Source organism: Molothrus aeneus, chromosome 5, assembly GCF_037042795.1.
Source record: "Molothrus aeneus isolate 106 chromosome 5, BPBGC_Maene_1.0, whole genome shotgun sequence".
Lineage (NCBI taxonomy): Eukaryota > Metazoa > Chordata > Aves > Passeriformes > Icteridae > Molothrus > Molothrus aeneus.
This window is the reverse complement of record NC_089650.1, coordinates 36,795,908-36,857,079: the sequence shown is the minus strand read 5'-3', so window position 1 is coordinate 36,857,079 and position 61,172 is coordinate 36,795,908. Positions and strand designations below refer to the sequence as shown.

At 40.7% G+C, this 61,172-nt stretch overlaps 1 protein-coding gene across 3 annotated transcripts; it reads left to right on the top strand.

Annotated features, from left to right (window-relative positions):
- Window positions 1-13,738: 13,738 nt before the first annotated feature.
- On the top strand, window positions 13,739-43,815 carry TBC1D30 (TBC1 domain family member 30). 3 transcript variants are annotated; one of them, XM_066550145.1, is made up of 13 exons: window positions 13,739-13,935; window positions 19,522-19,583; window positions 19,979-20,044; window positions 23,060-23,185; window positions 24,078-24,263; window positions 27,598-27,766; window positions 29,156-29,324; window positions 32,130-32,235; window positions 37,419-37,531; window positions 37,706-37,842; window positions 39,421-39,627; window positions 39,837-39,893; window positions 41,200-43,815. In XM_066550145.1, exons 1-13 carry the CDS (start codon window positions 13,776-13,778, stop codon window positions 41,979-41,981), a joined length of 2,340 nt encoding a protein of 779 aa, XP_066406242.1. In that variant the 5' UTR covers window positions 13,739-13,775; the 3' UTR covers window positions 41,982-43,815. The 3 variants fall into 3 exon arrangements, with proteins under 3 accessions (XP_066406242.1, XP_066406241.1, XP_066406243.1); XM_066550144.1 differs by having other exon boundaries at window positions 13,740-13,935; window positions 37,703-37,842; XM_066550146.1 differs by lacking the exon at window positions 39,837-39,893 and having other exon boundaries at window positions 13,743-13,935; window positions 37,703-37,842.
- The last annotated feature ends 17,357 nt before the right edge of the window (window positions 43,816-61,172 follow it).

Here is a 61,172-nt window from a genome sequence, read left to right as displayed (position 1 = left end):
ACTAAAATGCTTTGTTCAGATGCCTTTTTCATTTCATATTATGTAACGAGCTATTTTTAAATAAGATGATAAGATGTTTAATCCTAAAAAGAGTAAAAATCATGCTTTTAGCATTTGGAAATCTATTTTTGTCAAAGATGACATTTTGCTGTCAAGGACTTTGCTTTCCACAAACTGGTATTTTATGTGAGACCTTTCCATTAAAGTGGTTTCAACCAACTATATTACAGAGATCCTTCTGGGAACATTCTGCAGCTCACTCCCTAGCTGCTCAGCACTGGGATTGCCAGGCTGCTTAGGGAGCTGAGGAGCCCACATGCATTCCTAAGCCATATGTTTTCCTTCTGAGTCTGTAGGGGAACATTATATGAATCTTTACTTTTATGTGTCATGTACTTTCCTAACTGCTTTGTCCCTAACTCTCGCCACTGAAGTGTCTTATGTCTACTAAAAGGACCTCCCAGCTTCCTCATAACAAATACCATCTCATAATTGGCTAAAATTTGAGCAATTCTTGAAATTGGCTTTTGTCATGGGCTTCTTCAGCTATATTCTTCAGGATTTAACTAAGCAAACTGTCTTGTTGGCTGCTTTGACTAGTGTCAGGAGACTGAGGTAAGACTGCCTTTGTTGAAAGCCCTGGGAGTCTGTTTCAAGTGACTCTGGGCTGTGCTCAGTATCAGCACAGGGGATAAGACTTCACCTGACTGGCACTTTTTTCCTTTAAGTGTCATTCTAGTGCTACTGTTATTAGGGAATTGGCTGCATTCAGAGCTGGGGTCTCTGCTGCTGGCAAATTCCTGGGGACAGTGTGGAGCCTGCTGACTAGATCATTATGTCCTTGAGGAAGGTGCTGCCTTCTGGCTCACTGCTGCCAGTCATTTTCCAGTTCAGTGCGCTGCTGTGTCTGGAGGGGTGAGATTTTCCTTAGAAAGGAAGGTGCCAGGGGTTCAGGGCTAGGTGGAAGCTGAGCAAAATGAGCAGCTGACCTCAGGGCACTTGTCTCGAAGAAGAGAGGGCCTTCAGTTGCCTGTTCACTTCTGCCTGTTGAGCATCAAACTTGGCCCCAGATGTGCTTCACACAGAAGCAGGTGGCTGCTCTGAGACATACCCTTCAGCCACAGCAGTGTGGTGAGAGCTGGGAGACCCTGCTCAACCAGCTGTGCTCTCCCACTTCTGTACAAGCTGTGGGTGCTGTGAGATGAATAGCCATGCTCCTGCAGCCTTCCATCCCACCCCACTTTGAGTGCTTGCCCTCAAAGGTGGGGAGGTGGCAGACATCTGGGGTGAAGGTGTAGTGGGGCTAAAGTGGCCTGTCTGAGGTGTGTTGTGTAGGTGTGTCCTGTAGTTGGCCTCAGCCTCTAAAATGAAAGGTGCACCTTGCAATGACCACCTGAGATGGTGAGAGAATCAGCCACTGATTATTTAACTACAAATAGTTCTCTTTCTTTCCTCCCTCCCTTTCTCCCTTCCTCCCTAATAAATAGTTCAGCAGTATTTTTTTTAATGATGTAGAAACTTGATGGGATAGTAACAGCTGGATGTGGTTACAACATAGAAAAAATATTTTGCAGAATAAATATTTCATTGTTTATCATGGAACTGAACAGTAAATTCAGTAAATCATTCTGTAAGCTATAATCTGGCTGCTTAATCTAGGCCCAGTTCACAACAGAAAATGCATATTATTTGGTATAGGGATGTACAGATCACTGTCCTGCAGCATTTGGTGTAGGATGTTGTTACTGTCCTTTGTCAGTGTCCTAGCAGCTGTGACAGCAATGAAACTGGTTGAGTTAGTGCTACACCAGAGGTTGTGTTTATTTTGGGAATGCATACAACTTGGAGGCTGGCTGCTTAGCTGCTTCTCCATATTTTTCTGTATAAGAGTAATCCTGTTGCTGTTGCAAAGTCACAGCTAACCTCACAGGATTAGCTTTGTAATGCATGTAGAATTTTGACTCCACTGAATTTCACTTTGCATAACAGCTGTGCCACGAGAAGTTGATGTATTAGAGAGTGCTTGTTATATAAAATACTTCCTGAGTATTAGAAATAGGGATTAATGCAACAGATTATTGTGTGTGGAGCTTTTTGGATTGCTTATCGAGCAATACTTGTAGTATTTCTATACTAATTTGCCTGGAAAAAGTGGTTCTCAAACCAGTGATCTCTTATTTCTCTGGTACTGCAGTGACTTTGGGAGGTGGGATTTGATTAGCTCAAATTGAGGAGGCATGCTGGAGGACGGATGCTGCTGTTTGGAGACAACGATCTCAGAACAGCCTGTTCTCTGTCTACAGTCCCAGTCCCTGTCAGTCAGTCATGGCAGTAGAAATAACTGGCAGCCACTGCTCTTCCCTCTGCTTATTTGCAGCTATTCAGATGGATACCTGATCAATGGTAAAGTTTTGTTAGTCCAATAGTTCCCTGAAAAACTGGAAAAGCTTTTATTCAGTCACCCAGGGATTATTGTGGTCAAATGAGATGAAGTGCCAATTTCCACACAGTTTCAGGAGCAGTGTGAAACAACTCATCCTGCTGCAGCCCAGAAGCTGCATGTCTGCCCTGGGGCAGGGCAAGTGTTGGCCATGGGGGCAGGAGTGGGGTGCAGGGCCCAGCTGAGCAAAGGGCTCAGATCTGTGTGCTAAAGTGTTTGTGTGCTTTGTGTGATGCACCTTATCAGCATCCAGGCTATAACCTAGCAGTTCTTTGCACTAACTGGCAATTTGCAAGGAAGCTGTTCCACAACCCATGGTGTGAGAAATGCACCTGGGTACATTCATATTTCACAAATCTTTACAGTTCTGAACTGATGGTAGATCTGCTCTGATACCTGCAGGTAATGAGCCACAGCATCTGTGGCAAATGTTGGCCAATCAAGATGTAAGGGTTTGTGTGTATAAGCTCACAGCAGGGGTGGCTGTGTGAGCTGCATAACTGCAGTATCATATCACTTCAGCCTTTAATCTTTTTCTGACAAGCTTTTGGATGTGGAAGGAACCTGAGAGAAAAAGTTCTCTTAGATTGTATGCATAGTCTTTCACACTTGTCTAGCTGAGCACTGCTTTCTTTTATTCTGCTGGGGGTTACAGTTCTGTAAAAGAAACCATTCTGTTCTTTTTCCTACTGAAATGCTCTTTTCTAAAAAAAAAAAAAAAAAACCACCAAAAAACCAACCCCAAACATTGTGAACTTATAGGAGGGTTAATGGGGCTTCAGTGAAAACATCCAACAGGATCTATGGCCTTTAAGTAACACAGATGCATTTTATCTCCAAGTGCAACACGCTAAACATTCTTTGGTCGCATTAGCCTTTGAAGAAAAGATTTCCTGGATACTGAAGATCAAATGGAGGATAACAGCTGCTTGGGATAATTAGTGCTAGGAATAGACTGATTTATGGAGAATCAGGCAGTGCCAGCAGCTATGTTTCTGCAGCTTTAAGATAGCTTGGTGTTTAAAAACAAGATGATAGAAAAGTGGGCTATGGCACTTAGCCTGTTTGGATCAATAGTCCTGCTTATAATTCTGCACTGGAGCAGCTCTGAAGGAAGAGTTAAATGTGAATCTCAGATTTTTAAAATGTTTTTCTCCTTGAAGCTGTTAATAACCTGAATCTGATTTACTGAGCAGTAAATGAGTGCTCCTCACATAGCCTTGAAATTTGCCAGAGAAATCAAATCTATGTTCCATCTCCACATTAGATCATCTTACAAGCCTATAATTTATCTTTTTCTTAGTAAAATTTGGAACCTTCTTGCTATGTTTTGTCGGCAGTGAAACAGCTTTTAAATTTAGTTTCCTATAAATTATTGGTAACTTCCTAAAATCACAGAACCTGGTTCTGATCAACATGTTTTCTTTGCCATCCATACAATACATATGGCCAAATACAGACCATGAGCCGTTTTTGGTTCTTGGGCTGGATTAGGCATCATTAATAACTAACATTTTATTTTTGTGTATGTGTGTTTGCGTGGTTTTTGTTGTTTGTTTGGGTTTTGGGGTTTTTCCCCAACATGTTATTGTTAATTTCTAGTCTTATCCAATGCTCATGGCAGAAATAGCTATTGGACCTTAGATCCTGAAGAAAAAATAATTATTTGGTGAAACTAAAGAAAGTCAGAGTGGGGAAGTAATCAATGTACAGATATTTTTTTAAATGTATATTAATCTGAAAAGCTAAATATTACTGATATTTATAGTATTATCTAGAGAAGTCTAGAAGTCAGGTGCCTATTGAGCTGGACAAACTAGATATCACTGGACAGATAGATGGTATGAGACTCTTTGAAAAACAAACTTAATGAGACAAGACTACTTGAAGGTTGGCAGAAAAAGCACATGTTTAAAGAAATGATTTGAGTTGTCCTGAGCTATGCAGTAGTAAGTAGATAGTCAGAGCTTTGCTGTTAGCCAAAAACTCGTGCTTGTGTGGTGGTGAACATGCTCAAAATCAATTTTAATGGCTCTAGGCTTCAGTACTAAATGAGCCTTTGATTAATCCTAAACACATCCAATTCAATAAACTTGCCCTGTAAGAGTAAGTTATGAACTGAAGTTTTGTCATTTAGCTATTGAGTCTAAAATCTTTGAGTAGTAATATTGTTGGAACTATTTTCTCCTCTTCATCTCACAAACTTCATTAAAGAAACTCTGTGTCAAACTTGCTTAACTGGCTTATGTGTATTTTTTTTTTTGAAAGTGGAGGTGGTGGTTTAAGGTTCCTTTGCTTTGCTAGCTGCTTTGTTTCCAGCACTTGGAGAGTATGCTCTGTGAAGCTACAGCCCACTTGGGAGATGAAGAGAATTGGGTTTGCAATACCCTCATGTACATGCAAAACTTGGGGTTGCAATAGCTTTGTGTACATGCAAAACTTTCTTTATGGAACTAGTGGCGTCTACAAATGGGAACCACTGCATACATGATCAAAAAACTGGAGTGGTGGTGCAGGCCATGCTATTGACTGATCAAGGTTTGTGGTTCCAAGAGCTCTATGGTGCTTTTATGAGTTTCCCCAGTAGTCAGCACCATTCCCCTCTCCAACTGCAGAAAGGGTCACGTTCCTGTTCCTATGGGGGCCATGTGTACTGGGAGAGGATCCATGCTGGAAGCTGGACTCTTACCCTTGGGCAGTGCAGGACAGCCTGGCTCTTTGCTACATGACTCATTAAAACCTTCCATGGGCTGAACCTAGTGTTTGCTGCATGTCCTTAGCATTACTGCAAATAACTATGAGTTAATGTATAAAAGGTATAAAATTTTATGTATAAATGTGGTCCATTTCTGTAATAATTCCTGGCCCAAAGGAAAGAGATTTCACCATTAATATTTTTTTTAACTTTGGCAATTAATTTTTAATCTACAATCTTTCCAAGTGTTCTATTTGTGGATAAATCTTGTCATGGGGATATAGGATCATTTTGCTTTTTTCATTATGTTGGCCAGATAAAAATCCTGCTGTTTCTGGAATAGCAGTTCAGATCAATGAGGCTGGTGATTCACACTATAAAATCCAATTTGTATGCTAGGTGTTAAGCAAATAATCAGATTCTATTAAAGGAAGAGAAGTTCCATTTTAGATCTGGGACCTGCTATGACCTCCATTTTTCTGCAATATTATCTTAAGCATAACTACAAATCATATCTGTCAGAATTCTTTTTTTCATGTATTGCATTAGTTTTTCTGCTGAGTTGATGACTTGTTTTTTTAAATTACCATGTAGCATTTAAGCAGGATTCTGGAGTGTGAGTACTGGCCAACATATGCATTTACTTCATATTGTTTAGCAAGGTTAGGAAACATTTCTTAACTTTTAAAGTCATACTTTTCAGAAGTATTTTTTTATTACGTAGGCCTGTTCAACAATTTTACTTCTTAATATATGCCTTACCAAAATGATGTTTTGAATTTCTTTTGTAGATTCAAATAATTTCTCTGACAAACAGAAGGTCATTTGCTTTCTGAAACCTCACTTCCATTCATTACTTCATATTTAATTAAAAGGTGTTCTCTCTATATTTTATCAACCATGTCAGCATTGCTATGACTTTTATTCCAGTTGTTAACTCTAGAATTTATGCTGCTGGTTACTGCAGCAGTTAAAATGTATTGTTACTTTAACAGTGCTTGCATGACACATCTTTTAGCTTGCTCACAAGATGCAACTATCTACTATAGCTTTACTGCTATAGTTGGCACTTGAAGGCAATAAGCAAAATAAATTGATTTCCCCCTTCCTTTTATTTTCTTCATCACTGTTCCTCAAGTGGCAATTATTTGTGCATTTGAACCAAATTTAAAAAATATATTAAGAAACCTAGATGCTGTTGTTGACTTACAGACACACAACCAATTTTACAACATGGAGACATCAATCCAATTAGCTATCATTTTTCTCTGATTAAGAGCTTGTTAGAAGCATGTGGAACATAGCATTTGGAAACTTCTGCAAGCTCCTTTTTTGTTGGGTGTACTTTCCTCCTTTTGGAAGACAAAATATATATGAACAAAGAATTAAACATAAAGTGGACTTCAGCATTGGATTAATCACCTGTTTCAGTGTTTGTACATATGTTTTCATGAATGCTAGTGTGTGTGCTTTCCTCATGGTCATTGTAGATCTAGTCTGTCTTCCTCTTGTTGCTTTCATATCCAAAACTCTTCATAACCTCTCTTTTTTCTCTGTCCCATCCTTATAATTTCTTACTTAGTATACAAGCTTGGCTCTTGCCTCCTACCTCCATCCCACATGTGTCTTAAAACAAGTACATTTTCAATTTCCCCTCATGATGACATTTTCTTATAGATGTTTCACCATATTGAACATGTTGATTAAAACCTGATCTCTTAGCACTCTCATTGACCTTATGCATTCATGGTGTGTCCCTTGGAGCTCATGTCTGCCATGAAGGTCATAGAAACAATAGCAGCTCATATGTTAAGAATATTGTGGACTAGGCTTTTCAATCTCACCTGGTTGTTGACCTGTACTTCTCTGCTGTACTTCTCTGTCTGCTAATGTGTTTGCTAATGTGTTTTCTCTTCTTCTTTTTTTCTTTTTTTTCTTTTTTTTAAGCAGGCAGTCTGAGGTTTCATTGTACTTGTGCAGTACCTGTAGCAACAGTGCTGGAGCCCAGAATTGGGATTTGGATTTACAGGCACTGCAGTGAATACAAATAACTTCAATAGTATATCAGGCATACTCAGTTGTGTAAGTTTTTTGTTCACTATTATTGGCATAATAAGGTAAACAACTGCTGTCTTGTGATCAAGCAAAATTAGTCTAAGCCCCTTTTTGTTTCCCACGTAGATAGTTCTGAGTTAAATCTGTGCCTTGTTCTTTCAGTGTAGCTGTTGAACCATATGTTAAAAGTTTCCACATCACATCCGTTTTGTAATGTCAGTAAGGTTTTAGGGTTTTTTTCTGAAATATTTGAGGTGCCTGTGATCTGTGCTGCATTATGTTTAAAAAATATGAGTCAGTTTCTACTTTTTTGGAATTCTTTCAATTCTCTCCTTTTAAGCTCTGGGAACAGTCCATTCCCAGTGAATGGGAATGGGCCTGGAGTGAAATAAGCCACCTTTTGTACCCAGCCCATTGGCGTTAGTTGCTGTCACTTGTGTGCTCAGCGTTGCTGAATTATCAGCAAATTTAAATTCTTCTATTCTCAAAACTAGTTTGACCTAGGAACTCCAGGTACTACAGAATACAAGCTTATTAATGGTGTGGTAGTGAGAGATGGTGACATAGGAGAGTTAATAATTTGTGAAGTAAAGCATTTGAATATTAATATATTCAGTGTTAGCTTGATGTGATTATGTTGTAGACAGGTTTAAGAAAATCTTCCGGCTTATTGCTTAGGGGTTTTTTGAAGAACTCAGGGAAAACAGGAGCTTTTTGCTCTACTGGATCAAGTACAGATCTGGGAGATGGGTTTATGCAGTTCTGCCATTGCTGCCTGTAGCTCTGGCACTGTACAGATGTTAAGTCTTTCTGCATGTCCCTCATTCATTTGCACGGTTATGTATCTACAAATGGAAAGAGGTTATGAGTAGGTTCAGAGGGATCACAGGCACATCTGTATGTCTGTTTTAGCAACCTGCAATGCTTTTGAAGGCTTTCATATACTCACCTACACGATCCAATTGCATAAGCATCTTGTGCTACTCTATGAACAACCAAGGGATAGAGGGACTGCAGTCAGCCTTACCTGCACTGATTCACTGCCTTGGAATGTGGTGCCTCCCTAGATGGGAAACTGATCATTGCAGCTCCATACCATTGTGCTGTAGACTGCTTTCACAATTGATTTGCAGATGTATTATATTTTCAAGTGCTTTCACTAATGCTGGAGAACTGTGGCATACTTTTCAGGGTGTATCTGCCAGAAATTTCATGAAGCAATATGACTGTGAACGTTATTCAACTTGAAAGTACACTTACTAGATGCAACTGTCCATCATTCCCAAAGAATAAATTATAACCTACACTTGTGTGCTAGCTCTATTGAGGGGACCTTCTTGTCTGCTCTCATCAATCCTGTCCTAGTGCATGCAAGTGTGTAGTACAGGAGGGAAGAGTGGATAATGTGTATGGGAAGAAAAGGGAGAATTAGGTAAAAAATCCCCAAATCCCACAACTAAAGACCCTAACAAAGAATCTTGAGTCTGAAGTTCTGAATCCTGATTGTGATGGCTGAAGGATCATGTAGTGTATATGCAGTTGTGAGCGTCTTACATGAGTTACAGACTTGTAGATTAATTTCCTGTTGAAAGATATATACCCTACTAAGCAGTACTATTTAAATGATTGTCTCTAGATTAGTCCTCAATAGATATGGCTAAACAACATGCAAGTAATATTCTCTTTCAGATATCCTACCTATAAACAAGAGAATTTCCTAGCTCCTCTGTCATAAGCTCACCAAGAACAAGTGTGCTGTTTTAGGGCTTCCTTAAAAAGAAGGCTGTATTAAAGCGTAATTACCATGCTCTCAGTTTTGGAAGGGGAAATAAGTAATAAGGTTAGGTGCCTGAAGTTTAAAGGAAGAGGAAACATTTGACTAGCTGCATGCTTCCTTAGACTGAATCATATAAATTTTGTTCTCTGTTCCTGGAAATCATAGATGTTATTTCCTGTCCATTGTGTAGTTTGTATTTTTGCTGAATACCTTTGTAGACAAGGATTGGCTCCGCAGCTTTTGTCTGTGATGTTTAATATAGGACACAGCGAGGTCTTGACCTCTTTTGTGATATTTGTGTACAAAGTCATACAGATGATGACTAATGCAATGAAAAGCTGTAAAATATTACAGCTGTATTGATGAGACGTAGTGTGTGAACACACTGCACCATTTTCCTGAGCCATTTTTCCTGCTTTCAACAAGTGTGTAGAATTAACCTTCTCTAGGCACAAATACAGTAGAAAAAATTAGTTTTTGTATTTTTTCTGGAACCGTCCTTTGTGCATTAAAGACACCCCTGGATTACTTGTCTGGCAACAGAAACCAGCTTGATGGCAGAACTGAATCTGTTAGTCCACAATCATGTTTCTCCTTCTGCATGACACAAATCTCTGCCTAGGCAGGTGCTCCTGCAGCAGTGATGCAAACAGATACACAAAACAGTGCCACAGGCTCTGTGCTTGGTGTTCCACAGGGTAGTTGCAGGGAGCTGGAGGATCCCAGCACACACTCCCTGCACTCTGAGGTAGCACATCTGTACCAGGGGCTGTGGGCAGAGCAGTATGGGCCCTGCAGGAGAGGATGCTCCCCTTGCAGGCTCAGGTGGGAGGAGTGCTGGGCTGTGCCACCTCACAGGCTTCTGTGTTCAAGGGAACTTGTGTTCATGCTGTAGCATTGCTGTAGCACCTGTGGCCCTATGGTGTCAAGGACCCAACAAGCCAGAGACCTCTTTTCAAGCTGTCAGAGGTGGCTCCATCTTGTGTGTTGGAGGAATGTGAAACTCCAGGTGGGTTGTGCTTGTTTTTAGGCTTTTAGGATCAAGCAGAAGGAAGCAGGGCTGTTTTTTCAGAGGGGATGTTTAATAATAGAACATGCATAGAACTGGGTAGGATAGGAATTTTGTGCCCCAGTGGTGGAGATGGTTTAATGGGCTAAATGTATTTAAAATAGTTTTGCCTTCTGGGAGAATCTCAGACTGGCTTACCTTTTCTTGTCTCTAATGTGGACATATTTCATTCCATTTGTTTTCTCTTGTATACTGTCATTTGAAAGTGAAATATTTTTTTCTTTTGAACCTCATGGTGAACTACAATACATGTCAAGACATATGTTGGTTTATTTGCTAGCTTCTGTCGAGCTATTTGAAACCCTGTGGTACTAGAGTTACATTTTCTGGATACATTTTTTGGGTTCTTTAAAGTCGTATATTGAGCTCTGGGACTTAGCAGACAGCGACCCTATGATTTGATCAATATAATAGGTTTTCCCTTGTGGTTGCAATACATTTTTCCCCCTCATCCTATTGATATATATTTCTTTCTGCTATTTGCTGTATCATCAGCTGCTGTAGTGCTGCTGTTTAAGTGTAATTTCCAAAATCCTCTTGGACGAATCATATTACAGTATTATCATATAATATATTTATTTTTTCATGGATACATGTAATTTTAAGTATTTTTGCTGACATTGGTGTTGAGAATTGTGGCAAATAAGCTTTCTTCCCAGACTTTGACTATTTTACTGGGATGTTGTGATGCAAATCAGAATTAAGAGAGGTCTCTACAATTTTCTGTGAAATAAAGGGGAGGATGTGGAGTTCATGAAATGAACAGTGACCCAGCTGAAGATGAAATACAGTGACCCAGCTGAAGATATCTTACCATTTTAGTCTTTTAATTACATTCAGTCTTCTTAGCACACATCAGAAGAGAAGTGGGGAATTGTGCCCTCTAGTAATCCTGGGCTTGGGCAGTTAAAGCTCCATGCAAACAAATAGATTCTTTAAAAGTAGATTGCTTTGTGGCCCCATTTCTGCTGGCTGTCCTTCTGTTCCTGTCACTGCCCCATCTGTTTGTACTCATTGTCACTTTCTGGCAGCCTGTGTTTTACCTCATTGTCCCAGTGCAGACACAAGTGGGCTAAAGAATGGAGAGGTTTAAGGTAAATGGAGTTGGTCAAAACCTGGCATTGACCTCTGGACTGACCACCCTTTGATTGCAACAAAGGAACAAGAATTCACATAGTAGTCTTAATTCTGGCCTTAAAATGGCATGTGTGGCAGATGGTGATAAGATTGTAAAGAGGTACCAAATGAGGAGGTAAGGTTTTTCAGTAAGTGACTCTTTTGTGTCAGAGGGAATACAGGAACTACAGAGGGAGGAAAAAAAGCAAAGTCTCAGGTTAATTATTACAAAATACTGGAGATGAAATATCTTGCCTAGCCAAACGTTTTTGATTTTTTTCCCTCAAAATCCTTTCTGAATGTCATCTGTCTTGTCAGGAAATGCAGATGAGGGCTTATGGACATGACCAGACTTCCATGCACTGGTGGATCAAACTAGATTCATGATGGTTGGCATGTCCTGCCACAGGCAGATTAGAGGCTTTGCCTGATCGGTGATTAAAACCCAGTGCCATCCACTTTTCTAGAGGCTAGGTTCTAGCCCTGAAGATGTGTATATGTATGCTTAATGGGAGGCTTATCCCCCTGCATCTAAAATCCATTTGTACTAATGATCCAGTGAGTCATCAAACCTATTAGTATGGCTTGGCTTCTTCATTTTGTCTCCTGAAGTTCGATTTTTGCACTTTTTCCTTCAGAATAACATTGTATTAATTGGCTGGCGTGCGGGAAAGCTCCTTAATGGTGTGCTTGGAAGTATCTCTGTGCCCAGTCACAGTATGATTGTCCTGATTGTTTCCAGTTTTCTTGTAGAGACAAGATGACAAGTAGGAGAAATAGCAATGATGGGAATACTGAATTCTCATTTTGAGAGCTGGTTATCTTCATCAGCTAAACATTGATATCTTTCTTAGACCTGATTTCTAATTGTTTAAAAATTGGAGGTGACACAGTTTAGTGTGATGACTGATTCTCACTGTCTGGTTAATGAGTGGTTTCTGAAATTTTGGTTATGGCTTCCAAGACTGGGCAACAGCTTGTGGTGTTGGATTAGTTAGTCCTGAAATGATCCAAGAACGATGTCGTGCTATTTGCAAAAGGTGCTCAAGCAAGAGGAGAATAATATTACAGAGATAATATGGCTATTTCTGTATTTAAATGTTGCTGTTATAGTCCCATTGGTACAATCTGTACACCTAGGGAGACTAATTGATTTCAAATTTGATGCTTTAACCACTAAATCATCATCTCCAGCTGGCACTGAAATAAAGTGATTTGCATCATCTGCATCAGCAGGGAAGTGTCACCTTTGTTAAAAAAAGAACCACCGACACACAGACTTAATTATCTATTCAGAGTGCAAGCTAACAGCTCAAATGTAGTGACTTTTCTCCAAAACCCAAGCAGATATTTAAAGAGGCATGATCAAAATCACACTTCTCTGAAAGCTTAACAGTGACTTCTAAAAATAGTTATAACTGATTTTAAAAAGAGACTTGATTCTGTATTTTATATTGTGTGTCTTTTATATAATTAGCTTTACTGCTTATCCGTTGCCAGTTTTCTCTCTTCATAATGTGACTGAGGAACACAACATTTTAATAAAGGAGAAAAATGTTTCAAAGCTACAGTTGTTGGCAGGTAGACTGAGACTTTTGATAGTTTGGCCTTTGAGCCTAACTAATGTAGTGTGATAAATCTGCTCTCCTTCCACAAAAATGATGAGTGGTTTAGGTTATAAAAACTACCATTATTTCAAATGCTTTTCCTTCTTGTCAATCAAACCACTAGTTTGAGAATCTCTGAAACCCTTTTAAGATGCTCTTAGGCCAAATTGCATTGGAAAATGCATCTAATAAAGTGCTTTCGAACAGCTTCTTTTAACTACTTAGTGCCTGGCATGTTACTTGTAAGTGCAGTTGCAATGTAGATTCATGGAAAAGGCTGTTATTTTAGCTGAGGATTGTTGTGGTTTGTGCAGAGGGTGTTCAGGGTCTCTTTGCTGGTGAGTGAAAAACTGAAACTGTGCAGCATGCTTGCTTGTGCTGCTGCTGGGGCTGTCACTGTGCAGGACCCCAGCCTGCCCTGGCACTGACATGCTGTTAAACTCTTTGCTCTCCCCCTGCTTCGTGGTCTGATAGTGCTGGTCAGACTCCTTCCCAGGACAGCTTTTTGAAAAAGGCAGCAGGATTATCTATATATGTGCAGCTGTAGGCCCGAGTACCAGGTGAGAAGACCCTTTGGCGGATATTTAGCTCGTTTCATTCTCGGCAGAAATGTCAGTATTGCCCCCTGTTAACAGGCGTCAAGTGCGCCGTGTCCGCATTGCCCGGGGCTTATGCAGCTGTCCCGAAGCCCTTTGGCACAGCTGAGCCCCACCACTGCCCCGGGGGCTCCCTTTATTTCTAACCGGAGTTGCTGCTCCCCTCGCCCGCTGCATTCCAGGTGGTGCTGGAGGAGGAGGAGGAGGAGAGGCTGCTGGTTTATTCAGGCAGTGATGCTAGGGTTGTGGGCGGGAACAGCTTTCTTTTTTTTTTTTTTTTTTTTTTCCCTTTCCCCTTTTTGTCTTTCTCCTCTCCTTGTCCTCCCTCTTCTCTCCGGCACTGGCACTTGGCTGTCTGCAGTGCGGGTCCCCGCACGCCATGCCCCCCAGCCCGCCGCCCTAGGGCTTGCCCCGGGCAGCATGCGGCAGGACCGGCTCACGGGCTCGCTGCGGCGCGGGGGGCGATGCCTGAAGCGGCAGAGCTCGGGCGGCGGCGTGGGCACCATCCTCAGCAATGTGCTCAAGAAGCGCAGCTGCATTTCCCGGACCGCGCCGCGCCTGCTGTGCACCTTGGAGCCAGGTACCCGCTCCGGCCGGCCGAGGCTGCCGATGCCGCCCCGTAAGCGGCTTAGCGGGGCGGGGGGAGCTGCCGGGGCCTCGGGGTCGGCTCGGAGAGGAGGAGGCGGCCGGCGGGCGATGAGGGCCGCGGGTAGGCGCGGGGGGCAGCGCCCGGGGGCGGCCCCGGCCCGCGGCAGATGCGCCTCTCCGGCCGCCGCTGCGGCAGCCCCGGCGGGGCCCGGCCGGCGCGGGGCGCCGCGGTCGCGGCCTGGGGCCGGCGGCGAGTCCGGAGCGCGGGGCTCCCGCCCGGGCTGCGCCGGCCTGGGGCTCGGAGCGGGGCCTGCGAGGTGGCCCCGGGCTGGGGAGCGGCCGAGGCACCGCGGCGGCTGCGAGGCGGCCCCGGCGGGGAGCGGGGCCGGGCCCCGGCGGGAGGCCGGGCTCGGCGGGGCCCTGCGGGGAGGCAGCGCGCTGCCCCTGGCCCGGGGGACTGCTCCTGCTCGTGTCCCGGCCGGCCCGCGATCCCGGCTACGCTCTCCCGATCTCCTGGTCCTTTCCTTACTCCTCCCGCCCGGCGTCGCCGCCTCGCAGCGCTTTTGTGTCGTCTGTCCCCAGTGCCTTTCTCCCTCCTTCTCCTCTCCCCCGGGCTCGGCGACTCAGCTTTGTGCGTCCCTCCCCGAAGTCTCCTCGCAGCCTCCCCAGACCTTTCCTGATAAACCTGCTACCTCTTGACCTGCCGGAGACCCCTCCTCCCGCCCAGCCTTTGTCTGCGGTAGGGTGTTGTCTAAATTTGCAACCATGCCTATACCAAGGGGAAGGCATCAGCTCTGCAGCTATGTTTTCTAGCCTGCTTCAGTCTCAAAATCTTTTAAGAACTGGATGGTCAGCAAACGACGTGTGTTTACTCCAGGGAGGGGGGCTCTCAACAGAAGCACAGATGGGTGATCATAAGTGAGTGCTAGATTCTAGTTGCCTGCCATCAAAATTTTGGATTTTTTTAAAAAATGAAATATCAAGAAATTTAAATTCAATTTACCGTGTTAGAACTGTCACTTGTAGCTAAAACGTTGTGGATCTGTTGCCTAATTTTAGGCATTTAAAAAGCGTGCAAGCCAGAGATCCACTGAAACATAGAGCACTACATGGAAATAAAGATCAGTTTCCCTTTGTACTAGCTGTGTGTGCATCAAGCACACAATGCTCACTGCCTCTGTGTTTGAGATGGGTTTCAGAAGCTGTTATTAATAAGGTCTCAGATACATTTTGGTAGATTTATGGGATTGCTGTTTTCAAGGAGATTTCCTGAATTGTAATTCTCAAAGACCCCTGCTCCAACAGTAGCCTGCTATTATCCCAGGTAATGACGTTATCTGGATAATGACATTCATGTATTTACACTCACACAAAGACCAGGGGATGTGATTGGGTGTAACTATGAATGCCACAGTCCTAAAAATCCCCCTGGTTTGGGGTTTCCATATTGTTCACATGTAGATAAAGACAATGACACTGTTCAGGATATATATTTTCATAGAGTGGTAGAGATGGGACAGCTAATGAACCCTTTAAAAATAAGCTGGATGAAATATTCTTCAGATTTACTTAATGTCTTTGTTAGCTGTCTGTATTGTGAAGTTTTTCTAGACTGGAGGTTTTAGATGTGCTTTGATACATCTCAGTGAGCTCTGACTCCTGGTGGAAGTGGTTTCATTCAATGTTACTCAGAATGTTACTTTTGGAGATAAATTGAAAGGCTAAGAATCTTCCTGAAACAGCAAGCAGCATAAGGTGATAGTTTACGTTGACACTTCTCTTTCCTTGAGCATGGGCACCTGCTGCACACAAATCTGCTTTAGGCCTTTTTCCTTGTTTATTTTTGATAAAATATTTATTTGCATTCTGTGGGAGAGGTTTCAACAGCTGTGAAGTACAGCTGAGAACCTATAGTGCTACTTTGCAAGTTTAAAGCTACACCTGTATAGCTCACTAACATGCATCAAAACACATCATCTTCCTAACTTTCTTCTGGTTTGATATTTCTGAAAAAAATCCCAGATTTTTCCCTATTCTTTTGTTTAATGTTGCTGGGGGTGCACTGGGAATTTGATTTTGTCACCCAGGTACTTGGCTGCCGTTATTTTTCTCTTCTCTTGTGTCTCTTTGTGTGGTTCTGTGCTACATTTTGGTTATGCCGAGGAAGACTGCTAGGGTTTGGGAATCCTAGGGATATAATCTTCCCTCTTACAGCCTTTTCTTGTCAGGAGTTATTGTGTATTTTACACAGGAAAGGACTGTGGTTGGGGGGGGGGGAGGGTCCTCATTTTAAATTCTTTTATTTTTTATATAACTTTTCTCCAGTGGTTTCTGGTGACAGGCTTGGAAGGGCATTGAGCAGAGCTTATTTTGGCATTCCCCTACCTTTCAGAAATTTGTTGTCAAGCATGTACCTTTGTGTGTCCTTGTATTCATGGAGCTAATAATTCCAGAGTGTTCCCAGCATATTCCTGCTCTTATGAGTTTATATGCTTCTCAGGCATGAAGAATAAGTTGAAAGTGTATGAACTGGAGGTGATATTTAGTATGTCAAATGACACTATAGCCTGGCTGATTTGATGTGAAAGGACTGAGTTGTACTGACAACACTTAAAGTAAAATATACTGCCCTATGAGTGGTGCATCTAGGCCAGGCTGTCCCTGCTGAGGAGCTGGGAAGAAAAGTTCTCTTAAGGCCTGAAGGGGTATTTTTTTTGCAAAAAGCATGTGTTTTTGTAAGGGAGAGGAATGTGACCCAGAGATGGAGGATTGTTAGAAATGGGAAAATCCAGTGAAAATAGGTGCAGACATGCAGTAGTGTTCTATGGGTATGGGGTACTGAGGGGGAAGAAACTATTGGGGAATCTAAGTTAGTTTATGGAGAGGAGACAACTGAATAAAAAAGGGGATTGATGGAGAAAGGAAGGATTAGGAAACCAAGAGAAGCTGAGTTAGGGATAGGCATTTTCCTTGAAGCTCTGAAGCTCAGGGACAAATTCCTTGAGCAGAATGCAGAAGGTACCATGTAGCAAGATGATTCTTGTGCCAGAAGTAAGTAACGGGCAAAGAGATGCTGCTCCCATTTTGCTGGTTACCTTCTTTGCTCTCTCTGTATGGTTGCAGCTTTTTTTTTACATGCTTACTTGCTGTATTTTTTATTAAGCAATGTTGTAATTTTTTGATTTTAGGAAATATAAATTCTTGAAAATGGATGGGAATGAGGAACAATTTGTATATGCTCTGGGGTTCATTCCCCATGGTTCTTCCCCTCCACTCCCCTAAAACTGTCACATAATTTGATTTGGAAAGTACTTCTAATGGAGAACAAATAAAGGGACACAGATTCTGTAGCTTTTACAAGAGGTTGTCATGCATGGCCTGACCAAGCAGTTCCTCACCATGCTGAAGAGAGTGTGTTGCATAGTCTGGTGTTACCATGTGATGTAATTCTCATTTACAGTAATATTCACACCTGTCTTAATTGTTTGCTGTGATTTAATTAACTTTAGTAGATGGATGATCTCGTTTCAGTCTCATTTAATCAAGGGTCTCATTTGAAGGGTCTCATTTCAGTCTCAGGAGGGATATGTACTTTGACTGTAGTGTGAGCTCCCTGGTCATGATACTCATGTAACTATAGATAGATTTTTCCTTGCTCTGAGCTTTTATCTTGCTGTACTTGATCTTTTGAAGACCTGGAAGTATCTGCTTGTGTCTTTCTTAGTAAGATTCTAAAACAGACAGAAAAGTTGTTACTGGGATCTTTTAAGTCTTAGAAAACTGTGAGTAATTACTATTTGGCTGCTGGGTTGAAATGAATATATGGTTATTTTGGAAGGCTATTGGTTCTTTGCGGCAAGGTAGTGTTAGATAATGTGTCAGCATCTGTTACTTTAACAAAAGGAGTTCTCAGTCATGATGTATTTTTGTATGTATTAGGGTTTTACATTACTTACTTTTTTTTGCCTGAGAATGAAGTTCACATTTTCCAATTTCAGCAAACGTGATACAATTTAATCTTAGGTTGCTGCCATTGTTACATTGCTTTGAATTATTATGAAAAAATTTATCTATTAGGAGCCCCTGCCGAGTGCCATTGCGCCATGGGAAGGAATACTAATAAACAGTTACTTCCAGGAATAGCTATTAATCCTTCCATGTTTTTTTAAGACATATCTATTATGGTTAGAAGTCTTTATTTTTCTAGGTCTGACAAGCATGTCTTTTAGATCTGAAGCAGGGAAACAAGGGCACTAATCCCCAGGTCACAGTGATGCAATTCTAAAATGCTAAAATTTTAAACAGTGCTGGAGTTTGTGTCATTTTTTTCTTTGTTTCTATTCACTCAACCCCAACAAAGAAAAAAAAAGCCATGGAGAAAAAGGCTTTGTCTTTAAGAATATAATTATCAGGTAGTAAGGCTTTAAAATTACTTACCACTTCAGTATGCAAATGCTCAAAGGCATTTTACATTCCATAAATAGCAAATGCCACTACAGTTGGGTTTTCTGTCACACTTGTAGGTTTAGACCTCCAAAGAACTGGGTATTACTGGTGAGTTGCTTAGCATGGATATTAAATACTTAAAACCTTGCAGGATTATAATCAGTTTGGGTTTTCTGTGTGTATGTATATATATGTGTGTATGTATATATATATATATATATTTCTATGTTAAAACTGTTTGGCTTCATATTCTGGAAAGATAAGAAGCTATGCATAACATAATTGTAAATATGGAACAATAGCATTGTGTTAAATTGTGGAAGGAAAATAAAAGAGGGCTTCATCCTTCATGCCAGCCAGTGGGAGGGAGGGGATGTGATCTGATGCTGTGTTCAGCACCTGAGTTCTGGACAGCGGCATTTGAAGGATCAAGGAATTGCACATTCAAACTGTGGGATGGAAAGCAAATTAAACATTTTATTGTTGATCATGTTGATCATACTCCAGTGCCATGTTGGGATCCACTTGAGATTCTGGTATTTTATGTAATATTGTATGAACAATTACTAGGCCTTCTTCATAACAAGTAAAATAGTTTGCTCATATGGCCAAAATAAAATCTAAGCTTAAATAACAGTACTAACCAAATGTGTGTTATGGTCTGAGGAATTTGAAAAAAAAAATATTCTTAACAGTAAAATAATTTTCACACACCAAACTTATGAATTAGTTTTGATTGACTTAATGTCAAGAAGCTGGCATAGATGAAAAGAAACTGTCTGTGCATCTGTATTTTTCTGTGGATGTATATAACAGTTTGCAGTGTACTAGTATAGTGTGTAGACCAGTGAACTATATGAATATTAGTGAAATGAGTTGTGCCAGACTACATCATTAAAGAGAACATTACTGCATTTTAAAAACATTTTGTCTGTGTACTTCTTAACATGTTCCTGGAATCCACTGTGAAGATAAAATTTGCCAAAACAGGTTGAAATGTAGTTATTAAAATAGGAAGATAAAATTTTGTGTTCTTGTTTCAACTGTGGGATTTTTGTGTTTGGGGCTTTTTGGCTTCTTTTTGTCTTCTGAGCTAAATGAAATAATGAGCTTTTTTTTTTTTTCTTTCTAGGGGTTGATACAAAATTAAAATTCACTCTTGAGCCATCTTTAGGTCAAAATGGTTTTCAGCAGGTAATTTGATTTATTTTTTTTCTTGAGTTTGTGAAGGAGTGGGTTCTCTGCAATCAAGGTGCTTGCGCTAGTTCAAAGTGCATTTGTCATCATAATATCAGCATATTATTTGCAATTGCATCAAGAGCTGTTTCATTCATATTCAGAAAATGGAATAGGCTTTCATTGTTTGCTCAGATATTTCCTAAATCCTTGTGTCCTAGAATATTATACTTTAGTCAAATCGTCAAGTAATTAATCTGTATCTTCCCTGTGAGTGGATTAAGCAGTTAAACTCTGACATGTGTGCAGTAAAATGAAATGAATGTGCATGTCTGCAAGGTAGCAAATGTTACTATGCTGTAGCGTTAAACTAATGATGGATATTTTACATTTTGGGATGCTTTTTCTTTTAGTGGCATGATGCCCTCAAAGCAGTGGCCAGACTGCCCACAGGCATCCCAAAGGAATGGAGGAGAAAGGTAGGTAGACCTCCATGCCTTGTGGGCCATATTGCCTGTAGGTTTCTCAGGGGAGGTGAATTACATCAATGTTATCTGTTAGTGGGTTTTGTAACGAATATTTGGACCTTTTAAGTTGTACTGGGGATTTTTCCTTGTTTTCATTATTCAGTGACAGCCTCACAGGGCAGATGGAAAGGCTGAGGAGACAGGTAAATATGATGTTTTCAACAGTTGGGTTCTTTCTGCTTGAGGCTTAGGTAACTTATTCTGGTGCAGATGTTATTGCCTCATACTGTCAGTCTCAAGAAATTGCACTGGTGAAATTGCCCCCACAGCTGAAGAAAACTGAAAGGAGAACATATCTGCAGTGTAGGATGTTACACTTACGAAGGTGAAGTTGATAGATGGTTAATGCTGACAAGAATGCTCATAGAAACAGTTGTTGGGGAAAAGACAGATTACCAAAATTAGGGAAGTTCAAAGTCAGGAGTGATGTAGAATGGCAGAGTGCAGCATTAATGGGAAATTGCACTGAGTGTTGTAGAAAAGGGTCCATTGGGATTTTGCCACACTTATTTTATTGCATTCTTCAACATTTGAAGTCCCCTAGTATAAAAAGGGGCATGTCTATTAATTTTTTCTTAAAAACTGAGTCACTCAATCTCAGCTTTAAAACCACAGTTTTAATAAAAATAATATTTTTAAAGATTTATAAAATAGGTAGTTCCATGTGTAATATATAATAGTTATAATGTAGAAATTATAAATTATAATTGTGTAATTATAATGATTAAATATAATTTTATATATTATATGAATTATAAATTATATAAAAATAATATAGTTCCACATATTTCTGATGTATCAGCTTAATTTCTTTTTCCTGTTTTTACTGTCTTTCCAAACTGAACTCTACGTCTTTACAAATCAGGGGAGAAGGAAGAGAAGACTTTGTGGCATTGTTTTCCTCACACCACGATGAATTTATTTTTAATCTACAGTTTCAATGAATCCTTATACCCATCTAACAGCCTTTTTTCTTTCCTGAAATATTCTTTTCTCACACTCCAGAAAGTGTCTCAGACACTTTTCTGTGGTACATGAGTGGCAGGGGTCACAGAATCTCAGAAGGGCTGAGTTTGGGTGGGACCTCTGGAAGTCATCTGGTCCAACCCCTCTGCCCAAGCAGGGCCACCTACAGCTGGTTGCCAAGGACTGTGTCCTGGTGACTACTGAATATCTCCAAGGACAGAGATTCCACAACCTCTCTGGGAAATCTTTGACAGTGCTCAGTTGCCCTCACAGTGAAAATGTGTTTCTTGATGTTTGAGGAGAACCTCCTGTGTTTCTGTTTGTGCCTATTATCTCCAGTCCAGTCACTGGTACAGATGACAAGAGCCTGACTTCCTCCTCCTTGCACCCTCCTTTCAGGTGTTTATACACACTGGTTGGATTTCCCCAAAGCTACCTTTTCTCCATTCTGAATGGTCCCAGCTCTCTCAGCCTTCATGCATAGCAGAGGTACTTTGCAACTGGGTGTCCCCAACATATATTGATTGGTGCTTGGGATTGTTTCTCCCCAGAGACAGGATATTGCTCTTCTCCTTGTTGACCTGAATGACGTTCTTGTCAGACCATTTTTCCGTCCTGTCAAGGTGTCCTTGGGCTTATCAGCCACTCCTCCAAGTTCTGTGTAATCAGCAGACCTGTGTGTGCTCTGCCACATCATGCAGCTCAGATCTCTTTCCTTTTCACTCTGCCCATCTCTGTGTTTGCTCACATGATGCTAACCAAAGAAGTAGTGATGAAAAGAGATCTTTTTACTGCCATTCCCCGGTTCACAATGATTTTAAGGTAGATACCAAAATAGAGGAAGTATTTTGTGGTGGCAGTCTTTGTGGTGGCAGATTGCCTCCTTTGCTGTCAACAAAAGGAGCAGGTTGACATCTGCATTATTGTTGTGGCATGTGGGCTGGCAGAGATAAAGAATCCAGTCAAACAACATCAGTAGGGTGTCAGCAGTGCTGAGGCTGTTGGGAGGCAGAACAGTGGCATTCCTCCACATGAGTCGCTTCACAAAAGTGTAGAAAGAGACATTTAAATGCAGAAAACATGAGATTCTGTGAGCTGTCTATAAATTCCTTCATCATGCAGCTATCTCAGTGTTTAAATCTGTGGGAAGTGTCTACATTGCTTTTCTCACTTGAGTGAATTAATGGCTGATATAAAACTTGACCAGTTTGCTTTCATGATTTCTTTCAGTTTCCTGAAAAAAAGGTCCTTTATTGTTACTTGTTGTCATTGTATGGTCTGTCATGTGCCTTTCATGGTTCAGGAAGTTTTCAAATTTTTAATAAAGGTCCAGCCTTTGTCTTGGATACACATGCATAAATCTGTTCTGGCAATTATTAGGCTTTAAAAGTCATGAATGTGTTTGTTTCAGAACTCCTGTAGCACCAACAGTTTAGGAAGACCTCTTGTAAGAGTAAGTTGCTTTGATCCAAATCATGCTTTCAGATCAATCCCAAGTGGTGAATACTAGATGCTGTTTGTTCTGCAAACTCATCAGAAGAGACTTCTGATAAAGAGAAGCACCAACACTGCTAGATTTCTTTTGGGAGTTTCCAGGAGACGTATCCATGGTTGAGTTTGAGGAAAGCCAGCAGCAGCGTTATCCTTTTATCAAACTCTTTGTTGGTTATGAGGATAGAAGGTCTGAACTGACAGAGGGTCCTTGCCTTGTGTTTCCATTTTGGAGGGCTCCTGTGAATTCACTGACAGCTGACTTGCATCTTTGGAAGCAGCCCGCAGATCTGGATGTTTAATGCTGGCCATTTTCTTCCTTTCTGTCTTAGGGAGCAAGGTATTAATTTAATTGTGCAAAAAATTGTTGTGGCTAAAATCCTCTTCTGCATATTTCAAATCTAACAGCAGATCACGTATGGGTGAAGCTGATAAGGTTCATCTAACAATATATATTGAAACTTGATATTTTATCAGAGAAATAATTAATTTTGCCGTACGTATTTCTAGGTTTGGTTGACCCTGGCTGATCAGTACTTACACAGTATTGCCATTGACTGGGACAAAACCATGCGTTTCACATTCAATGAAAGAAGTAATCCTGATGATGACTCTATGGGCATCCAGATAGTAAAGGTAGCCAGCTACTTTGTTATTTCTTTTTTAATTTTTAAATGAAAAACTGACATTTGAATTTGGATTTATTTTCATCTCTGCAACTGCTTTAGCAAAAAATGTATCTTAATTCCTTTTGGCCCACTAAAGGTTTTTTTTTGGCTTCTTTGTTCCTTTTGCACTAGTCTGGTTAGTGTTGGCTGGGAAAAAGATGCTATTTCTGGGTTTTTGTCCTTTCATTTTTTCTTTCTTTTGATTTCAAAAAAGGGCTGGAGTTAATGAAGACAAAGGAACATAAGTGGGTTTTTTCCTTCTCTGTAAATAAACACAAATGTTTTCTGGGAGTAAAAGCATATTTTAAAATACAGCAAATGAGCATTCTTCAGTTGTTTTACAGGAGTGAAACACATTTGCCTATTTGTATTTCTCAGCTGATTAATGTTTAATATTTAAAGCAGTCAGCCATTTTGTACATTTTGCCTTTCACTTGTAAATCAGTTAAATTTCAAGGACAGTGTCTGGCTTGTGTGTTTGGAAAAGTCAGTTATCTACTAGTTCTTCTATACTTTGATAAAAACAGGTGCTCTTTTTTGTTCAATTAAGCAGCTGTTGTGCCTTGCCTGTTTGAAACCCAGAGATTTATTAACATCTTCTGTGGCAATGCCTTATAAATATCTTTTAGGGGACTTGTTTACTTAAGAGCTTGCTGAAACTATTTCTTTTGGGCAAGATAAAGATTTAACAGATTAAAAAAGAAACATTTTCATCAACTTTGGGAGTATGTACTGGGAGGGTGGAGGTGGAAGGAAAACTGGGACAGGAAAGAGAACTAATAGGGGACGGAAAATACACATCTTTTCTCTGCTTGTCTTGTCTTTTTTTTTTTTTTTTTTTTTTTTTTTTCCCTTTAAAGGACCTTCACCGAACTGGCTGCAGTTCTTACTGTGGCCAGGAGGCAGAGCAAGATCGAGTGGTATTAAAACGTGTTTTGCTGGCTTATGCCAGGTGGAATAAATCTGTTGGCTATTGCCAAGGATTTAACATACTAGCTGCGCTTATTCTGGAAGTAATGGAGGGCAATGAAGGGGATGCCCTGAAAGTGAGTAATTTTTTTTTTTTCAATGTTGAAGATTGCTTTTACTTAGTGAACTTTAGAATAAACTAATGTGTGAATTTTGTATACAGACTAATGAACACAACTCAAAAGAGTTAGCTGATTTATATTGGTGAACTTTTTCTTTTGTTATCCTGTCTCAGCTAAAATGAATAGTTTGAATGTTACCAGTGTTAAATTAAAAAAAAAAAAAAAAAAAGCGACCACTGCTACTTAGTATAGGATATCTTATCCCATAATCCCAAATCTGCTTGCAAACACTATAGGTAGCTGAAGTACTAACATTTCATGATCAGCATCTTGTGGCAGCTCCATGTGAGGCAATTGATAAATCGTCTATGTTTCAAAGCAAATCCTAGGGAAACACTAAATATTCAAAATGAACATAAGTCACTTTGAAGCTAATTTCTGGACTACATTAGTCTTACTGTGTTTTGTTTTCTTAGATGGCTTTTATTGTAAATAAAACAAAGCTTCATGAAATTTATAATATGTCAGAAAATGGAAATACAGTTTACTGGACATGGTTTACGGTTTGGCAAGATCATGCGCAATTTCCTTAAATAAATTTGCTTGTATGTGTGAGTTGGGTCAAATTAATAAAAGATGACTGTGACTCTTCAGATACCGAGCTGTTTATTTTGCTTTAGACAATGATTTAAATATGGTAAATATTTAAATGCACTCCTAAATAGTGCTCCTATTAATATAGAGCTCCTAAAATATAAAGCTTGTGGCAGTAGAGCCTAGCTAGCTGATATTTAATCCTTCATTCTAGACAACTGCCTGTAATAGGAAAAAAATACCATAATATAGCAACTTTATATCAGAAAGTAAAATTTCCTTTCAATAATTCTTGCTTAAGATTTCCTCAATATTTTAACAGTAATTTATCGCATTATCCTATAGGAAATAGGATTGCCCAAGGTTTATGAAGTCCAAGTTGATGTTAAGAACTGTGTGCCTCCTTGTGTTGTCTGTTATTGTGAGTTGTGTCAGGCTCCTTGTGTGGAGGAGACAATAAATGGAGCCAGACTGCCCCAGGAAGGTAAAGCCCTGAAGGCTGTTTGCACCAAAACTGGTCTTACCTGGCAAGAATAAAAATGGAAAAAAAAATTATTTCTTTTCCAAGCTCAGTGTGGGCTTTGCAGGGTTGGAATTTTCCCAGAAGACAGAGGGAATAGGGGAAGGGCAAGGAAAGGAGCAGGGTGGGTGGGAGGAAATAAGAATTTGGTATTAGCATGTGATGGTTTTGCTGTAGTCACTGCCACCTAAAGCAAGCAGTGAGTGAGCAGCTACAGAGGCCTGTAAAGGTACCCTGAGGATTGTAGCTATGGGGTAGCTGTGCTGGGGTTATTGTAGAATCTGGGAGTTAAGGGAGCAAGAGTATCCTTAAGTCTTGCCAGTCAGGTCCCATTTCTGGGGAGGACATTATAAACAAAAGCTCTGTGTCTGGAAAGCATCTCCCAGGGGCTAGGAAACAGCAGGTATTACTGATGCCAAGGGGCTTTAACAGCACAGGACCCAACATGGTAGCTTCAGTGAATGCCCAGCCAGTGATACTTGAGTGTTAGCTAGTTAAGGTAAGCATTAAGTTAAATCCCTGGAATTGCCTCAAAGTTAGCCTACAGAAATTATGTTAAACAAGAAAATCCCATCTTGCATGAGTAGAAGCTATAAAAGTCTCGTAGATACTGAAACTTAAAAAAATTTTTCTTGCATGTTATTGCATGGAAATGTTACAGAATCAAATAATAAAAATAAATATGTAGAGATGTGTTACGAAGAAAGTATCTATTGCAAACTGGTAAATGCATGAACTGTTTTTTTTAAAAAAAAGTCTTATCAAAGCAATTCACATGTTGGTGAAACAGAAAGAACTTCAGTGTTGAAAAAGACTTCTGTTCTTCTCTGTGCTCTCATATATCAGAGATCAATGAAGTAATACTTTTCAGTGGGAAGGGAGCAAAGGCCTCTGTAGAAGGGTGTCTTTCACATGGGGGTTTATAGCTTATGTCATAAGGAATTAATGAAAACACAAGTGGCATAATTGTACATTAATGTTGCTATATTAAGTTACTCTTCCATTGTTTGAAATATATCTAAACAAAATTAAGCATATTTTCACAAGACTGTGGGGTAACCCACTATTCAGCAAAGGTTACATAATGCATCTGACAAAATACAAGTAGAAGCTGTTGATTTGCCTTTGTTGACTACTGTTCCACATGCTTTAAAACATGGAACATAAGACTGCTATTGCTGGGGAAATCTTTCAAGGACAAGTGGCAGTATGTGGTCACAAGCAGCTGGGAGAGAAAAGAGAGCAGTAAGGCTCTGTCAGGTGGTGCTCTTGGCAGTCCTGTGTCTGAGAAGCTGTTTCTGTGGGCCTCTTATGAAAAGAGAGGGATTGGAGGAGGACTGTCTCCTGTATGTGAAGGTGCAATGCATTTCTTGAGAATGAAGGTCTTTATGAAACATGGTAAGGATGCTCATATGAGAGAAATGTAGAAGAGATGCAGATGGGATGACTGCAGGCTCTCTGGATGTGGTTAGTAGAGTGGCCACAGAGATCCTAAAAGATCCTGAAGTGAAGGGTCAGTGTCTTCTGTTAGGCTGATGATAATCATCAGCTTCTGCATGTTTTTTGTTGCATTTCTTCATTCTCAAAAGTTTGACAGTATCCATTTAATTCCTTACCATCCATGTAGTTGAGCTACCTCACTTGAAACAGATGTCTGCTTAAAATGTCTCACGCTGCTTAATTTAGCACCTTCTAAAGTGACAAGATGGAGTGCAGCATATGGTAACAAATCACAGTAAAATATATGGAGAATTTCTTTTTAAAGAACAGTGCCTTGCATTTTGGAGAGGCAAAATAGGGGATTTGCAAAATCAGTCTTCTAGTTGTGGCATTAACCCGAGAAGGGATAGTGAGACTCTCCAGCAGTGGAGAATCTCATAAACAGTTCCAACATCAGAAGTGTCAAAAATTGTTTTTGGTGGGGGTAATGCTGCCAGCTTGGGCATAGCTTACTGTGACATTGATTTCAGTCATTGATTTCAGTCATTTCATGGTTCATAAATTCTGGACAGTTTCAAGAGGCCTTTGTACCTTGAATGTTTGTGGATATCTAGGATACCTGAGGATGCTCAAAGTGATAATATTTTTTCCCCATATAAATGGAGGTGCCATAAGTATGTGTTGCCACTGGCTCCAATTCATTCTTTAGTGAACAGAGAAATTTTATTTTTCTGTTATTCCTAGAAAATAACTGCTCTTTAAGTCCTACATGATAGTCTTTCATTCTGCCCACAGATCATGATTTACCTAATTGATAAGGTGCTTCCTGATAGCTACTTTGTCAATAATCTCCGTGCTCTCTCTGTGGATATGGCTGTTTTCCGAGATCTTTTACGAATGAAGCTTCCTGAACTGTCCCAGCACTTAGACACCCTGCAAAGAGCTGCTAACAGAGAAAGTGGAGGTATGTTCAACAGAAAATGCTGTTCAACTCTTCAACTCTGTCTTGCTGTAGTTTCATCTGAGCACTGATTTAAAAATACAATATTTTAAGTGTTTACATGAGTTTATTGCTTAGAATATGTATTTTAAATTTTTAAGATGAAATATGATGGTTTCTGTTACTGATAACCTGAATATAAATAGGTGTACTTCCAGGAAAAAACAAAGGGAAAGAATTTGGTCCCACCAGTAGCTGCAAACAGAATTGTGTTGACAAGAATATACAAAGCATGGAGTGACAACATTAACACTTAGCTTAGTATGGAGGCTGTCTTGGAAAGGTAATTTCTTGCCTTAGCTCAGGATAGGTGTCCTCCTACTGCTCTGTGTAGTTGCTGGCTCATATAGCTATTCTGGGAAGAGTTACAGTGTGAGAACCAGTGAGGGCTGCTTAGTATTTCTTCACCTGGATCCTTATCAATAGACAGGTACAAAACTCAGAAGTATATCTTAGGTTCCTACCTGAAAACTGGCTTTGCATTGTGATTTTTTTTTCCCTGGCATAGCATTCTGTCCAGACTTACAGCTCTTTTATTTAGGGATGTTCTGGGAAGGGTAAGAGGTTTTTTGTTAGTTGATTTGGTTTCTTTTTCAGTTGGGAAGCTAAGTATACCCTGAGTTCCACCTTGGAAAAGATCTGCTGCTATGTTCCATATGTCTATGCCCAAACTGTATAAAAAACAAACAAATGGTATTTGTTTGTTTCAAGGAAATACTTACTGTTTGAAAGTGTTTTCACAGGCTGGCCTCTCTGGTGATGGCCTTCAGTGCATCAGTTGATACTGGGATGCACAAAGTGTTCTCTGAGCATAATGAAAAAGTAACATTTTAGAGTTTCAGCCTGAAATACTACATTTTGTTTGAAACTTAACAAGTACACCAGGGTATTAAAATAATAGATATGACTTTACAGAGACAGTCACCTTATCACCATGTAGATAAAGACTTACGCCATCAGTTGGTGAAAAAATGCAGCATTTTGTGGGGAAGTTGGTGGGTTTGGTTTTTCTTTTTGATAGAAGCTTTTATATCATATGGCTTTGGGGAAAGAGAAACAGTCTTTCTGAAATAAGGGAGAAAATGTGGTGGTGTATTCCAGGGTTTATAGTCCAAAGCCAATGATGCTGCTTAGTTTTTTGCAGTGCAGCATAATGGAAGGTGATTATGTAATTTTTCCATTGTTCTCAGCTTATCTTTGGACAGCTGCAGGCTGAGTAAGTTTTGAGCAATAACAGAGGTGCTAGAATGTCTGGTGTATTTTATGATGCAGTTTATACTCCTTGTAAAATGATAGTAAATTGCAGTTACTTCAAGTAACTTGTTTTTTTCTTGTTTGTTTTTTTAACTTCAGGAGGCTATGAACCCCCACTTACAAATGTCTTCACAATGCAGTGGTTTCTGACACTCTTTGCCACCTGTCTGCCTAACCATACAGTTCTGAAGATCTGGGATTCAGTATTCTTTGAAGGCTCTGAAATTATACTGAGAGTAGCTTTGGCTATCTGGGCAAAGCTAGGAGAGTAAGTGATCATTTTTACCTGATTTTTCTTTTCAGGATGAGCCATGTTTAACTTTTGTTTTCTTTAAGATGTTCTCAATTCTAAACAAGATACAATCTTTCAGGAAAAAGATTGTTTTGAAAAAGCTGCAAAAAGGACCTTTATGGTTTCTTAAAAACACGTAATTCTGACATTATGTCAGAATGGGCATTATAATTAATTGACCCTTTTTGGAGAAAATGTCTCCAGTTGCTGGAGTTGTCTGTGTATTTTGTCTTTATGCTGTGCTAAAAGGTTGGACTTTCCTGAACATAAACCTCTGAAGGAAGTGGTAAATACTCTGTATAAAGACAGATTAAGAGATTTGAGGGTGACCAACTAATTTAGTTGGGTACCTGAAAGTGGGGATGTTAATTTCCTTAGTTTCACTTAAGGAGACTTAAGGATTTGAGCCCATTGGCTTTGCCCAGTACAAGTGTTCAGTGTTACTAAGGGAATGACCCTGTGGTACGTGAGTCTTTTCTGTTAAGGCCTGAAAATGAATTTTCCTGAAATTCTCTGCTTTTCAGCACATTCCAGCCAAGTTTCCATTGTAGTCCTTTGTGGCCTTGGAAACTCACCACATGGCCAGAACACAAGAGGTGGTTAGTTCTTCAAACCTCTCTGTTGTCAAAGCAAATATTTGTGTTCCGAGGAGTTTACAGTGCTCCCAGAGAAATGAGTTTTGTCACTGGCTTCAGTGGGAGGTGTGAGCTCTGACAGGTCAAGCAGATGTTAGTTCAGCTGGAAACATTTTTCAGCTGGCATCAGCAGCTGCATCGATTTTTTTTCTTGTGATAGCTTTCTTCAAGCCTATTAAAACTCGTCTTCCTTTTTTCTCTGAAATTGAACCAATGGGATTTATGTTCAGTCTGTCCTTGGAAGTTTCATTTCCTTTTTCCTTTCTGAATAAATTAGCACTGCAGGCCAGTTGCATGGTAAGAGGATTTGTTTAGTACATTTAATTTTTAATCTGAAGAGTAATAATTAAAATAATAATTTCTTGAGAGCTTTTTTATATTCAGTTCAGTTCAATGAATGAAACTTGTATGAATCATTTGCATTGGGATTAAGCCGTATGTAGACACATAGTGTTTTAGATAAAAAGTTCTTTCAGTAGATCTCTGTACACTTAAAAGTTATAATTGTGAATGCTACAACTCATAACATGATAAAAAGGAACTTACTACTTTGAAGATTTTACCGTAAAACTTAAAGAAAAATTAAACATTTTAAGAAATTGAAAGGAACAGAATCAAGAAATATATAAGAATGTGTCTAAGAGAAATAAGCTGATCACTCTGCATGTCTTGCAACTGTTGTTTGTGGGGAATGGGAGAAGGTCTGGTAAAAGACAGGGCACTGTTTATGCTGGGAGAAGATGGTAATATTTTTACTTCTCTTTGTCCACCATTAGAACTAGAATGGGGGATTTAAAGAGGTGGGGCCAGAAATAGTGTTCATAGTCTCATGATCTTCATACTTCTCAAGATTCATTCTCAAAATGAAAATAGGGTGAGAAGTGCATTTTTAAAATGTAGGTGGCTCAATCGTACTTCTGTTTTGAGGGAGGCTGAAGGAATGGGGAAGTTAAATATAGGGGCAGTAGAGAAAGCAGTATGTGGAGGTCATGAGAGACTAAAGGTAGCAGGGCAGGTAAGCCATAAGTTTGTGATAATTGGCTACATACCTGCTGTTTATACTACTTTTTAAGGTTTTTTTTAGCTACATAATCATTATTTTACCCAAACCGTGTTAAGACTTCAGGAGTTTCATAGCTCAATGGTTGTTATGTGCAGTTGCTGAAGATCAAGGGAAGCTGCTTTTTGTATTGCTTAAGAAAAAAGGCAGTGTATTTTTTTCATGATTCCAGCATCTGGGTTTTAGAGGAGAGGCTACAATATGTAGCCATCAAAGCACTTCCTTGGGATATAAGAAAAACAAATTTCTCACTTGACAGGAGAGATGTTTAGCAGCTGACCCTAATGTGTGTAGAACACCAATTCACAAAAGCATATTACTCATATTTCTTTTCCTCTAGATGACACTCTCTGTTTTTAGAATGATTCTGTGCTTTTAGAAATGTAAAGAAAAGTGCAGAAAAAGTATCCAATTGAACCCCCTTCCCAAAACAAGGCAAACAAAAGCATCCTACCAAAGCAAACAAAAAACCAAAATCCACACTCTTCCCACCCCTAATTTAGAAATAGCATTCACAAATATGATGAGTGAATTTTCCTTCATTGTGCTTTATGTTAGCCTAATTATTTTTTAACACAATTACATGTATGAATGCATCTGTACTAATTTATTCCACAGGAATGGTTTGTGGCCAGTGAATATCGTCCTGTCTGACAAAGTTCAGACAGTGAATTTGGCCATTTGGTGCATGGTGAAGAATGAGTGATGAGGTAGTCAAGAAATCTTTATGCTCCCTTTTTGAGCTGATAAGAGAACCCCCTCGTGCTAGTAGGAGGCAAAATGTATTGATTCTTGTGCTGCAGAATGAAAGGGGCAGAGGGAATAGCCTGTCTGGAGATACATTCATCTGTTATCATGAGGAGTCAGGACAGCAGGCTGTAGTCAATGCATCTTTTTAGTGCTGCAGCTTTTCCAATGTTGTGTGCATAGTTTTATTATTTGGAAGTCTAGGCAGAACTGCAAATAAACTTAGAAGTTAAGCTAACAGAAATGTATATTTTATGATGACAAGAAGATGAGTTTTGTTTTGAGCATGTAGAATCATATGCAAAAGTCAAATAAAAACTAACATGTATTTTGATGTAGGCAAATTGAGTGTTGTGAAACTGCAGATGAGTTTTACAGTACTATGGGCAAGCTGACCCAGGAGATGCTTGAAGACAGTCTGATTGACAGCAATGAACTTATGCAGGTGAGTAATTGTAACATAATTAATTTTTGTGTTTTCTGTGTTGATTTCTTCAGGTCTTGATTTCTAATAAATTGCATTTTTCTTCAAATACTGCAGAAACCTAAATTCTCCCAAGAATAAAAGTTTCAGATAACAGAGTTGAGCTAGCATGTCAATGAAACAAGTAGGTGACCTGCAGTTAGAGCTAGAATCTTATTTTTATATGAAATGTAGAGAACCACTAGGTGTCATTTAATAAAAATTGATTCTGTGTTGACAGCTGAGTCTTTTGGGATATGATGCTCAATTCCATTTACACAAGATTAGTCACCATTTCTAGGATGTTTCATAGTCACCATTTTTAGGGTGTTCTTTGCCTTATTTTTATGTTTTGGTCAGTTTTTTATTACACTGTGTCCTTTCCATTCTGCAGACACTGGGAAATAAGGGTTAATGAAGTGAGAAGTGTAGAAAAAGTCCTTAATGATTTAAAAAAAACCAAAACATGAACAGTCAGTAATGTACTGTAAACAAAGACATTTGTAGATAATTGAATTATCAAAGTATATGCCATTGTATGAGAACAAAGACCCACATTGTTCTGGGAAAGGAAAGGGCCTTTAGTATAGCAGATAACTTTATTTATTTATTTACAGTTACACTTACTCTTGTGGTATTTTTAAGGTGTTGTCTACTTACATGCTTTATAAGGACTTAGTGCTGCAGTTCTGGAACTTTCCTTTTGATGGGTTAGAGCATACTGATCAAATGGGAGCAAGTACAGAGAAGATAATTCACCTGAAACTTCGTACCTGACTTAAGGGAAGGAAAAAAGTCAGTCTGTGAAGCTACAAAAGTTTAATAACAGCTGTTAGCAAGTGACTTCTGTTACCTATTGTTGGAAGGCTGTTAAAATACACTATTTTCAGTTTTATTATTTTGGTCATTGTTATTTTGTCTGATGACAAAGCTCTAGGAATGGGAGAAGTGAATGTTATGGCTTTGTTTTGCTTCAAAAATGGAAATGCAGCTGGTCAGAGGTACTCACAAGCTTTTAAAAAGTGTTAAAGTTCTTCACAAGACAGTTCAGATAGTGAGGATGTGTAAGGAGGGCAGCACAAGCTGACATCTTCTCATTGTGTTTCAGTTCCTGGTCTCCAGTGTGGTACAAAATCAATATGTGGCATTTGTGAATAAGAATAATTTTGGGGAAGTTGAGGTGGTCTTTTGTGACTCTGTGGATTTCTTTCTTTGTTGCTGTGTGTAATAGGAGATAAGGCATGGGTTGGAGGGATATTTTTTTTAACTCTTGCAACTACAAATACTAGCAAATTAGCAATCTTTTTGTGCTTCAACAAAAAATGAGTATTTGTCACAATAGATATGTGTGTTCATAGTGTATGTGTGTATTTTATGGCACTGACAGGAGTGTTAAGATAGGATAGCATTGCCATTGATATGGAGAATGTGGCAGGTTTAAGTTCTATGTATGGAGGAACAGTGTGTCTGGTTTATGTGTGTCCTCTCTGTTGAAGAAACCACAATATAGTTTGCATAGCTTTCTTCAAGTCAAAGGCAGGCACTGGCAGTGTAGCCATCTCTGAGGCCTCCACTCTTTACCCTAAGTGGAAAGAATAAGGAACTACAAGAGTTTACCATCAGGGCATATAAGTGCTACCATGTATGTGGTTGGAGAAAAAAATTAAGAAATATGAACCATTGCATTAATGAAAAGATCCAGGCTTCTCGAACATGCTGGTTTTTAAATTGCTTTAAGCTTTTTCAGAGGAGTCATGCAGAGATGCTTTGTTTTCATTTTCTTTGCTTTTTCCCTAATAAAAATCAAAATTATTAATTTACATCTAATATTTTTTACAAGATGGCTCAAGGACTAGTATCCTACTGTGGGGAAAGGATTATAATATCCCACTCTACATTCCCATCGCATTTCAGAAGAGCTCGCTGGTGGCAATCATCTCACTTCTCTTCAGACCTGCATAACACTTATATTTGCATCTAAACTGCTTGTCCAGGCTCACTTAAGCCAGCCTAACAGGCACTTCTCAACCACTGAAAAACAAATTGTGCTCTAAGAGCCTTGTTTCTTTTAGGAATTAGAGGAGGGAGGTACAACTGATCCTTCAAGGGAAGTGTTGATAGAGCAGATGTCTAAAGTAGAACAAGGGGACTCATGTCCTCATTCTTTCCACCAGCATGTATAGGTGCTGCAGTTTTATTGCTCCCATGCAGACAGTACCTATAGTTAGGGTGAGTCTTAAAGCTTTTGCAGATTTGGCCCTTGTGTGACAAAAGTTCTTAATGTTTTTGCTGAGGAGAGCATGAAGGCATTGGAGGAGCATGCCAGCCTACAGTTTCTTCCTTTTTCAGACTGAACAGTCTGGGTGAATAAAGGGTAAGTGCTGTACACATCAGATTCTAGGCTGGGTATGTATTGGTTCCAATATGGAGACAGAAGGCTGTAGTCAGGTGTCTGCAGATATTCTAAACAGAGTGTGCTAGACTGAGTCTGTGCTTCCATGCCTTGTCAGAAAGTGAGCACTTTTATAACCAGCTAAACTGCTTCAGTTTGTACACCCAGGAACACGCAGCACAGAGGAGATGAGCAGCCAACTGGAGAAGAGGCATCCCTTTGTATTTACTAGAACAGAGGGGAACAGGGATTAATCCTTCTGTGGTACTCTAGCATTTTGGACCATCTGCCGAGGCAGTTGCCCTGATTTGATGGTATTCACTGTTAACTTGCTACTTGAGTAACACTTTGTTTTCTTTTGGGTTTGTTTTTGATTCTGCTTTTTGTTTTGTTTTCTTAGTCAAACTGAAAAGAAAAAATATCCTTAAACCAGTGGGGGGCAGCTATGGAGATAAGTAATAAGATGTCTGCAAAATGGCTTACCCTGTTTGGAAGCCACAGCCCATCACCTCCCATATGGTGTTCTGCTGAGGGTGTAGACAGCTCTGCATTTTTAGAGTAAGGAAAAGGATTGTCAAATGATTTAAAGTGAGAATAGAGGGGGTTTTGTCCTTGTCTCTTTTCTTGTTCCCAGGATCTGTCCCTTATGTAAATAAGATGCTAAGTTTGGCTGCATCATGCTTTTGTGTGTAGGCTATTTCTCTCTGGGACAGCTCCCCAGAATTAACCAAATGGCATCCAAGGCTGTGTAATGACTAGAAAAAGAATGCTTTGACTCTGAATTGTTGCTGGGAGGATATCAGAGATGTTGGCTGACAATATTTTTTAAAATTTCCAGTGGAACTGGCACTGGCATAAAATTTGTTTTGTGGATCTCTTAGCCAGGTGGTAAGCAAGGCCTGCAGTTATAACCTGATTACAATAGTTAAGCTAAAATATGTATGCTAAATGAAAGAACTTGTAGCAGATGTGGAAGAGACACAGATTGGAGACAGGCAAAAGCTAAAAGTATAATCTGAAACAGTAGGTGCAAGGAGCAAATGGAGGAATTGAAGTTGACTGTTTCACTTAAAGGGTAACTAGCATATGGAACAAGTTACCTGAGAAGGACATTGACATAAGGAGTAGAAATAAATTCCAGACAAACCTCTGGAGAGAGTTGAAACACATGGAAAAAAATAAAACCTAACAGGAAAGTATGGTGGAGATCAAACAAGCAGGCAGACATGTTGGGCTGGAGGTAGGTCTTTCTCTAGATCATAAAATCCCTTTGTCTGGTAGACCAATGGGAAATCACTGTTCAGGCCCTAGGGAATATTTATCTTTCACAGTAGCACTGTAGTTTAATCGAGTGGCAAAACTTCAGTTCATGCTATGGATTTTTGAAGGCATCTTCCTTTCCTTAGAGGCTGTGCAGGGCTTGAACTGTAGAAGCATTCTCACACAGAAGTCTGTTGAGGGGCACTATTGCCCTCTCTCTGAATCAGAGGGGACTGTCCTTCCTGCTCCTCAGTGCTTACATCATTGCCATTAACAAAACTTTTCTCCCTCCTTATGGCAGGAAATGTCTACTACTGAATTCATGTTGGCAATTTTCCTCAGTGTACTTAGCATAGACAAGGCATGGTTCAAGAATGGATTGTGTAGAAACTGTTCAGAATTTCCTTTCATCTTAATTGAGGTCATTTGCCTTCAGATGAAAATGTCACTGACTTAAAAGCACAGGGAAAAAAATATATAAGTGAAGATTTACTGTCATAGCTAATGAGAAAATTTTATGTTGCTGTCTTTCAAAAGATATTTAATTTTCAGGATGTGGAAAAGCTTTAATATTTCAGAGAAACTATGGGAAATTACATATATATTTTTTTCTTCTGACATTGAGACTCAGAATGAATTATTTGGCAGTTATTTGAAAGTTCTGAATAGTGAACAAATGCAGAGGGAAAAAGGCAACTAAAGTATGTAGGAACAAATCAGCAGTGATACTGCAATGAATGTGATGTGTCTTTATGCCAGGTGGGCTGGTGACTTGCAGCAAAAATAATGCTAAAAGGAAATATATTTGCAACTATGTATCTTCTTAAATTCTGAGTATTGATGTGAAGAAAATCTATTAGCATTTTAGAAAAACTACTACCTTTACCCCACCAAATCCCACCTTTAGCCTCAAAACTAGCCAGCAATCAAAACTAGAAATTGAGGGAAGAAAACTTGCATATGTTGGATCCTTCCTCTTTAGTGATGATTTTTGGCTGATGTGATTTCCTCACACAAGCTCTTGAGCTTCTCAGTAAAATATTGAACCAGCTAACAGTCCACATCAACTGCTCCTTCCTATCTGTGCTAGTGCTAATACTTTGTTGAATACTTGAGCAAAAACTTAGGTCTCCTGGAAAGACCCCCAAATCCTAAATGATGCTTTCATGTAAGTGAAATCATAATTGAAAGAGGATTTCTGGTGTGCTGGCAAGAAGGGGTTGACAATAATTTTTAAATGAGTATAGGAGTTGTAAAGGATCCTACAGCTCATGTTATCAGTTCCTTTTTTTTTAAACAGAACTGTATCTTTCTAGTGAGTCAGTCTCTATTTTTCTTACAGGAATTACTGACTGAATAATTAAACTAGACCATTTTCTTACAGCATGTGAATGTGCAAGAATGTGCAGCCTTTAATCCTGCAAGACTGTGGAAGTCTGTTCATGGAGAAATCTTTTGTGAGACTGTTAATTAAAGCAAAAAGTTTTTAAAGTTGCTTTTTTTTTACCTCCAGACTGTTTACACCATGGCTCAGTTTCCTTTCCCACAACTGGCAGAATTGAGGGAGAAATATACATACAATATTACTCCTTTCCCTGCAGCAGTAAAATCAACTTCATTTTCAGGGTAAGTTTGAAATGCACTGCTTATGGTGTATAAAGTTATTGTTTACCCTTTGCAGATGAAAAGGCAGGTGGATCCTCCCTTGCATGCTTCTAAAAAAGATAAAAAAATGCTTGGTAATGTTCACATTTAAGAATGTACCTTCCTTAATTCTCTTATGTTCTCTTTTGACAGCAGGTTAGGCAGAACCAGAGACAGTGATGAAGAAAATGACTTAGATGATGAAGACTCAATTGCTAATGCAATTGGTTGTCTTGGACCATTAAGTGGGTTTTTGGCACCAGAACTCCAAAAATACCAAAAACAGATGAAAGGTAAAAATGACTTCTTTAATTTTGGAAAAACAGTTAAATCTATATGACCTGGCAGAAATTATCTGCAGTTCTGTCTGTGAAAGCTGCTATGGAAGATGTGTTTTCTATGCACACAGAGGTTACAGCAGGTACCAAATGACTTGCTCTGTGCTCCATGAAGATGTTGTCAAAGCCAGGTTGGAAGGCTGTAGGTGTACAGTAAATGATGGTGTGAGTTAAGGGTTTGGCTACAGTAATAGTAACAAAACAAGCCCATATTGTTGCCGTTCCACAAAAAAAGAACCATATTTGAAAAAAATTCTACCCTAAATCCATGCATATTTCTGAGACAGCTGTTAAGTAGTCAGCATTTTCTGAAGGGTGTTCCTTTAATAAATTATCTTGACATTTATTAACATATGCATGGCTAATACTGGAACCTATCAGCAGTGAGTGAACTCTGCAGGTGATTTCACTGCCCTTTTGGCCAAACCTCCAGATTGTTGTATGTTTTGGATATATTCAAAATGTCACCATTTTTCAAATCCTTCTGCATGGAAGTTTCTTGATAGAATTGTATGAACACCGGTGCAAATTCTCTATAAGCAGTACAAAATGCTGATCCATACAAGAAAAGTAGTAGCCTTTATGAAATGGTACTGGATCAACAGTGATTTCACAGTATCTTGGGAGAGGCCATTTTTATTTATCCCCAACTCAGCACCACCTTACCCTCAAAAAACCCCAGACTGATGTAACAAGTTGCTGTTCGCGCTTCATCATTCTTGTGTCTTGGTTTTACTGAGACCTGTAAGCTGCAATTTTCCTTGCTGTGGTGTTTTGTTTTTCACTTCCTGGGGGACTCTTTACCTGCTGCTTCAAACTAGTACTTAGTCAGAACATCAAGCTGCTGTTGCAAACTAAGCCAAAGACAAATAAACATTCCTTGAAAAAGAATTATCCTCCTGACCCTGTAGTGCCAGGTTGGTGCATCAGAAACAGCTGTGAAAATAAACAGCTCTGCTGCTAATGCTCTGCAGCTGTTAGTCAGAGACACTCTCAAGTTGTCTGATCCTCAGCTGCTCTGTGCCTATCCTTTTTGTTGCTACTAGCAACTTTCTCCCTGTGGTATAGTTTCTTGATGCTTCTTGCTGGTAGCACTAGGTTGATTGTTTAATTTCATGCCTGCTTGACTGTAATGTATTTTATAACTTGCATTTTTGGCCTCTACAACAACCAAATATCTTTAATAATCTGTTATTGAATTACTTCAGAGGTGGCTCAATGTACTTTTGGATATTTGAAAAGCTATGCTTACAATTTTGGACTGCCATGTTAATTGACTTTTGTACTCTTTAACCTCCCTTCAAACCCCTGATATTCTTAAGCAGTAGTGCTATTTATAATACTTCTTATTGTAAATAGCACAGCTTAGTTAAATATACATATTATAATAAATTTTTAATTGAAGACTACAGTTAAATAAGATGGTAGGAATCAGACACAGACTTCCCTTGGAAATAAGCTACAGAAGTACAGATACATCTCTTGAGTATGCCAATTTACTCCTCACCTCCACTTTATTCCCTCCTTCTACAGATCAGAATGAAGAACAAAGTCTTGGTTCCAGTAACATTGCAGAATTAAGTCCAGGAGCAATAGATTCTTGCAGAAGTGACTATCAGACTGCTTTTAACAGCATGATGATGGAGCGTATGACCACTGATATTAATGCACTGAAAAAGCAATATTCCAGGATAAAGAAGAAGCAGCAGCAGCAGGTTCACCATGTGTATATCAGAGCAGGTAACACATCCAAAATGTGCTTCATTCCCTGATTTATTGCAAACTAACTTCATCAGGCAAATGACATTCTTTTACATTTAACCAAATAGACAAAATAAGAAAGACTGATGATATAACATTGTAGTAAATGATATAACATTAGTAGTAAAGTGGGTGCCACTTCATGCAGGCAGAAAACAAGAAGGTGATATTTTTTCTTCTTTTGTCAGGATCTGAAGATGATGACCCTGGGGTATTCTTAGGTCCCAGGGACCAACCAAACAATGGTATTTAAAAGTGGCTTTGCTATCTGGGTGCATTGTGTTGATCTCGCTGATTAAAACAAGTCTTTGGCATTCTTAGGATTGACATACTGATGCACTGAAAAAATTGAATGCAGAGATGAGGATGCTTCAGATCATGTGGCAGGTGGACTCCTAGCTGGTCTGTATTATCTAAACTCCTCTGAATTCATCTGGGCATGGCAAATTATGCAACTGAAGGAACTGGATTAGATGTTCCTTTGTGGCGGCAGTTTCCTTAGCCATAGTGATTCTGTTGCAAGGACTGAGCTGGACATCAGTCCCTTATTTAACAACCCATGTTATGGAGTCTGTCACCCAAACTGTCAGACTCAGCAGTGCAAGGGTTGGCATGAAATGCATAGCTGAAGGTTTTACTGGGTGTGCAAGCTGAACACAGCCCACCCCACTCATTCCTCCTGCTTAGGTGTCATCCTTCTAAGTTCGCTATTGAAATTCACGATGCAAATGGGTCGCTGTGGAGAATTGTTATTTCTCTTCTAGATTGTCTAAACCTGTGCTAGCAGGAGCATTGGAATACATGGAACTGCAATTTTTTATTTACGTGGTTTAGAAGGATTTTTCTAAAATATTAGTGAAGTGTTTGCTTTGAACAGAGGCCAGCAGAAACAGTGCAAACAGTAAAATGTTGATTTCCAAGGATGCCAACCCCTACCTTCCAAACACAAATCTTTCTAATCTTACTAATCATGATACAGGGCTGGGTTTGTCATTTAATCAAACTGTCATCTAATCACTAATTCTGAGTCTACTCCTCTGGCTTAATAAGATGTGCTTTTATGCATTAATAGTACTTCAGTTTGTTTTCCATTTTTCAGTCACACAAGCCTCATGGAGAGGCTTGTGTGACTGACCTCATATGGAGACTGAATTGCCTCTTGCTGTTGGAAGAGAAGTGAAGGAGAAGGGAAGTATCAGAAGCCAATATTAATGTTCACCTATTATGGTTCAATTCCAAAAATCAAGAAGCTATTTTTTTAAATTATATATTTTCATGGTATTCCTGGCTTGGGGATTCCCCACAGGTGCAAAGCAGTGAGGGAGGGCAGAAAATCCTTATATAGAAGGTGCTGCTTTGTGTTCAACTCTAAGACATAAGTGAAATACAGTGATGATTGTTAAGTTTGGGTTGTTTTTTTAAATATATATTCTGTCCTACAGAGCTTTGCCATATCTCAAAAAAGGTATCAAATTTGGTGGTAGATCCTTAGAACATTAATTTGCTTTGTTCTTTAACAATACTGTGTTTCTTTTAAATGCTTTCTTTCAGACAAGGGGCCAGTTACCAGCCTCCTCCCTTCTCAGGTAAACCATTCCCCAGTGATAAACCACCTCCTTTTAGGAAAGAAGATGAAATTGAATAACAAGTCTCTCAAAAATGCTGTAATTCACATCCCAAGCCATGCTACGGGGAAGATGTCTCCCATTCCCCAAGAAGATCTTAAGACAAAACTGAACTCTCCGTGGCGCACTCACATACGAGTCCATCGGAAGAACATTGCTAGGGCCAAAGGCCAGCTGGGCTATGGAGATACTGTAGGACTGATAGATGAGCAGAGTGACAGCTGCAAAACAAATAGTCCTGGTGCAAAGGAGGAGGCTTCCAAACATTCTGACTTTGGAGAAAGAGAAGAAGGTGGTTTGGATGACAGGACTACTCGGAAAGCTGAGCAGCAGTCATCTGAGGCAGACTCTACGGACAGCGGTACAAACATGTCCACGGTTCAGCTAAAACTGGAAGCACTGGAACTCAACTCAGATACCCAAACTGATGTGGAGCCAGCATCCCATCGGTCCAGCCAGCCATGTTTATCAGAGTCTTCCACTTCATCCAGAGACACTGGAAACCTGGCTAAACCACCCCAGCCTGGGAACCCAAAGCCACAAGTCTTCAATCCTTTTCCCAGTGTCAAGCCTCTTCGAAAGTCAGCCACAGCCAGGAATTTAGGGCTATATGGCCCCACTGAAAGAACACCAACAGTACACTTCCCACAAATGAGCAGAAGTTTCAATAAATCTTCCAGTGGCAGCAGCGGGACAAGGAAACGATGATGTGCTGCTACTCATTATTTCTGATAGCAACAAAAGAATTTGTATTGCCTTTTTTTTAATGTGTGCATGTGTATGCGTGTCCCAAAGCATTTCTAATTGCTAGTTAAGTAACAGGGACAAAAGTGGTTACCAGATATATAAATATGTGTCTTTGAAAATTGTACTTCCATGATGTTATGGGATAGATTAGTGAAGATGCACTCTGGCACCCTATTGTTAATTCTGATGGTCCTGTGTAAAAGAAGCATTAATTTGCAATATGAAGCATACTGTTTCTTAAAGTCTAACTCAGACATTAAATCACCAGCTGCCTTTAACCCCTCAGACCCCATGGCTGCCTCCTGTCTATCTGAGCTCAAAGGACCAATTGTTCATTGCAGCAGACAGGTGTAACAGTTTTTGTCACTGTTAAGCAGCTTCCCCATCCAACCTCGTCATCATACTCTGGGAGTAGCTGGAGAAGCCACCACAAACAGAAGCACAAGCAGCCCTAGCAATCAAAAGTGTCACTTTGTGACATCTGGCTTCAGATATTTTTGAGCAGCATTTTGTGCTTCTCTTCCCACAGCAATTCTCTGCTGATACTTTTTTTAATATAAACCTAAACATTGAGCATGAGAACAGCAGACACAAGTCCATCCACAACACAGGTTTGCTCTTTCTCTGTTACAGGTGTACATACATACATTTCTCTTACTGCTGGAGAGTTGCAGCACTATAAAATTAGGAATTAGGTACAACTATTTGTATAGTTGTATGATTATTATTCTGACGCATCTTGGCTTCAATGGATTTAAAAGCTATTATCTAGATTAGACTTGTAGTTAAATAATATTTGCCAGCTTAGCAGTAGGTAAAATATATGAATGTTCCAAAGTAGTTTAGGGGTTTAAATTCTATAAATAGAGTGATTAGATACTTAGAGTGCCACTTCCCATTAAAAGCCAACACATCAGCCACTATGTCAGTGGGATGTGCCCTTGGGCTTCCATGTCTTGGTTCCTCTTTGGTGTGAAAGAAAGTGATAAACTGAGTATTTATTTCCAAATCAAAAAGCAGAGCTGATAAATACCGTAAGACAAGTATTTATATGTATATAACAGAGCCAGACAGAGAAACTAAACCTACATCGTTCAACTTCAGGACTGCAAATTCAAGTACTCAAACTCCAAGAAATTCCGGTTGTTCTTAAATCATTGCAGCTCTGTCAGATGGTATGTACTGACTGTGATTCATTACCTTGATTCCAAGTTCCCTGTGGCATGAAAGGGCCAATATTTTAAACTGCAGTAATGATGAATCAGCACCATTGTATGTAATATCTTACTTGCTTTAAGAAATTCTTTGTTAAATTTGCAAATTAATATATATCATTGTCTATGAATGTATTCCATAACCTATAGTATGTGACACCAGATTGACTGTATACCATAACTTATAAGCTGTACAATATACTCTGTTCATTGTTGTGGGAACAGTTTTATTTTGCTGTTGTTTCATATAAGTGTATACATATAAAGTAATATACAACTATGAACACTATAATTATAAAACAGATGTAGGTCAGATCTTGCCCCTGCCTTATTTCCAGGCGATAGTAGTATTGTCACTAATGATTACTTACAGCACTAAGTAAATTTAAAATAATGTAGAATTAAGTCTCTGATTATTGACTGTATGTGAATTGTTTTTGCACTGAATTAGAAGAAATGGACTTCTCAAAAATTTTCCTGTGAATCATCCTCCCCAGTTTTTCTTAGCTTCAGTGTATCACATGGCTGTATGCTGAACTCATACAAATAAAAGGACTGTCAGTCTGTAAAACCTGCTAAAATGGTCCAAGTATGTGCATGGATTTTCAACATTTTATAAAGTAAGCAGTGGGAAATCAGTAAATTATGCATGGATATAGCTCTGGGGAAAGAACAACACATTCTAGTGATTCAGAACTAATAGTAATTTACAAGTGCATTCAGGTCTTGGACTGTTAGGATTGAGGTGAAGGAACTACAGCTGCTCAGTGCATTAGTTTGATGATGCTTGCTGTAGGAAATTCTCTTAAAGTACTACTTGATGAGAAAATAGCGTGTCATATTAGCTACCTCAAAGGTACATTTCTGTACCTCAAAGGATATTCACTCTCTACCTGAAATACTGTTGGAACATACAGCAAAAACAACTTCATTGCTTAGTACTGAGACAGAACATTAAGATGAGGTCCAGAGAACCAGGGAACTCCAGAGAAGTTTCCCATTATTTTTCCTTAAATAATCCCTTGAGAAAATGAGGTCTAGTGATGAAGGAAGTTGTGCTTGGAAGAGTGGCATCACAGCACTGAGGGTGCTGGGAAGTACAATGGTGGGAATCTGCTCCATAAACATTTTGTTCTCCTTGAGCCTTCTTGTTCTAATGGTCTCTTCCATGTGACCAAATGACATTTCTCTTTGGGGGTTTTTAAATTCCTGGAGTTCTGTTTTTTGGAGTTTTTTTGGTGGTGTTTTTTGGTTTTGGTTTTTTTTTTCCCTTTGATTTTTTTTTTAAGGATTTTAATGGAATCATGTTGACTTTTACTTCTGAGCACGTGTTTCACCATCATCAAATGAAAGCTCTCAAAGGACAGGCATTTGATTCCATTTTGCAGACTCTTACAGGTCTGCAAGTGGAAACAGGTCCACAGCTATTCAGAGATTATGAGAAATTGTCTATGCTTTGGGGGTAAAAATAGCAGATAGAAGACATAAGTTTTTCAGAATTGTTGTCAGCAAGAATTGGTTTCATCCACGACTGCAGCTATTGTGCAAATTCAATTTTGTGTAACTCACAAAAATCCTACCTCCATTCAAAGCAACCTAAGTGGTTACTAGAAAGGCAGCAAAACATTCTTTCATGCAAAAGTAAAATGCAGCCCTTTACATAGGTATTTCCAACTCAGGTAAAAGCTCATTTTCAAAATTCAAGATTTAAAATCTGTATCAAATTTTCCCAACATCTATTTTAAACTGTGTGAAATATTTCATACAGAAATAAGGTGAGTGGTTTCACTGCACTGTAGTTTTCCTTGCCCTTCCTTGCAAGGAGATATCTTGTGCCCATCCATGGGCAGTAGTAGCACCTGGCTGAGTGGCAGGGAGCCAGTATCATCTGACAGCAGCTCCACTGAAGTATGAAGAGATAGAAAACTCATCCAAATGCATCCCTATCCTAGTCAATGCTTCGTTTGCTCCAGTTTTGCTTGTGTTTTATTGGTGAAAGATTCACTCAAGGCAGGGGGTTGTCCTAGAGGCCTGCCGGTGATTTGAGATGCACAGTCATGCCAGGCAAGCACCCTCAGGCAGTGTGCCATCAGCCAGCAGGGACTGGGGAGGTGACTGATTTCTCAGGCAGCCAGAAGCTGCTCAGACACCTTTGCACACCTTTGTGTTAACAGTGGCCTTGGGAAGGTGGGCTCCTTTGTGGGAGGGGTGAATCCAGTGCACTGCAGGAAAATGCATGTGTGAAGGAAGGGTCTCCTCTCACACCCTTTCCCAATGAAGAGCCCTCAGGGCTTGCACTGGTTGATGGGCTGATACAAGATATTTGACACAGTTTAGGGCATAGAAGTGGTTTGCAGGGTCTAGACCATGCTCAGGCCCAGCCTCCCCCAGCCTGCAGGATGCCATCTCAGCTGTGCTTTGACCTACAAGCAGCACACAGCACTTGCTGGCTCACCACAGGTTTAAAAAGAACCACAAATGCTTCCAAGTCTTTTTCTGATAAAACTGTATCAAACCACACTGGTTTGCCACAAATAAGCAGGCAGGCGTGGTGGTGGCACCTGCGTATAGATGGAGAGCTTGGGAGGAGGGAAGGATCGGCTCGTCCAAGCAAAAGGTATAAGAAGTTCTGAGGGAAAGCAAACTCCTTGGTGCCTGTGTGGCTTTTTAGATTTTTAAATTTTAAACAACAAATCCATGACATGCTGCTTCCTGCCCATCTTTGCTGTGTTCAAAGTGGTCATGGACTGGCCTGATGGCAGCAAGGTGCACACCCTGCAATGGTGCTGTCCATCCACTTTGGTAGCCCAGTGGTTGCTCTGCCCTGGCAGGAGGGAGATGCCAGTGGAGAGCCCTCTGATGAGGTTCACTGTGGCTCACTTCACACTGAGCTATCTAAAAGGGCCTCCTCTCATGGATGTGTATGGGTTTTTGTTCTCACTTGTTGATTTTCTGCTGTTTTATATTGTTGGTGTCATGGGGAAATTTTTTGATATTTTCCTCATTTTTTGAATACTGCATCAGGAAAGACAAATGCCTTCTGCATCTCAGGACTCAATAGTTTTGCAACTATTCCTCTCTGTTTGGCTTGTATTTTGCCTTTGTGAACTCCCAACCCTTGCTGGTATTCATTGTCTGGGTGTTTGATGAGAGTTTTCATGAAGATAAGGACAACCATGCTGATTGACTTAGCCCAGTGTCTTTTCTCTGACAACTAATGGTTGGAAATGGCCAAGAATGGAGTCCTGCAGGAACACAGCACATCTAGAGAATGGCAAGCCTTCCCTTGGGGCAGTCATCCAGTTTTGTCTGCGTTGAGTATACCACACAGAGGTGAGCTGGATGTTGGGCCAGCAGCTCACCCACAGCAGCATGCTGATCTGGGCAGCTGTGTGCACAGCAGGGACCACAAACACAGCTTCATAAGCAGAATTTCCTCCTTCACATGGAAAGAATAATAATAATGGAGACATGGCCAAGAATGAAAAGAATAATAAACACCACAAAATGTGAACCTGAAGCAGCAGCTATCATGGTGGTTCCTGCTGGGTGCTGGACTGCCTCTGTGGGCTCCACTTGAGCTTCCAAACTCATGGTGATTCCTCCCTCCCAGGCTGACTGGCCTCCCCTTGCAGGGGACATGACAAGGGACTTAGCTGGAGGGATCCTCCAAAGGGCCAGAAGGTGGGAATGGACTGGAAAGCCTCACAGGCCCTCAGAGGGTCAGACATGCTGAAAACCCCAGATCCAGTGCATCACACAGCCTGTTCAGTGATGAAGGGCTCATGGGCAGTAGTTCCCAGCCAGGTTTCACCCCCTTTTAGGCACAAGCAGTGGTGTTGCTCTGCTCCTGCTGCTCACTGTCCATGATGGCTCCTCCACCTTGCTTTCCTTTCCTAACAGTTCCAGCTGCTGTAGATGACACACGGGTACTAACCCAGAGTGAAGGGCAGGTGCCAGTCTGTGCAGACACATCACAAGGACAGCTGTGGAAGGAAGGTGTTCAGCCAGCAAGAAGAAAGTAACTTTATTCTTACGAACAGTAGGAAAGGTCTCTAGCAACCACCCAGCATGGGCATAGAAGTCCAATGTTAAGACTTGGGTAGGCCAAAGATTTACAACTCACCAGCAACCAGTCACAGGTGCTCAGGGAGAGGAGAGCTGAGTGGAACCTTACAATGTATGAACCAAAAAGAATGTCAGAAATTGTACAATTTTTTTTCACCCAACTGTGACTTATAATTGCAGCTTCTCTTACTCTTCTAATGACATCTCTTCATGAAACTAGATTTCTTTTTTACTTTCTTTTTTCTTTTTTTCATTTAATAAATGTAGGTCTATTGCTCTGTTTTATCTGCACCAACGTACAGACCTGATTGTCTTCTGCTTGTTCCCACACTACTTACATTAGGCATACATAATGCCCTTTTGAATTCTAAATTACTGTGTATGATAATTTTTATACTGTTTCCCCTGCACTGGTAAACTTTTCACCCAGTTACAACAATACTGTTCAGTCTGGCCTCCAGTGCTCTTGGAGAAGAGGCCTTTCTCCAGAGGGAACAAAAGGACTCTTGTCTGCTTGGCAGAGGGCCAGGTGACTCGGTGCTGCTGGACACGTTCTCTGTGCCCAGCAGCCAGCGCTGAGTCACTGATTTCTGTCCAGACTGGAAAGTGTTTGTTCCACAAAGCGTTTGTTGCTGAAGAGGTAATGCTTCTGCCATTGTGGCAGAGGCAAGTTGTGCCACACTGCTGCTGAGCCTCCAGGCTGCTGTGACAGACAGAGCTGGGGAGGATTTCACTATTGCACTTGGCAAGACACGATAGCATCTTCTGTAAACGTGCTACAGCGTCTGGCCACAGAGCTGCAGTACTGCTGCTGGAGGTCAGGGCAGGTTTGCAGCCACCACCAGCAGCAGGGCAGTGATGTGTGCTCTGGCCCGGTCTGCACTGTGGCTTTCTGCGCTCACACCCATTCGAGGGGATGGATCTTCTAGGTACGGTCACTAGGTGCCACTGGTGCTCCATGCAAACACAACTGCTGCAATTCCTGGGAAAGGAAATACAGCCATCGCTTAGTGTTTTCGATTTTTATTCCTTTTCAATCAGATGTGAAGCAGACTTTCTAGTCTGTTTGCCTTTGATTTCATATTGCAACCCCTCTGCTCTATTTGGCTCCTCTTAGTAAGCTTGCTAACCTTGCCCAGTGATCCCAAAGCACAGAGACATCCTAACAGTGTGTCTTTGGAAACAGTGCCCATAGCAAGACTCTAAAATGCTCTAAAGGCTCTTTCTCAGTCAGAGGTATAATAAACTTCTCTTTGGTGAAAGAGCCATCAAACAGAATTCCAGTTGAAGGCAGATGAAAGAAGCCTGTTGGATTCACTGAGTTGAAACCTATTTTATGAGTGAACCAGCAATGACAACCAGTTCCCGCCAGTCACAAGTCAGCTGAGGTATTTTATTATAAATACTGGAGTTAAGCTGTTCCAAGGGCTGAAAGAAAAACCCCAACTTTTGATCAAACTTCTGTAAAAAATAACTGAAACAAAATATAGCTGTATTGATAAACTCCTCTCAGATACTTACCTGCTTGCTGCTCTGCCCTGGAGAGCTTACTGTTCAACCCATGAGTGTTTTAAACTTCTGGAGCTTGGAAAAAAACCACCACATTCAGGTATCCAAATGTGGATCTTGTGCCTTGAAGAATTGCTTGCCTTAGCTGAGAACTGGAATTAGAAGTTCACATGCCAGTCATCAGCAATAGTACTGACTCCAAGTGGGCCTGAGGGAATCTCAGGAGGTTTAACAAGGCCAAGTGCAAGGTGCTGCACCCAGATCAGGGCAAACCCTGGTATCAGCACAGGCTGGGGATGGACAGATGGAGAGCAGCCCTGCTGAGAAGGACTCGGGGTGCTGGGGGAGGAGAGGAGAGGCTGGACATGACCCAGCCATGGGCCCTCACAGCACCAAAGAGAGCCAAACGTGTCCAGAGCAACATGGCCAGCAGGGCAAGGGAGGAGGTTCTGCCCCTCTGCTCTGCTCTGGTGAGACCCCACCTGGAACACTGCATCCAGCTCTGGGGTCCCCAGGAAAGATGAGGAGCTGTTGGAGCACATCCAGGGTAGGGCCCCAAAGATGGATTGGAGCACCTCCTGTGAAGACAGCCTGAGAGAGTTGGGGTTGTTCAGCCTGGAGAAGGATGTGGGGAGGCCTTACAGAATCCTCCTAGTACCTAAAGGGGCATTATAAGAAAAATGGTGACAAAATTTTTAGCAGAACCTGCTGTGAAAGAACAAGGGGCTGGTTTTAAACTAGAAGAGGATTGTAAAACACTGGCACAGGCTGCCCAGAAAGGTGTGGATGGTTGGAAACATTCAAGATTGGGCTGGATGGGGCCCTGAGCAACCTGGTCTACTTGAAGCTGTCCCTGCTCATTGCAGGGGGTTGGACTAGATGGCCTTTAAAAGTCCCTTCCAAACCAAACCAGTGTATGATTACATGGTGGCTTCTCAGGTAGATGCATGATCTAGACACACTCACTGTCAGCATCCAGCAAAATGATACAAGCCTTGGATTTGTAACTCAGTTTTTCAGCAGCTTGCTCTGCAAATTGTTGTGACCAGACACATGCAGCAGCACACAGGTTTGACACAGCCTCACTAAATGTGCACCAGACAGTTTGCTGCCAGGAAAAAGCATCAGCTAAATGCAGGTCACTTGAAAAACAAGCATCCTACATCCATTTAAGGACTTAGGCTCTTAAAGCAGGAGCAAGATGTTATTAAGATGCTTAGAAAGAAATGCAGCCCTTGCCAAGCCCTCACACAGCAGCAGTGGCCTTTGGTGCTCTGTAAAATTTTGCTGCTTGGCTTCAGCACTTCCAGTGCCCCCAGAATTCTGCCTTTGCTTATGTCACCTCTGTGTCCCTTGGCTAAATTACATGAGAGTGATCCAATGAAGCTGAAAAATGGACTCTGATTAAATCTGAGATTGATCTGGTACATCTGGAGCTCGGCCTTGCCTTTTAATAATGAAATTCAAACAGGGCAGATCTTGTTGTGTGTGGGGAGAGGCAGAAACAGACTGATTTGGAGCATTAAATCAGGATGTGCCTAAAGAGATTGTGGTCATTTCTAGATCAGAGCAATGTCTGGAGAAGTTCAGCAATTAGTTGCTTTTAATTGCCATTTCAGGATACACTTCGAAGAAAGCTATTACTTTTATCTCAGAATTTGTTTTTCTCTTGTACAGACAGTCATGTCCATGACCAGAACCCTTGAGACTGGACAGTTCCAACCAGTGGTTCCCCTCCTGATGAACAAGTGTCTTTACTGTTAACTTTACCCTGTTTTAGAGGACAAGGAGGAGTGGTCTGCAGCTCCTGTTGAGGTGACGACACCACACACACAAAGTTGATTTCCAGATGCAAGAACATGGCTCTGTGCCATCCACACAGGATGCATGGGTTTAATCCTGTGGGCTGTGGTTTGACAAAGGTGAAAGGGGAGGAAGATATTGACCTTTATAAACTTGCAGACAATAGTCTTGTTTAAAAAATAGCTGTAGATGGGTCTGTGCATCCACTGGAAAGGCTTCAAAACATGAAATGTATAAAAGCTCTGTCCTAGAGTTCTGACCTCTCATGTGGATGAGGGAGACCTGGACCCCACCACCTGTGTGTGGTTAGATATTCCATTATACAGTAATTATGTAAAAAGAGGATAGAGCCCTGTGCAGGGAATTGTCTCAACCTGGGGCTTCTTTCTTTAGATTAATTAAAAAAAGGATGAAAGATACCAATGACGTAATTTAAATACAAAATCTATATTAGAGATAACCCATAATAAATTTCCTGTGTCAATTCTCAGCTTGCTTTCAATCTTCTATTTGGCAGTGAGTTGAGAAATGAGACCTCAGCCCCTTTGGCTCAGATACCATCTGTACTTTGAGCTGGAGTGGATCTGTATTTTGAACATACAGATTTTTGCATATCTTTTTTCCTTCAAGGACACACAGTGTGCAGGCATTTGGCTGTTATATTTGTTACAGGTATTACCAGGCTGCATGGTGAACACTGACTGCTGTTTCAATTAAAGTAATGGTGTCTTGGTTTGGAAATACAGGTGTCTGCTAAGGAAGGCAGGAGCCTCCCCTGAAATGGAAAATGTAAACCCCCACCCTCCAAATTGCTATAAATTTTAAATTAAGGGCTCTCAGGCAAAAATATGGGAGCAAGAATAGCAGTTCTTTATTAGGGAAGAAAATAGAAAGATAAGATAAACAATGCAGTAAGCCAAAACAACACTGACAGAACACAACCTGACACCCTGTTGGTCAGGGTGTTGGTAGCAGTCCAATTGGAAATGTGGCTGCAGCCCTCCTGGAGTGTCAGGGGTGGTTCTGTTGGAGCAGGGATCCTGTAGAAAGGGTGTAGTCTTCCTCTGAAGATCCAGTGGAAGAGGCAGCTGTTCCTCTGGGAAATCCAGGGGAGAAGTTGTGCTGGTGTTCCAGAACCTCAAGATTGTATCCAGGTAGGAATGCTTAGCTCCTCCCTCTGGGCAGAGCATCTCACAATGGGATGCTATAGTCCTTATCAGTCATGCAGTGACGTTCAATAGCCTGTTATCAGCAGATGTCTCCCCAGAGGGAGGGGTAGTTGTGGAAGAGATAAGGAAAACTTCCCACTTAACAGAAGACAACTGCCATACAGATAGCAAAAAGAATACATCTTGCCTTGCAATCTGGGACAATTGATAAGCCTGTTCTAGCCATTCCCCTTTCTGTTAGAAGATGACACCAACTCAGGCAGCAGCTTGCAGAGAAGCTGATGGTCTCTGGGCTCTGAAGCCACATGCAGCACTTGATGATGAGTTAGAGGGGCCAGAGCACTACAAACACATGCAAGGTTGGTGTTTGCTGGAGTTCAGTATCAGGAGAAGTGAGCTGGAAGCATCCTCACTGTAATGAAGCTGCAACTGCACAGTTCATACAGGTGATTGTTTTTTACCATGTTCACCTGCCAGCAGGTTACCCTGCAGTGCCACTGGTGCTGATACTGACTGTGGATCCCAGAAGCTGCTGCTGGTCTCCAAGAAAGGAATTATGTCATAAACAAATGAAACAAATGTTCTGGGTTGGCTTATGCCTTCCTGTGTCCCCATGGCACAGACTGGTGCCACCACTGTTAAAGATAGCAGACTGAATGATTTCCATTCCTTCCTTCCTTCCTTCCTTCCTTCCTTCCTTCCTTCCTTCCTTCCTTCCTTCCTTCCTTCCTTCCTTCCTTCCTTCCTTCCTTCCTTCCTTCCTTCCTTCCTTCCTTCCTTCCTTCCTTCCTTCCTTCCTTCCTTCCTTCCTTCCTTCCTTCCTTCCTTCCTTCCTTCCTTCCTGCCGTTTTCCATCCCTCTTTCATCCCTGAAAAGATCAAAAGCATTTTCCAGAGCTGATTTTTAGAAAAAGGCAGAAAAAACCCACAATGGTACCTGACCTGCATGTAATATTTAATTTATCCAGCTTTCCATTCACATTTATTTCTTCTTACACAAGACCTGTGATGTGTCTCTAGACTTTCAGGAGAAGCTAACTGAATGGTTTATCTCTGTTCCAGTACACTGCAAGGACCTCAGTGTAGTATCTGGTGATCAACAAGGCAATTTTTGACAAGTGCACTCCTGTTATGAACCAGCCACAAGTTTAATTTTTTTTTCATGTTTACTTTTCTCCTCATTAAGCTTTGTATGTGGGTTTTTTTTGTTTGGTTTGCTTTGGTTTGTTTTTTATTGTCTTTCCCCTCTGTTACAAGCCCTGTCCATTAGATATCAACACTGTGGAGTTTTTCTCCATTGGTGGATTTTTTTGGAGCCTTAGCTGCTAACATCAGACTATATCAACAAAAACACCCCAAACCCCAAACCAGAAGAGAACATTCCAAACCCCAAACCAGAAGAGGACATTGTTCCTAGCTCTCTCAGGTTTGAGAAGGTTTTTGCTAAAAGTTTGAACATCAGAAGGGAAAAGTTCTCCCAAAGCTGTTACTCCTATATTGATTCTGGGTGATTTTGGACATGTAATGTGTGATTTCTTATCATTCTGACATAAAAAAGTGTTGCTGTCCTTCAAAATTGAGAAAGTAGCTGTTATTCAGGTTGACAGCAGCAAGTACATGACCTGCCTCTTGAAGACAATCATTCTCAGAGTGAAAGATGAATGAGAAACAGCAGAAGCTTGGGGGAGAGTGAGAGCAACGCTGCTCCCTGGAGAGGACTGGGCTGGGCATGGCTTTTCTCTTCCCTTCCTTTCCAGTACAGTGACCTGTGCTCTGGTTCCCTTTCTTAGAAAACAGCTAAAGTATGTGTCTGAGACTATATTTTGGCCTTGCTGGAATTGCTCCAGTAAAATACAAGTCTTAGAAGGGAATTACCACACAGCTGACCCTGCTACAGAACTAGCTGCACGTTAAAATTTCTCACTGTGTGTTTCACTGAAGCTCAGACAAGATGGAAGCACTGGGAATTTGCTGCAGTCGAAACTGACTGTGAATGGTGAGTGAAATAGTTATTTTTTTCTCTCAGAGGTGTGTTCCACCCTGAGGTTTTGTTGGAGAGCATGGAAAGCTTTGATGAAGGTCCTTTGATGACAATGAAAAGAGCCACGACATATGTGTAGAAAGCAAAAAGGGACTCCTGGTTTTATCTTCTCCTTTTCTCACACAATCAACTGACTAATTGAAAAAAGGATTGATGAGTTGCGTCTTGATTTTTCACCAGCTTTTGAATTCTATCCAGAGCAGAGAATAAGTCCTGCTTGCTTTTCTCTCAGGCAGAACGTGCTCACATGATTTTCCAGCTCTGCCATTCACATGTGCAGATCATTAGAGATGAAATGTATTTTTCATGATGTTTTGCTCACTACTCCCATGCAGAGAGGGGCTGGGGTGGAGAATGCCTCATATGCAGCAACCCTGAAGTTATTACTCTCAGAGTAATTGTTGTAATATAACTCTGTTGTCTGGGTGGTATTGCCAGGTTCTCATTTTCACTCTTTTAATAGTTTCTAATGTTGTTGTGATGCAAATTTTTAGTTTGCTTGCACCATAGGATCTTGCTTGAAGTTAAGGCAGCTCAGGATGGGAGGAGGCTGTCAGCTTAGGTCCTTAGCTGCCTTCAAATGGTGGTCTCAGCTGAGCAAGGATGGACTCCATCTTCCCTTGGTGTTTGTAAGGTCCTTGGGCCTATTGAAAGAAGTGGAGATATGCCAGTAAGGTGTCCCTTGCCCATCCCCCCTGGGCATAGTGTCCCTCTAAATCCAGTCAGGTTTCCAGCCTGAGCTGCTTGTTCTGTGCAGCTCTTCTCCTACATCAACTGGTCTGTGGGATGCTTCCATCCACACTGTTGCTGTTTTCTTTGGAGGAAATGGGGAGGTGCTCTTGAGGCTGGTAATGCTGCCCTTGCAGGTGAGCACTTCCTTTTCCTGCATTTTCTGTATATTCTCACAAGGGAATGTGATTTTAAGGCTGAATTATAGGAAATCTGCTTCCCTGCCTTTAGTCTCACACCATCCTGCAGTGGTTTACGCCCATCATGTAGACAGCACAGCAGTGGCTACGAGAGGTTGAACAGGACTACAAGGAAAGCAAGAGGCTTTCTGGGGAAGAGCATCCCACTGGTGTCTGTCCAGCCAGGAACTGCCACCATCAGTAATAAAGCCTGTGGAGAGTGGGTGTCCAAACCAGCCCCTGCGACAGCTCCCCTGAGGCCACTCTGATTTTCCATGTCAGGATTTAGCCTGAGACCAGAGTGCTGAACAGCAGAAAGTCTGGAAGTGCAGGCACACAGTTTGTGGTAATTGGGAGTGGGGCTGTGGCTGAGCCTCACCCCCAGTGGGCACAGCTGTGAGCAGCAGGTGAGCAGCACTGACAGCCATGAGCCATGGAGTGCCCAGGGGCACTGACCAACCACCAAGGGGAACAGAGGGCTCACAGGGGCAATGCATGAACGTGAGGGGTATAAAAGGTTGGGCTGAAGAACAAGAAGGGCAGATGCCTGCAGCCTTCTGAGGTGTAATGGTGCTGCTCTGTATGGGTTGAAGCTTTCTAAAACTGTGTGGTGATATCTGTGTATCACAGCCATCTCAACTGAGACATGTGCTGTGGCATAGAAGAAGTTGGTCGATGGTTTGCTGCTGTTCAGAATGAAATGGAAAGCCAGAACCAAGCTGGTGAGTGAAAATCCCTTTATCTGGAAGTCACAGAACTCTCTGTGGGGAAGCCCTCTGTAGGGCTGCACAGAGCTTTAATACTTGGGAAAAAGGGCAGCTGGAAGTATGATTTTGAGCTCTGCCTAGTGCTAGATTAATCACTAACAGATTATGTATGTGTAAAAGTGTAACCCTGAGGGAAACAAGGCTGATTTAGTCCCACAGAGTGGACTATAGAGCTGAGAAGAAAAGTAGACTTATATTTTGTAAGAAATAGGGTTGAAATAGTCTGGGTAGATTTTCCTAGATTTAGTTAAAGAAAAAAATCTCACAGTGTTGCATATACTTCATACTCACATTTTTTAATGAAACATTGTGATTTCCAGTTCCTATTTTTGCACATGAGCTCTAATTCAAATCTAATGTTCTACATCATGGAAAAAGCCCTTCTCAATTGGCTTGGAATACCCCAATCCTCTGGCATTTTACTTTTGAGAGAAGAGTGGGAGTGGTTTTTGTCACCCTAAACTAGACTGTTAGAGAAGGGAAGGGGAGCTTGTCCTTCTGGCACACCATGTGTGTTTGTCTGAGCACTGAGCTGCCCACAGATCAGGCAGGCTCCTGGCATTTGCTAACTGGATGAAGAGGGCTCAATGCAACAAAAAGTTGAGTTGCTTGTAGAATAGCTACTCAGATTCACCTGAAACCTAAGGTAGATACTGATCTTTTTAGAAAATACCAATGCTTTTCTAGTGTTTGCTGGTTTTCTTACAAAGAATTGGAGTGATCTCCCAGGTTAGGATGCTCTGAGAAGTGTGAAATGAGACTACAATGCATAGATTAAATAAATAAGCAAGTCATTAAGGGCTAAAGAAGGCCTGAAGAGATGGAGGAGTGGCTTGTTTGAGAAGAATAGGGCTATACCTCTTATTTTGCATTAGATTTTACCCTTCCTTTCTGCAGTAATCCCTAGGTCAATTAACAGTTTGCTGTGACTGGAGCAAGAACCGATGTCTCCTTTTTCTTTTTTTTGGTCACTCACAGGCATCTTGAGTTCAACAGAAAGCTTTCTGACTTTGATCCAACTATTTGCTCAGAAGTTTCTGATGCTATTCAGTATTTCACAATGGCACCAACAGGGAATTTGTCAGCACAGGGTTTCTACTGAATTAACAGGCTGTTAGGAACACCCCTGGGACAGGAGAGGAGAACGACTGTTGAATTTGCAAGAAACTTCGATGTGGGAAGAGATGAGAATCTTGACTCCATGTTTCAGAAGGCTGATTTGTTAATTTATTGCATATATTATATTAAAAGAAAATTGTGTATTAAAACTATACTAAAAGAATAGAAGAAAGGATTTCATCAGGAGGCTAGCAAGGGAAGGAAAGGAGTGATAATAAAATCTTGTGACTGACCAGAGAGTCTGAGACAGCAGGACTGTGATTGGCCATTAATTTAAAACAACCACATGAGACCAATCAAAGATGCCCCTGTTGCATTCCACAGCAGCAGGTAATTATTGTTTACATTTCATTTCTGAGGCCTCTCAGCTTCTCAGGAGAAAATATCCTAGCAAAAGGATTTTTCATAAAATGTCTGTGACAAAAGGCCACCACAAGTGTTGGCTGGGATGGGAGAAGGGGAGGCAAGGAAAAATTGCTGCAACATGGCAGTAGAAGAAATGGAAAGTAAATAAACCTGAATACTAACAGGAAAAAAAAAAAAAAAACCAAGACCAAAATAAAATCATTCCATTTTTTCCCACACATTTCTGTTTTGTTTGCCTGTTGAGCCCTGTCAGGCACCTTGCCTCAGAGATGGCTAAATCAGTGTATTGCCTCAGCTACTCTGAAAGTAAGCAACAACAACACTACCAACAAAATTAACTGATTTTTTTTTTTCGTTTGTTTTGTGAAAGAGTGAATTGGACAGATGGAGAGTCTGTAGACCTCTGTATATTGTGATTTCTATCCTTACTGTTATTTCTTTAGATACAGGTAGTATGGCATAAAAAAGGGGACATTTCATTATGGCCAGCCTGATACTGATCATAAATGACAACCAAATGATTTGCAGTACACTCTGAAGTTTGCGCAGATCAAAGCTACTGATGATTATCATTTAAAAGACACTGGCAGAGTAAAGTTAAGTGATTTACTTAGTACAACACAGTAAGCCAAAGCCAACAAAAAGTTGAATCCCTTCACTGCCATCTCCAGGCTCAAATACAGCCATAAGAATTGCTTCTTTTCTTCAAAAACAACCAATTCAAAACAAAAAGGTTCCTCTTGGGTTACAAGCTAGTAACCTCTAGTGTCCATAAATGACATTGTCTTTAAAACACTTCAACAATTTTGGAATAACTGTGGGATTTTGTTCCTTCCAATATCTGATTAGCTACACATTCTGTTGCTTGGGTACTAAAGCTGCAACTATCAATTTTATGTATATTTATTTACTTCTGAGAAACCCATAGGGTTGGTTTTTTTTTGTAATATATGCTGTATTTCAGAGTTCTGCATTCAGTTGTGTTTCTAGCATGTTAGCAATAACCTTCTCCTGTTTCACAGTATCTGGATGGTCCCATATCTTATGTGAGTAAGTTTCTTCTGAGCATGTCCCTGCATAAATCTGCTGTTCAAACCCCTGCCCTTTGACACCTACATTTTGTGGAATGGCCTAAAAATGGAATGTTTCAGGTTTATTTATTTTCTAGCTTTAACCAATTTCCCTCACCTTAGTCATTTTCTCATCCTCATAGTGCTTTTCCTTGTAATCTTTCCCCTTTTTCTTTAAAATTCAGTTGAAAGTTTTTCTTTGGAAGAAATGAAGATCCTTCCTTGTCATAAAGCTGTTGTAGACATAGTAAGCCAGGATATTTGAGAACTTAAGGGCAAAATTATCTCTGGTGAATTATCCACCAGAGGATATTGGTTATAGGATATATATTGGCTATATATTGGTTATAGAGGATAAAGGCACAGTGATTTTTACTGTGCCTTTTATGAGGTAGGTATTCCCTGTTGATTCAGAGGGGAGTTGCAGGCACAGTAGAAAAGGAGGGTAATTGAGTAGGCATCATCATATGAAATAAATAAGAGAATTTTGCTTTGTGCTTTCGGTGTCCTTGAGAGTATGGAAACTATGCCAATGGCATAAAGTATTCTTTATTCTTTGTTAAATGTTAATGAAGATTGGGGGTGTTATGTAGTCATGACATTTCCACATTAGTAAGTCCATCTGTCACTGAAAAGGGAGAAGTCAGGCTAAGTTATGTGGTTTATTGACCAACTTCTCTTACATACCATCCCTGAGGTTTTAAAAAACAGACAAATTTTTCATTGCAGAGTTGAGACAACTTCTGCTGGAGTGAACAATGGCTGTGAAGGTGCCAAGAGTGTAGGATGCATGAAAAATCACTCTCCCCCACCAAAAAAACCCCTAGTGACTGTCAGTCCAAAAAGACCCTTTTCAAAGAAGGGTCTTTACTGGGACTCTGCTACATGTCAGCAGGGTTTATGTGGACCATGCATTTCTGGGGTGGTACCTACCACTCTCTGAGATTTTTCCATTCTCAGCACAGCTGATTTGGACTTCACCCATGGACTGTGTTTTTGTGAGTTTAAAGCAATATTCCTTTTGGGTGTTTAATTCAGATTAATTGCTTTGAACGCCTTTGTTGATGGGAAAGTGTAAAAAAACTGGCTGGGTTTTATAGCTCTCTTTTCCTTCTTCCCTCCAAAATTTCAGAAATGATTTCTTTATCATGTGGTGATTTATAAGTCCAACATAGACAATTCTAAAGGAGACAGCCAGCTGTGTTATTTACCTTCTCTGGCACCCTGAGCCTCCAGCTAGGTAATCTGTTTAAATTGTCCAAAATTCCTGGCAAGGGTCTCCTCAGTTTTCTCTTTGGTTTAGTCCAAACCCAAGGATATTTTTTCTTTCATCTTCTTGTTCCAAATTTCAAAGCCTTAATAAAGAAATGCTTTGTCCTTGGAACAACAAGTGAAGCTGCCAGAGAGAGAGGAGGGAAGGGAGCTTGCCTGGAGAAGATGGAAATAACTGGGAATATTTCTGAGTGTAAGGATCCAGGTAGGATCCTGCAAATCTAAAAATCTACTAAATGTTAAAAAACCAGTGGGAGGTTACTTGAGTGAAAGGTTCCACTAGGTGAACTGTTTATTATCCTTTACCATGTGTGATAAGACTAGAATGGACCACTGTGGTCCTCTTGTGATTCTCTGTTTAGCATCCTTACAAGGCCTCCTACCACTGCAGAACACAGGGGGAGATAAACCCAAACCTGTTCTTCTGCAAAGCCTGGTTTCCAGGCATGGTCAATCCCTTCATATGATATCTGTCATGTTCAATAGGACTGTGATCCTTATTTTCTGAATTTATTTAAATGGAAATTCCTAACAGTATCTTGGAGGAGAAACACCTTCCAATAGCAGATGTGCCTAGGTAGGTAGGCACATAAAATTTTAGCTTTCTCTGCCTTAATTTAACTGCAAATAGCCTTTAGTTATTCTCACAGCTCATCTCTGAGCCTCCATATTTTTAGTCCTGTCCAGAAAAGTACTTAATTTAAGCAAATAGAAACTGTTTCAGCAGGAAAGCCTGAGAGTCTTATGAGGTGCAAGGATCTCTACTCAAACCTCTGCTTTCTGCCAAGGGAGCACAGAAAAGCCTGTGGCTGGCCTCTGTGTGAGGTCCAGCCCTCTAAATATGTGCTGGGGAGGTCCTGTCTCATCAGCCAAATAGACTTTTCCCCCCTCCTCTGCCCTGTGAACTGTGCTGTGCCACAGAAATTAGAAACTTGGTGATTAGGAGGTTTGGAAGATTCCCACAGGATCCTGTGGGAAGGAGCAGTACCCACAACACCAACTCACAGAGGAGATAACATCCAGCTACTGCCCGTGGGACTCAGATGGTGCCTTTGGTGAGTGTGGTTTCTGAGGCTCTCCATCTCCTGTTTTCATTCTTTTGGTCGTCACCGAAAAAACTTCAACTAAGCAGGGTTGTGTACAGAACCTTGCAGTACAGGATAGTCACTTGAGAGTGGTTTCCACCTTCATTTCTACCTAATTTATCCAGTTTCCAGTTCATTTATGCTCCTCCATGTTCTCTTGGCACTGGTATGACACCTTAACCAACTGTTAGTTATATGAGAGCAACACATTGGTCTTGCAGCCTTGGGATCTAAAAACTGGTGCCAGGATCTGCTTTCTGCTAGCCTGTCTGGCTAGAGTTAGTTCCAGTACCTTCTCCAAAGCAAAGTTTGCATGCTGGGGTGCACACCCTCAGGGAAGTCACAAATGGATCGGTGGAGCTCTAGTGGCTCTCCTGGCATAAATTGAAGCTGAGCAAGAAATGGTGTTGCCAGACACTTGCCCAGGTTAGTTTTCTATCAGAAGAGTGCTGGCTGAACTCAGCTGAGCCTTCCAAAGACAGGAAAGTTCTATGGAGGCTGCATGAATAGAGGAAGGAGTTAGCCTTGTGTTGGGCTTTCCTGTCAGCAACCCATAACACTGAGGTAGAAAGTGGAAAAGTACCAAGCATTACTGGTTAAGTGTAGAAAGGAAAAAATGAGACCAAAAAAGATACAAGAAGATTGAAGTCTATATATGGGAGGATTTAAGTCTTCAAGCTCAAGTGTTTGTGAAAGGGTTGGGAAAAAATTGCTCTCCATGGGCTCTCTTCCCAAATAAATCACTGTCCTCTGTGACAGCAG

Excerpts from the sequence above, each read along its gene's own strand:
- TBC1D30 (XM_066550144.1), top strand. The coding sequence starts at position 13,776 with ATGCGGCAGGACCGGCTCACGGGCTCGCTGCGGCGCGGGGGGCGATGC. Across the intron at positions 20,045-23,059 it reads CAAAGGAATGGAGGAGAAAG|GTTTGGTTGACCCTGGCTGA; the intron begins GTAGGTAGACCT and ends ACGTATTTCTAG. Across the intron at positions 29,325-32,129 it reads ATCTGGGCAAAGCTAGGAGA|GCAAATTGAGTGTTGTGAAA; the intron begins GTAAGTGATCAT and ends ATTTTGATGTAG.